Genomic DNA, 72089 nt, shown 5'->3' on the forward strand with positions numbered 1-72089 from the left:
ATGGTCAGAACCGTACACGTTGGCCATGGACTGAGCCTTATTCTTGGAAATTCTTGTGTCAAACCTTATTGAATCAACTTTGGAGCATTGAAACACATCATCCATCATTTTTATTGCATTGGTCTCATTCAGTATCGTATTAAGGATGGAGATTAAAACTAAGATCATATGCTAGACTTATTGATGCATTTTACTTGCATTTTAACATGAGTTCGTATGAATTATACTAAGTGTAGTGTCATTCATATTCTAGGATCGGGGGACGAGTCTCCACCTTAAGGTTGAGAAGGAGGCTTTTCGCTTTTGTCTTTTGGATCTCTAAGGTGAATGTGCTATTTTATTGAAGTGGCTAGCTAAAAATAAACTTATACTTTTTCTGCAAATGTTGGGAATTTTTGACGGTTGTGGATATGGATCAAGTTGCTTGAAACATGATTTTATTTCAAGAGCATGCCATAGCTGTATTGTTGGTTGGAATTGTTTTCTTCTTGATGTACACAAGAAGGGTATAAATTGTCTGTTTGCTGTACACAAACAGGGTATAAATCGAAGTACCCTGTTCACAGGGTCATAGTACCGTCATAACTCCCGGTTGCGAGGGAAGCAACCCTTTGGCTTCTTGAAATATTGTTGCTTACTTAACGGTTTGTGAAAAACAGTATGTTTCTTGCTAAATATGATTAGAAGCATTACTCAATCCATGTTTGCTCGTGTAAACTGTTTTATACTTTCCGCTTGAATGAAGTAGTAACACTCACAATCCTTTCAGGTAACTGAAGTAGAGTTTTGGTCCACTACTACTCTGACAGGCTGTAGGAGTCGGGATGCGGGTCGACTTGGTGTCCTTTTAGCATAGTACATTTTGTGATATCAATTTTTGGAGAGTTATCATATCATATGTGGATGCAACTTATCTTGTATAATACTCTTTGCAAATTTTATTTTGGAAGCCAAATGTGAGACCCAACCTTTATAATAATAAAAAATAAAACATTAAAAAGAGTTCTTTTCTTTTCTTTTATTTGTGTGTGGATTTATAAGTGATTTTCTAAAACTATAGGGATGTAGTTGTAAAAAATTAAAATGTGTTTGCTGGTGTGCACGTGTATGACAAAGTAGATGCTAGTGTGCATGTGGATTGGTATTACTAAGAGAACAAAAAAAAAAAAAAAAGAACAAACGGAAGAGGAAAAAAAGAAACGTTCAAGAGGAAAAAAAAAGCCACAGGAGAGAGGGAACGGGGAAGAGTGGATTAGCGTTAACGGTAGTTCTAATTTCTAAAGGTAACTATTAGCTTCTTTTGCATATTGACCAGTTAACATATCTTGATATTGAATTGAGTTATTTTGGGATTTTGAGAATCAATTGGATTCTAGGTACCCCTAACTAGGGCTATTCTTTGTTTCTTTCCTCTGCTGGAATTGATAGTTGTGATTGCAAGTATTCTTAGTCTCTTTTTTAATTGATTATGGAAGATTTGATTTTGGGGTTAGAAAGGATGAATTTTGATTAAATTGGTTAATGAGGGGAATTAAGGAAAAAAGAAAGAAAGAAACGAATTGGGGGAGTAATGTTGTTGCCGTTGTTTGTTATTGCTGCTAATGGATGTCAATGGCTACTTTGGCAAAATTATCCTATGTGAAAGGGGTATTAACTTATTATGCACATAATTTGTTAACATCTCTAATGGGGTCTAGTAAAGCAAGTGACTTTTACTTATATTTTTGGATGTGTCAAACTTGATCTTGGGGTTAGTTTGAACTGATTTGTTTTGTTGCAAGAAGCTGGTTGTTTTTGCTGAAGATAAGCTTTTGTAATTGCTGAAAAAGCTTTATGATTGCTGTAAAAGAATGTTGGAAACAAATTGCATCTTAATTTGTCAAGACTTGTTCTAGGAACTGGAAATCAATCGTGTGCTTAAATGCTGAAAATAACCTCCAGTAGCTAAATGAATGTTAAGTGTCGAACTTTATTGTAATTCGCTAGGATGCGAGCCGAAACGCTATAAATAATTTGTGCGATGCCGAAACTGGGTTTGGAAACAACTTGGAATAGTAGCTCCTCCATGGCTGTCAAATAGATATTTTATTTTATCATGTGTGGTCGAGTTTATGGAAGGATGTTACACACTAATTGCTATTTGTCTAATCGGGTAACTTTTTATTATGAAAATGACACTCTCTTATGTGGTTTGATGTGCTGAATTTTATTACGTGGTTAGTCTAAAAGGAATTTGATGCTAGAGTAATGGTTGCAATCCTTTCAATTTATGGGTATCTCTGTAATCGTACTCACATGTATGGATTTATGTGTTACACGGTAGGTTCGGAAGCGGCGACGAGCACCGTGACTCCACGTAGGGAGTGAACTCGTGTTGGTACCTTTTTGGCTGGGCCTCGAGGTGGGTGTTCTTATTTTTAATAGCGAAAGATGAGACACTGTGTAGAGTTATTTTTCGTATTGAAATGGTTAACTTTTGGCTTGAGCTTCTAAGCAAGAATATGATCGTAGCCTTAGTGGCGTTATAATATGGCGTTAGTGGCGTTATTGATTATTGCCTTAGTGGCGTGGATAAATATTGCCTTAGTGGCGTGACGACTCTTGCCTTAGTGGCATAAAGAGTGTTGCCTTAGTGGCGTAAATATGGAAATTGCCTTAGTGGCGTTATGAGTATTACGTAATGGAATGTTATTGTGGGGCTGAATATTCTTGTTTTAAATTGTTTGATAGCACTTGTCTTTATTGCTTCTCTTATTATGGACAAGTACATTCACTGAGCAAGTTGATAGCTCACACCCCCACAGTGTTTCTTTTCAGGTGTGTGATGCCACGCGGGTTCGCTGCAGAGTCTAGACAGGAGTTGTGTATATAGTAGTCTAGCTTTTTGACACTTTTGATTATGTGCCTATTTTTGGAGCTTGTATATGTTGTAAATACATGTGGGCACGCCTTGTATGACAGTTATTTCCGTATATATGCAAGTTAAGTTTTTTTTTTTTATGAGTTGGACGCTTGGCTGGTGTTTTCATTTACTGTATGAACAGGGCCAAGGTGTGGGTCCATCCCATTTGAAAAATAATTTAGCGTGGTGTTTTCCGGGATGGGGTGTGACACCAGATGTAATCTATTTGGTCTACTTTGTCTTGCGTTTATGGAATGAATCTTATTAAGGTTGTTGCTTAGGTTTCTTTAAGACAGTTTATGCTAATCATCCAAGAGCGGGTCGTTACAGTGGTGATGGAAGTGGTGGTTGAGTGGTGGTGGTGAAGGTGGTGGCGTGGTGGTAATGGAGTGGTGGTAGAAGTGGAGGTTGTGGCAGCATGGTGGCGGTGGTGGTGGTAGAAGCGGTGGAGGTAAAAATAAAAAGTCAATAGATACAACAAAAATGAATAGATACACCAGTTAACGCCGGTCAACACTAGTCAACGGTCAAAATTAAAAAAATTAAAGAATCAACAGATACACAAAAAATGAACAGATACGCCGGTCAACGCCTGGCAACTTCCGAGGGAATATTTTTGAGAGACCGAGTGCCAATTGTCCTGGAGACTATAAGGGAAAAAGTAGATGGACTAATTGTGGCATAAACACCTAGACTATGTCCTCCTACTCAATTTACCCAACATAATACTCCATTCAACATTGATTTGTATGTAACAGTAACGGACTCTAGGAAATTTTATTAATGACCAACATTAAACGATTGATTCAAAAATCTTTTCAAAATAGCAATAAAATTTGAAGGCCAGAAGAACAGTCAGTTTGCAAATCTGGATTAATCCTGAATCATATAGCAGAGTCGAGCCTGATTAGGTCTGTTTAGGCTAATAATTCGGGAGGATTATATTTTTTTGTCTTTATTGAAAAAAAATCGCGGTTATTCGTTTTGTGTCAATTTTAGTGGATTATTGGTTTGTAGTGGATTATTGGTTGTCTCGACAACAAGAATCGAAAAAGTTAGAATTATGTTCAATACTAATTAGGATAAAGACAAAAATACTTTAAAAATCGGTATGTTTTGGATTATATTTGTCTTTATACGAAAAGGTTTTAGTCTTGAACAAATTTTTTACTTTTTAGATTTCTTTCGTTGAGATGAACCAATAATCTACAAAACTTTGACACAAAATAGCAAACGCAAAAGTATTTTGAATAAAGACAAAAAAAAAATCATGAAGGATTATTTAGCCAAAATAGTGAATAAAGACAAAAAGTAAAAATTGTGAAGGATTATTTTGAATAAAGACAAAAAAAAATAATAATAATCGTTAAGGTGCATTTGGACTAAATTTTTAGAGTTTTTTTGTTAATAATTTGGAAAAGTTGGCTTCAAGTGAAAGACAAGGTGTTCAGACAAAGAATTGTAGTTCTCCATCAACGACTAACTCATTAATCAAGTGAAGAAAAGAAAAAAAAAAAAAAGTCGGAATCCATTCAATCTTCCTAGAGTGGGGAAGAACAAGATGAGGTGTGAGACTTCTGAGGGAAAAAAATTCAAATCCAAGCAAAAAGAAAAAAGGAATTCCGGTTGACTTCGGCATGATCATTTCCAATTAAAGTTTGGAGATTATAAGCAACAATTTCAAATGTGATAGTAAAAAAAATTCCAAATGTGAATGGCTTTGTCACATCAAAACCAGAGAACGATTATTGATTGAGACCATTTCTGATCAGCTAGATGTTAACCTGGCCCTAAATGATTGGATATTGATGAGTAGGATAGACCTGAGGAGTTCAGCACTACATGAACTACAAACCTGGCGAATATAGGCTAACCTCACCAGGAACCTTCTGGGAAACTACCTGGGACAGATCCAAGATTTACCAGCTCCATCCCCCAGACGAAGTTAGAAAGAGGTCCAAGGACCAGCTCTACGGCAGGAAGGATAATATTTATGATATTATCCACGGGATATACCCAATCCAATTCAAGGTGCAACACTAAGAGACGTAAGTCCTAAGGGATAAAGGAAAGATATCAACAAGATAGGCACAAAATGCCAATGATAAATACAATCCAAAATGGATAAGAATTCGATCTTAACACAGGATGAATGTAAAGTCCCAGCTAAGGCAGGACTCCACACTCCTCAATAAAAAGATCCTAAATCCCCGGAAAACAATCCCGCAAGGACTCAACGTCCTATCAAGATGCCTATAAATACAACGGTAGAACTCCAATAAAGGTACGGGCAACATATAACCTAGAATCTCAATTCTCCCACCATACAGCAAGTTCGTTACTAACTTAGGCATCGGAGTGTGGTTGGCACGCCACCACACCGGTGACTCGATGAATAGACCCGTATTTTAGGGCCGCATTTTTTTTAAGAAATATTAAAATTATCGAGTAATGGCGTAAATTGTGGAAATTCAAATAATGGCATGGCTATAAGATTAGGGGATCAACGTGACATAATTGCAAGTGCAGGGGTGAAAGTGTGATAAGTGTATATATATGTATATGGATGTACAGGGGAAAACCGCATTTTCCCTTTCACTTTTTTTTTCTTTCTTTCTCCCTATTCTCTCGGCTCACTCTCTCTCTTCTCTTATCGGTCCAAAAACTCCTTCTTCTCTTCTCTCTTCGATTTCATCTACCTAGGGTGAGATTCCGGACAAGGTCCAAGAATTAAAGTTACTGTGCGGAGCACGGGCTTTCCGAATATCCAAGAAAATTCGTGATCGGACCTCGTGGAGCTATAGTTGACTTAGTCAAAGGGTCAGGTTTTGCTCAAAACCCTTAAGGTAGGGAATTCTACCTCTATTTATATGTTATTTGAGTATTTCAATGCATTTCTCGAGCTTGTATTGGTTATTATTGAGATTGGATCGGAATTTGAATATCTTGTCAAAATCATCAGAAAAACTCTCTTCCTACCGATAGGACAAGTATGAAATTTTCCCTCAACCAGCTCAAACGTACAGCAGCAGCTCAAAAGCTTCTCAACGTATTAACTTGTACCGATAGGAATTCTTCGTCTACCAGTACCAGTAGGTCAAGCTAGTCAAGCTGCTCAACGTATTCAGTTCTACCGGTAGGACTCGTTCACCTACCAGTAGGTCAAGTTTTCGTTCAAATGTTGGCCGTCCTGTTTCCAGTTTCTACCGGTAGGAGCCTCGTTCACCTACCGGTAGGTCAAGTTTTCGTTCAAATGTTGGCCTTCCTGTTTCCAGTTTCTACCGGTAGGAGCTTTAACATACCGGTAGGTCAAGTTTTCGTTCAAATGTTGGCCTTCCTGTTTCCAGTTTCTACCGGTAGGTCAAGTTTTCGTTCAAATGTTGGTCGTCCTGTTTCCAGTTTCTACCGGTAGGAGCTTTAACCTACCGGTAGGTCAAGTTCTACCGGTAGGACTCGTTCACCTACCGGTAGGAGATTGAGCTGCTGCAGTATCTTTCAGCTGCTTTCCTATTTCTTCCAAATCACATTTTGAAACTTCTCATCGACTCCAATGGGTTTGGTTATGCATTATTTCTAGTGTTTTGAAGAGTGTTACTTATTTCACATTAGAGCAGTGTTCGATGGTAAAAAAATGAACTCGTTGTGTTAAGAAATAAGAAATGGGCGTTATTACACATTGAAATACCCAAACGATACACTTGAACATGTCTAGGGACCCGATGAGTAGTCTTGCAATCCGTTTTCTCTCGACTCGTAGGATTCTTTAGATTCCTTTAGTATATGCTTTACGGACTCCAAGTATAGAAACTAGAAGACCGAGCATCGCAGAGTCTAAACATGGGCTGATATGTGATATGTGAAGGTACGGGGGTGTACTTAGACGTACGGTGAGGACGTGTGGTGGATTGGTAGATTGTTTAGAATGTTTGAAGTGAAAATCGATGTTGTGAAACAACTGTTGAGATGATATAATAACTAGTGTCCTCACGAATCGTCAAGTCTTTCAATTCTTTTAGCACCCGTCCTATGAGATTCAAGTGTAGAGACTAATGAAAATGTATGAACTTGCACATTTGTGGAGCTATGCAAGGGTTGATTAAAGTTTTGTAGTACACTTGGCAGAGTGATGATGAAATTGATTATGAAACGATAACGATTATGAAAAATGTGAACGGTGACCCAAGTGGTCGTTATTGAGGGAAAAGACTCGGGGTGACCCTAGGCTCGAGGGAACTAGACCCGAGGTGACCCAACTGATTATTGCTATTGAGGGAAAAGACTCGGGGTGACCCTGTGCTCGAGGGAACTAGACCCGAGGTGACCCAACTGATTATTGCTATTGAGGGAATTGACTCGGGGTGACCCTACGCTCGAGGGAACTAGACCCGAGGTGACCCTAGTGACTATTGATGGAAATATCTGATTGGAAGGAAAGATTATGTAATGAAGGGATTTGATGATGACTGTAGACACGAGAAAGATTGTAATATTGTACGAAGAATAATAAAATGATTTAAATGGGTTGTAGACTAAGGTGGATGGACGTGGGTTCACTGATGTATCTAGTCCGATGAGTAAATGGTTAGTGACATTTATGTGGAGTTTAGGACCCTTAGACTATAGCTTGCAACTTGTTGGTAGTCACTCGTACTATGGGCATATCTGTCATTATTCACTCATTCATGGTGCATGATTCATCAAATTTACATATAGTTTGAGCATAGAATTCTCTACTGGGCATGTGTTTGCTCAACCTACCATTTCAGGTTCATTGTAGGTCATAGTCATGGAATGCTTGAAGTGCATGCTTGCGTTATCAAGTAAAGCTATTTTTTGGAGAGTACTTTATATTCCTTGTAAAACAAACCGCTTGTTATGAAACTCCTATTTCGAAAAGTTGTAATTGTAGGCCAGTTTGTGGATATTTGGAAACTATATTGTATTTTGGGGTTATGTACGTACGATTGTGAGGACTTTGTATATCAAATGGTATTGTTAATTTATGTTAAAAATTGAGAGTGTGACAACTTGGTATCAGAGCATAGGTCTAGAATACCTCGAGACCGTGGGGAGGCTTTTTAGTCTCATGGGTTCAAAGAATCAGTGCATTTTTTTTTTATAAAACCTCGCGTGTGCTTGCATGAATGAGTCAATATATTGATATGACATATGAGGTGAATGTTTGATATGTTTCTACTTGAATTATGTGGGGTGTGTGTTATGTTTTATGTACGTGGAGTAAATCCTGTGAGACATAAGTTGTGTTGAGTATGAGAATGAGGAGAATAACGTGTATGTTATAAGTCGAGTTAGAAAGTATTTTGAGGTGTTTAGAGATGAAATGACTTATTGAAGTAATATTTGTGATTGGTCATTGTAGTGATAGTTATGGAGGCAGTGACTGTGAGCATAGGTAGGGCAAGAAGAGCCCACATAGAAACTGTACGTAGCTAAGGTTGACTTAGGAAAATGAGGGTTATAGGTAGGGTGTCGGGATACAGTGCGTGTCTTCTGGACACCCAGGCGACTGCCGATGAGATCCAGTTGGAAGAGGCGCTTGATCACCGCCCCTTCTGGATGGAAGTCTCGAAAAGTCAATTGGACACTGGGGTTGTGTATAGGGGTTAAATTTCTAGGCTTGGGGTAGATGGCAGTGTATAGAAGTTTCATAGAAAAAGAGAGAAGTGTCATGGTTTTGTTGTCATTACTGAAGTAACGTTGCGGAGATGTCATTATGACAGGTTGGTGGAAATACTGACGGCGTTGCTTGGTGAGAGGGAAGACAAGACTTGAGGTGAACTACATCGATGTGACTTAGGTCGAGTGATTGGTGTGAGTTATTTGGTGAGGAACCAGTTTGAAGTATGTAAGGATTTACGAACGCATGAGAACTGTTGTAATTAATGATGAAGTGGGGTGTACTCAATGTCCTAAGTTGAAATGGTAGAAATTTTGAAGGCGATAGGTAAGTGGAGAAATAGTGCGTTGTGAGTTGAAAGATTTGAATGTAGGAATCGTGTATGATGTGTATTCAGAGATGTAGATTAGACTGGTAACAGTAGAAGGGGTATATTGAGGTATGCCATTGAGGTGACGGGTTTGACTAAGGTATGATAGTAATAGTGATAGTGATAGTGATAACAGTGGTGGTGATGGGAATGATGGTTGTTCTCGAGGTTGAGTTTAAAAAGAAAAAAATGGTGAATGTCTTTGAGGAATATTGATGTCTTTATGATTACATAGCTGAGAGAAAGAAATTGGTGAGCCGTGAAACTTGTGGTGAGCGGAGCTGTTGGGAGTTATTGGTGCAAGTGAACTGATTCTTAAGTGATGAGGTGGTAGGAATCTTAGAATATATGGAGAAGTATGTTAATTGGATTGTATCGGTGACTAGATTTTAGCGTAGAGATATTTGAGAGTATTGGATGCTGGTTGGTGCGGCCATGGCACTTAGTATGTGTAGGTACTTAGGTAATGAAATCTCGTTAGGTTGTAATGCTGTCAAGTCATAGAGATGATTAAGCAGTAAGAATACGTATGTATGGTGTGTATATTATATTTACGGTAATGTTTAGAGTTGTGAGTCTGTGGAGTACCTAGCTTGACTAGAGTTACCGAATGAAAATATTCGAGATTGATGGGAGTACAGAAAACATGAGATGCATCGCGAGATTGAAATGAGATGAATGGGATTACCGTGGGGCTTGTTAGAGCCAAGAGTTATGATATACTCGATACCGAGCAAGTTTGTTAATACGTGGATGAATCCGATATTGTGTAAGTCATCAATTTGTATGGTTGGTTTGTGTGTGTGTGTGTGTGTGTGTGTGTATATATATATATATTTCATGCATGAAATTTATTGTTGTTTAGCGTTAACATACATGGTTGACTTGTTATGTAATCTCGATGCGTAATTTACTCTTAGTATATGGTGCAGTGTTGACACTAATGAGTACGTGGGTATTTGCTACGAGGAACTAATTTTTAGTTGTAATATGGCGCATGTCTTTTCTTTTGCTAGCATCAGTGATATAAAATGAATTGGATGTAAGAAGAATAGTGGATTTGTGGGTTTATATAAATAGTTTCAAGATTGTGTTTTATGGAGTTAAGTAGAAATGACATGCTGCGATAAAAGTGGGTGTGGTTCTCTAGAACAGGAGTTGGTGGTGACACAGAGTAGGACGAGAAATGTAGGATGGTGTTGGAACCTTGACTGTGTTTGAATGTTAGTTGAACGAAAGAGCGTTAGAGGTTTGTACAAAGTTGATAAAAGAGTTATGTAAGTAAATAGGGATGTGAGTTGGGGATCGTGAATAGCGGTTTGTCTTATGAGTGTTTGGTGTCGCTGACTATCCTTAGTATTATCAACAGAGTTAGATCCGTTGTGAGACGAGTTACTCTTACAGTTGAAAGGGATGTCAATAGCTTTGAAATGTGAGGAGTCTACCTATGATGGATTGGTGTTATAACTAAGTAAAGAGTGATAAGCATTATGTAGTCCAATCATTAGATTGTGAGGTTTCATGGTTTCTTTACAGTAGAGATTACTTGGGGTTTTCTGGATTGAAAAAAAAAAAAGATTGGTCTATTAGTTGACATTGGTTGGGAAAAAAATTAGAATCGAAGTTTTAGAAGTGAAGTTTTGTAAGCAGTACAATGCGTCCTTCTAAGGAGTTCAAAAGATACTTAGCCGAATGAGTTGCAAAGAATAAGAATGTGGAATTTGGAGTTTAGAGAACGTCGAGGTACCACTTGTCAGATATCAGTGTGATTGTCTTGCGATATATAAAAATTAGGATTCTTGTATTGATGTTAGGACTTGAGAGTCTATTAAGGATAAAATTTGATAAAGACGATGGAGGCTTGTGACCAAATGTTGAGTGGTAGAACCATACTGTTAGTGAGGGTTTTTGTGGAGCGAACAACATGAGGAAATATCTACGTAGAAAAGGAAGGATGACGTTTGGGTTGTGAAATTATGATATGATGTTGGGTATAGTAATTGGTGGCTCGGTTGGAATCAATTTAGCAAATTTCGGGGACGAAATTTTTTTTAAGGAGGGTAGGGTGTAGAAACCCGTATTTTAGGGCCGCATTTTTTTTTAAGAAATATTAAAATTATTAAGTAATGGCGTAAATTGTGGAAATTCGAATAATGGCATGGTTATAAGATTAGGGGATCAACGTGACATAATTGCAAGTGCAGGGGTGAAAGTGTGATAAGTGTATATATATGTATATGGATGTACAGGGGAAAACCGCATTTTCCCTTTCACTTTTTTCTTTCTTTCTTTCTCCCTATTCTCTCGGCTCACTCTCTCTCTTCTCTTCTCGGTCCAAAAACTCCCTCCTCTCTTCTCTCTTCGATTTCATCTACCTAGGGTGAGATTCCAGACAAGGTCCAAGAATTAAAGTTACTATGCGGAGCACGGGCTTTCTGAATATCCAAGAAAATTCGTGATCGGACCTCGTGGAGCTATGGTTGACTTAGTCAAAGGGTCGGGTTTTGCTCAAAACCCTTGAGGTAGGGAATTCTACCTCTCTTTATATGTTATTTGAGTGTTTCAATGCATTTCTCGAGCTTGTATTGGTTATTATTGAGATTGGATCGGAATTTGAATATCCTATCAAAATCGTCAGAAAAACTCTCTCCCTACCGGTAGGAGCTTCTTACCTACCAGTTACCTACTGGTAGGACAAGTATGAAATTTTTTCTCAACCAGCTCAAACATACAGCAGCAGCTCAAAAGCTGCTCAACGTATTAACTTCTACCGGTAGGTGAAGAATCTACCGGTAGGAATTCTTCACTTACCGGTACCGGTAGGTGAAGCTGGTCAAGCTGCTCAACGTATTCAGTTCTACCGGTAGGACTCGTTCACCTACCGGTAGGTCAAGTTTTCATTCAAATGTTGGCCTTCCAGTTTCTAGTTTCTACCGGTAGGAGCTTTAACCTACCGATGGGTCAGGTAGGACTCGTTCACCTGTAGGTCAAGTTTTCATTCAAATGTTGGCCTTCCTGTTTCCAGTTTCCAGTTTCTACAGGTAGGAGCTTTAACCTACCGGTGGGTCAAGTTCTACCGGTAGGACTCGTTCACCTACCGGTAGGAGATTGAGCTGCTGCAGTATCTTTCAGCTGCTTTCCTATTTCTTCCAAATAACATTTTGAAACTTCTCGTCGACTCCAATGGGTTTGGTTATGCATTTTTTCTAGTGTTTTGAAGAGTGTTACTTGTTTCATACTAGAGCGGTGCCTGATAGTCATAAATGAACTCGTTGTGTTAAGAAATAAGAAATGGGCGTTATTACACATTGAAATACCCGAACGATACACTTGAACATGTCTAGGGACCCGATGAGTAGTCTTGCAATCCTTTTTCTCTCGACTCGTAGGATTCTATAGATTCCTTTAGTATATGCTTTACGGACTCCAAGTATAGAAACTAGAAGACCGAGCATCGCAGAGTCTAGACATGGGCTGATATGTGGTATGTGAAGGTACGGGGGTGTACTTAGACGTACGGTGAGGACGTGTGGTGGATTGGTAGATTGTTTAGAATGCTTGAAGTGAAAATCGATGTTGTGAAACAATTGTTGAGATGATATAATAACTGGTGTCCTCACGAATCAAGTCTTTCAATTCTTTTGGCACCCGTCCTATGAGGTTCAAGTGTAGAAACTAATAAAAATGTATGAACCTGCACATTTGTGGAGCTATGCAAGGGTTGATTAAAGTTTTGTGGTACACTTGGCAGAGTGATGATGAAATTGATTAGGAAACGATGACGATTATGAAAAATGTGAACGGTGACCCAAGTGGTCGTTATTGAGGGAAAAGACTCGGGGTGACCCTACGCTCGAGGGAACTAGACTCGAGGTGACCCAACTGATTATTGCTATTGAGGGAAAAGACTCGGGGTGACCCTGCGCTCGAGGGAACTAGACTCGAGGTGACCCAACTGATTATTGCTATTGAGGGAAAAGACTCGGGGTGACCCTGCGCTCGAGGGAACTAGACCCGAGGTAACGCAACTGATTATTGCTATTGAGGGAATAGACTCGGGGTGACCCTGCGCTCAAGGGAACTAGACCCGAGGTGACCCTAGTGACAATTGATGGAAATATCTGATTGAAAGGAAAGATTATGTAATAAAGGGATTTTGAAGATGACTGTAGACACGAGAAAGATTGTAATATCGTACTAAGAATAATAAAATGATTTAAATGGGTTATAGACTAAGGTGGATGGACGTGGGTTCACTGATGTATCTAGTCCGATGAGTAAACGGTTAGTGACAATTATGTGGAGTTTAGGACCCTTAGACTATAGCTTGCAGCTTGTTGGTAGTCACTCGTACTATGGGCATATCTGTCATTATTCACTCATTCATAGTGCATGATTCATCAAATATATATATAGTTTGAGCATAGAATTCTCTACTGGGCACGTGTTTGCTCAACCTACCATTTCAGGTTCATTGCAGGTCATGGTCATGGAATGCTTGAAGTGCATGCTGGCGTTATCAAGTAAAGCTATTTTTTTGGAGAGTACTTTATATTCCTTGTAAAACAAACCGCTTGTTATGAAATTCCTATTTCGAAAAGTTGTAATTGTAGGCCAGTTTGTGGATATTTGGAAACTGTATTGTATTTTGGGGTTATTTACGTACGATTGTGAGGACTTTGTATTTCAAACGATATTGTTAATTTATGTTAAAAATCGAGAGCGTGACACTCGAGCTCTTGCTTCGTTTTGCAGGATCAGGTCGGAGCTAGAGGTAAAACTGATTCATCAGATATATATGGAACCAACTACCAATATTTAAGCACGCTTAAGGGCAGAATGGGTAAAGAAAGAAAGATAAAGTAGCTATATATACAAAAACTATTAAAAACAAACTGTCAGGATCGATAACCCACGACCTAGCTAGCTAGCTTCGATCTATTTGCATAAACATGAAATGAAACAATTAATCTCACCCGATCTCATAATATAAGCAAAGCAGCAATATTTGAACTACAAGCTAGCTAGTATGCAATCAGTTTTAAGTTAATTACTTTGTAACCAATTTTTTTGAAGCGCGCACCGATTGAGGATTTAGCAAGATATAAATGTACGTACGTTTATTCTGAAAAGAGCAGTACTGACCCTAACCATTTCCAAGAAAAACACATCCACTCCCAAGTGATCAGTACCTCAAATAATCCTTGGATTTTGCAGCCTTTTGCATGCATTCAAATTTAAACAACACACACTTTTGTTTTCCTCCCAATCAATTCCGCTAGCTTTACGTATTCAATCATTTTGATCCCGAATTTATACCTAAGGTGGGATCGAGCTAGGTTTATACCTCCTTTATACCTGACCTGATTAATGTATTCCTCCCACCTCAGGTATAAAGCAGCTTTGTCCTGAAATCTCTCACTTTTCCTTCTGGGAAAGACTACAATACACACCCCTTATTTGGGTGTGTATCATATGCACCTTCCAAAATGTTATGAATTGTAGAGAAAATGTTACGAATCGTATTGCTAAAAAGTTACAAATCGTATAAAGGTTACGAGATATACCAAAATGTTATGCATCATAATGAAAATGTTATGAATCGTATTGCTAAAAGGTTATGAATTCTAGAATAAAAGTTACAAAGCACATTAAAATGCTATGAATGAACCATAAAATAGGTGCATATGGTACACCCTTTTAAGGAGTGTGTATTGTAGACTTTTCCTAGTCATTGGCCTTCACTCTGCCACTTTTGATAAAATTCTGCTATTTCTCTGAATTTGATAGATCCAAATGAATTCTCTAAATCCAAAGATCCTTCCAGCCGTGGGTACATACATATATATACGGTATATATACCAATACTCATATGGATTATTAAACTTTAACAAGTCCTTCACAATCCAACCCCTTTCCCATGCGATCATGATCTTCATTCAGCGTATATAGGCAGTGAATAACTGAATTTAACCCTCTTTTTCTTGTCATCGTCACTCCACGACCTGTGAATCGCTGATTTTCTCTTCTCTTTGAAGGACCCATCCTCATCATTGCCACTGGCAATCTCGATCTTATTCTTTCTTCATCTTCTCTAAATCTTTGGGATTATATTCTTCCCGATCTTACTTGAAAATAAGAGAAAATGACTCAACTTGAATTTTGCAGTTGTAAACTTAGTTTGCATGTAAAAGGAAAAGTTTATGTCTTCCAAGCAGATTGTCTATATGGTGTTAATGAGTTGTTCACTATGACCATAGATTTGAAGCGATGTTTTGGTGTTCCTCCATCTATGAAAAAAAATCATCAATTTTAATAAAAGGTTGCTTTGCTGACCATTGATTCTCCATAATTAAACAAGGGATCATTAAATTCAGATTTGGTATGTTGCTGATTTCTCTCTCATTCGTTCACGCTGTGCTAGAAAATTTGAAACTCTATGTATATGGTAGAGAGTGTTTCCTAAATGTTACTACTATTTCATACCAAACCAATAAAGTTTCTTCCTTGTTTCTTTTCACTTCCTCAATATTATTTTGATTTATGAGGTGGAGCAAACATGCTTACAAAATTAAATAGTAGAACAATTATGACTAATTGAAAACCCAAAACCATATATAGGAGAGCACTTTCACCTTCATTTTCAATTTTTATTAATGTACATGAATGAAAAACCAGCTTGCACATACATTTTGGGTTTTGGTTTTGGCCTTTCTATCTATTTTTTTGAAAGGCGAAAAAGAATTCCATTTTATTAACCTTTGAAATTGTTACAAAGATTAACTAGAGCAAGGAGAGAACAACATAGTGTTCAATCCGAGACCCAAACTCTATATTGGCAAGTTGCCAACCACGCAAACACCAAAGTGGGACAAGCCCAAAGTAAGGGTCATCATCGAGCCGGGCCAGCCCGCCAAGTCACTACCCAAGCCCGCCCACAGGCCGGGCCGATTGGGCTTTTTCTTTTTTGTGGGCCGGGCTACCTACCATAAATTGAAGCCTAAGCCCAACCCAATTGACAGGTTGGTGGGCCAAAAGCCGAGCGGGCTTAAATTTCCTTGGGCATAAACTAAACCAAAGGAAAAAAGAATGGGTTTTGTGGGATTTCGGGCTAATGGGCAGGTACCACGGGCGGGCTCACGAGCCGGGCTGAGTAAAAATTCATAGGCCCAAGCTTGCCCATTACAAATTACGGGCTGGGCTAGCCCGCCCATTTCACGGGCTCGGGCCGGGTAAAAGCCTGATGGGCCAGGCGGGCTTCGGGCGGGTCGCGGGCCTCCGGGCTAAATGATGACCCTTAGCCCAAACACTTGAAAGGCCTAAGGCCCAGATACATGAGACAAGCCCAACAATTAAACTAGATGGGACGCAGCCCAAACCCCTAAAGGGCCTAAAAGCCCAGAATACAAGGGATTAGCCTAAATAATTAAGCCCAAACAAATCCTACCACACAGCACACTACCAACGCCGCCAAACTTCACCGCCCACCACCACATAAGTAGACCATCGCCCAAAAAGAAGACAGACCGATGCCGCCGCCCCACGGAGCCGTTAGGCCAAGGAAGTGAGTGCACTTAAAAACCTTCCAACCATCCTCCATAAGGTCAATTCTTGCAGTTGCACTCTGAGTAGCTATTCTTGAGCTCTCCAACAATGATGGTGAAATCGTCAAGATGCAGATCTAATGGTAATACTACGGTGTGGCGATCCTCCAATCACATCTACGAGCGGAGTATTGGGTTCGACATCAGAGTTGAGAGGTTTTTCCTTTTCCTTTTGCTTTTTTGTTGTTTGTTCTTGTTGTTTTAGTGTATTTTGTTGTACTTGTTCTTGTTTTGATATACTATACATACCATATGGGGGTGATCTTGTTCATCAAAAGATTTAAAAAAAAACACTTGCACCAGCAGCCAATTGAATGACAAACAGAAGAAATGACACGAACTTCCTGTCATGGATAGAAGGAGCTTGACAACATTAGGGCTCCATTTAGTTGGACATAAAATGTTTTCGTTTGGACAAATTTGGAAGATCTTACTATTCGTAGATGGAAAGCAGTAGATGAAAGTGTGAAGGCACTTATGCTTCAACACATTAAGGTAATTACAATATTTGCTTATTTACTTAAATCACAATTCATATTAATCAATACCTTTGCTATTGGCTTTGGCAGGATCGATTTAACTTGGAGGGAGATCCCATAGTTGTTGATAAGGCAATGGCAAGACAATTTGGGCGTAGACTGAGTGATTATAGTCGTACGCTTTACATAAAGTACATCTAGAGTCAGTCACGAGCAGTGGATTGGTCTAATTAATAAAAATGGAGTGATACCAAATTTCTGGTAACCTCGTTAACCAAGGAAATATCCATGTCCTATTCAAGCATCCTAACAAAAAAATCATAAACCTCTAGTCTTTCTTTTTTAGGAAGTTTAATTCATATAGAACCAAACAAGTTAAAGAGAAGCTCTATATTGGTTGTTCTGCATTTGTGATGTCTATTTTCTGTTTCTGTTTCTGCATCAATTTGGAAGAAACCTGTTTTCGTTTTCTATATCTTCATCAGTTTTAATTTAGACTACATTTTTAGTTTTAGGTCAGTGAAGTGCACATGTTAGTGATTCATGATATTGCTTTTGACCTCATTTTATTTTGGTTTCATTTTGTATAGGACTCGGGAAAAAATTGTTTCAACAGGTTTAATTGGGTTGGTTAATGGTACTTTTCTTTTCAGCTTGTAATGCTATGGGCAATTAATCAATTGCAGTTCTTGTTCCTCCGTTTTCTTGTGTGCTATTTTTTAGAACAAATCAACTAAAAACATAAAAAACCGGAGTGAAATGAAGTCCAAACATATATAGATGTGGTTCGAAGTCCATCCTAGTGAGGGTAGATGCAATGGTGAGTTTTTTTAAATTGTAGTTGTTAGAATACAAATATGCTTAATCTACTTATTGGTTCAAAAACTAAACGATCAGATGCAAACCAATGGAAATCGTGTGCCGAAATTGAAAGACATTTACAAATCCACCCACTTCAATAACGATACACAATAGTGGATCTCTGAAGAATCCAAGAAAAACTATGTACGTATATTTGGTTATTTGCTTTAGTTTCTAAAATATCTAAAGCTTAAATCTTATTACTCTATGTTGTTTTACATTTTAGAAGGACAAGATCTTAGAGGTAGAGACTGAACATTGTACTGAGGCTGGTGTGACGCCAATGAGGAGCTTTCAATCAAGTCGCTCAAGGCAAAATCAGGATATGTTAAAGGACTGGGTATGAGGCCTTCCTCATCTCTTAAGACCATTGTTGTATCTACAACCAACAATCTTTATGTATCTCATCTCGAGTCATAGGTACAAGAATATCAAAAGGAATTGCAAGCACAACAACAAAAGATAGATGTGCTTTTAGAGTCAAACAAGCAGATGGAGTTGACGACCGCTACGATCATGGAGTATCTGAAACACCAAGGGAATGGATTGAGCGAATATATTGAGAGTTCAAGAAGCACATGAACAACATGCTGGATGGTTAGTAATTTACCCTGTAATTTTGTTTTTCATTATTGATAGGATCGAACTCCACATTCCTCCTCATTACTGAATCGACAAGTATCCTTAACTCCCCTCCCTCTCTGTATTAGTACTTTGTGAGTACACATGGATTTCGGATATGCAATTAAACTGTCGGCTGCTAAAGTTGGATGTGGCAGTTTGGTGGTAAATGCCACATATCTAGAGTCCACATCACGCACTAGAATATGATTGGAAATCTTTTTGCATCTTATAATTTAGGACTTTCATGTTGGGTGCTCTCACAAATGAGAAAGTCTATCTAATGGTAACGTAGGTTTTTTTTCTTGGGTGTTAACTTGTATGTGCACCTTATGTTTTGGATATGATGAAATTATTTTTGACTAGTATAATGTTAGAGCGGCTTCTGGTTGAATCATTAATGAGAATGCATTGAATCTACTATGTATTAGGTTTTGCTCGTAAGTTTCATTTTTAATTGGCTTTAGGCTCAAGTTATATGCACACTGGCTAGTTGATATCCAAACATGGTAATGATTTTCTTTTGTTTTGCGTTTGCAGATTGGATATGCACAAGGTTGGTGGTCTATATGAGAATGCCAAGATCTTTTTGTGACCATAGTTCTTTTTGTTATGATGCGCCGTCCAACAACTTTCCTTTTGTTTCGTGTCTTCAATATTTAGTTAACTCGGTTATTTTTGGATAGTGAATGGACACCTTGAAACCTTTGTTAAGTTGTTAGTGGTAATATGAAGGTTATTAGTTTGATGTCTAAAGGATGCATTCTTATGTTGAGCCGTTATTTTTTTTCATTTGTGTAAAATTTTGTTGATCGAATTTGGGAGTGCTTTAAAATGAACAAGACGGTAATATTTTTTCAACATATTAGTCTAAAGTCCAAATAAAATAATCCCATAGGAGCTTTACTCCAATCTAAGTTTCTGTGATATGTAGAATCTATTAATAAAAATATTCCAGAGTCTAGAATCCGTGAAAAGACAAAATTGCCTTTAATGAGATAAGGGCTTTGTTTGGCTAACACAAAAAATATCTTTTTTCATTTAAATTGTCTTAAATGAGACAAGCGCCTTGTTTGGCTAATACAAAATATGTCTTTTTTCGTGTTTTTCGATCTTGTTGCACTTTCATAGGGTACCCTAGGGTTTTAGGCACTTTTATAGGGTTTTAGGGTGCACTTTCCTATTATAGGATTTTAGCGGTTTAAGCACTTTCATGAGGTACTCTAGGGTTTTAGATACTTTCATATATAGGGTACCATAAGGTTTTAAGCACTTTTATAGCGTACCCTAGGGTTTTAGGCACTTTTAAAGCTGGTAAAAAACCTTGGTCAACACCGGTCAACCTTGGTCAATGCTGGTCAACCTTGGTCAATACCGGTCAACCTTGGTCAACGACGGTCAACTTTGGGAGGGATTTTTTGTAAATATTAGACAGAATGTTCTTTAGACTTTACAGAAAAATATTTATGTCCTTATTATAGTAAAAACCCTTATAACATGTCCTCCTACTCAATTTGCATTTTGCGAAGAATTAATTCGTTGGTAAGAGAATTGATGGCGAGGAATTAATTTGTCGCAATGGAAATAAAATAACGAGGAAGTAATTTGTCCGCCATGGGAATCCATTGGCGAGGAATTAATTCGTCAGCCTTGGGGAGCCATTGACGAGGAAAAACTCTTTGTCGTCGTGACGAGCCTTCTGCGTAAAACATAGATCGAGGAACGGGGCGAGAATTTTTTTTCGGCAATCACTTTGGCGACGAAAAGCATGTAATTGCCGACGAATTTTTTTTCGTCTGTCTTAGACCTTTTTTGTTGTAGTGAATTCCATGTAAAACAGTTTACATGTAAAAGAAAAATTTTCTAATTGTTTTTCGGTGTTTGATTGGAGTCCAATTTTATTTTCACAACTCAATAACTCATCTGCTTGGCCTACTGTAGCAATGGGTATTTCGAGAATGTTTAGGAGACAAATGTTTTCACTTGGCCACACGAGAGTAAATAGAATTTTCAAGCAACCAGTCCAACAAAGACGAACTTGTAAAATAACTTGCGGGGTTTACGGTGGTAAGTCATTTTAAGATGAAAGTGGTAAAGATTTTTCCATAAAATTCATTTTTCGGATTTTTCAACAACCAAACATCGGAAACCATGTAAAATGTTTTTCGCAAAAATATTTTACATCCAATTAAACGGAGTCTAGATTAGACTAGAATGTGCCCTTTCGAACCACTTAATAATTACTCCTATAAACTTGCCTATGAGGCCATGACAGAGTAGCCACATCCCGAAGCTAGAAACTGAGTCGCCATTAGACTCTCATGAATTAAGGGCTGAACTTTTCAGAAGTCTCCGGTGCAACCTTGCTAACATGGCTTGATTAAACGATTTATTATCTCTAAATTCACATGGTTGTGTTTCGGGAATTCGTGATACAATTCGACAGTTAAGCCCTTTGGAGGATGAAGGAGTACTTCGGCGTTAAATCTTTTGGTGGTAGCACCTAGAGATACTTTTTGTGTGTGTGTTAATATTGTATACATTAGTGGAAGTGTTAGAGTTAGCATAGAGGAGGTCAAAGGCTATCCATAGCTCTGGCCTCCAAATCCCCGTCCCTCGTGGGACTCGAACCTTGTTCATGACTAAGGAGAGGGAGATGAGTTACCAACTTCACTAGAAGTGGTTCTCGGACCTAGAGATACTTGATAGAGTCAATAGTAAGCAAGAACAAACTAAACTTGCTGTTATGTTGTGGATTCTCACAGTATTTTTAGTCTTTTTCGGGCTAACAAAAGAAAGTATGACTCGAAAAAAACCGGGCACTATACCTGATAAACATGGTTCAGAATGCACTCCTTTAACTGGAATTGCGAATATACAATAAAAAAACCTTTACACAAGTGTGAGCAAACGAGCAATTCACATTTTGGATCGCAATCAGAACGGTGACCTCACCGTCCAAAACAGCTGCAAAACTTGCCCATATGTAGGGAGGGCAACAAAATAAATCTAAACAGGGTGGAATTTTGGCAGAGCTTCTTGTAAAAGATTAACAAAAGGCCCCTGATGAAAATCATGTTTTTACATGATTATTCTCAAGAACAATTTCATCATGTTTTTACATGATTATTCTCAAGACCAATTAGCTGTAGGTATCGAAAGTCTAATCATCAAAGAGAAAATTGCTCGCTTTTAGAGATTCATGGTACTCCATCCGTTCACTTTTAAGTGTTCTGCTTTGTAATTTCAACTTATTAAAAAGACATCATCATTACATCTTTCACATCAACTTTTACCTCCACTCTCTCCTTTCCCTCTATGAAAACATAATCATTACATATTTATTCACTAACTTTTCAAAATGGAATCTACTTTTAGGGACAAAATAGAAAATTCACCAATTTTTACCCACTAACTTTACAAAATTGACACTTATTAAGGGACAGCCCAAAATGAAATACTGGACTCTAAAAAAGGGACGGATGAAGTATATTTTATTCTAATAGCTTCTTCTACAGGTATACACCATTCCCAATCATGCTACATACATGTTCCCCATCCATTCCGACACCCATCTCCACCATAAGATGTGAATAACCAGGGTCATCAAAAACCTACTGCTAATTCTGAGAAGAATCTAGTAAAACTTACGTAATTACCCAAACACTTAGTTGAATGAGAAGCACCACCGTTTCAAAATGCATGTTGATGTAAATTACCAGTGACTCTTGAGAGAACTTATTTTTAATGGTAGGTTTCAAAGTTGGCTCCATGCTTTGAACAATAGGCAGGATTCTATACACTACTAGAAAGATGGCAAGTAGTCATTCCTCAACTGCGAAACAACATTTCGAAATTTAAAGTTAATAAGCTACAGGTATTGAACATTGTTTACAATTTACCAGCATGGAGATCTATGCTTTGTTCGCCGGTAAGACACTTCTGAGCCTCTTCTTGAAGACAAAATGTAGAGCGGCTCCTACCAATGGCCAAGTTGATACAATGGCAATGTAACCAAGAAGCCACATCGAAATTCTGTTTTGCTGGAAAAGTTGATTCAAGCATCTTCTTATCGAGTTAGTTGATTCAACAGAGTTTCTCCCTTTGGCTCCTTCAGGTTGTTTAGAGGTCCCGGGTACAGTGTTTCTGAAATTAGGGTTTGCTCTGATTGGGACCTCACCTTCTTTGGAATCTAAAACGATTTCCTCAGTTACTATATCATGACTCTTTTGCACTTTGGTTAGGTGTTCTATTTCTACCACATCATTTGTAACTAGCTCATTGCCCATTGCAGCCACCATTCCACCTGTAAGATTAATATACGGGCCCTGATCAATTGATGATTCCAATGAAGAATGTGGAGCGGTACTCTGTGTCTGCAAAATAAGCAGAAAAATAAATAAACATGCAGAAACAATCAATGAATTGCATGCAACAAAAACCCAATTGTAATTTGTACTGATCATTGATGCCGGAAAAATGATTGGCAATGAAAGGAATGCACGGAAATTTCCTTGCATGCCATAACATTTTAGGGTTATTTGCATAACCAGAATAAAATGTTACAATTACCTGCCCCTAACAACTAACGACAATTGCAGATAAAAAAAAGAACTACTAATGACAAGTGTTTTCAAATTGGGATACGTATCGTGTATCATTTTTTCAATTGTATAGATCGTATCGGGATAAGATACATTTGTTAAATAAGTAGAGTTTCTATTGTTTAGTTGACAAGATTTGTAGAAGAGGGAGAATACTAAAGACAAGAGTGAGTATTTGCATTACATTTGAACTCTAACTTTTTTTTGGCTTGGTACAAAATGGCTAGAACTCATCCCTATTTATATCTACAAGTACACATGACTAATTCTTCAAAAAAAAAAAAAAAAAAAACTCTATATATTTCACAACGATATTCTAAAAAAATGCGGACACAGACACGGCAAGGGACATGCCACGTGTATATTATTTATTTATTTATATTTGTTTTTCAATTTTTTCCCAAGTTTAAATGGCAACATGTGGACAAAACAAAAAATTCATAGTTCCAATACCATTCAAACAAAACAAGACATCTATAAGTTCAATACAACCCAATTGAAAAATTACAATTTGACCCCTAAAATTTTAAAAAATTACAGTTTGACCCCCAATTTTTTACTTTGACCCCTGCCGTGTCCCCATAGGTGTCCCTCCGTGTCCCCATGTAAGAACCCGATTTTATTATTCTTTATTTTACTTGATTGTAGGTTGCTGTGTGGGCATGTTATCTGAGTGACGTGGGACCCATGTGCGTATCCCGAGACTTTTAATATGATTAGATATACATTCGATGCAAAATTTGAGTTTTGGTGGTTGAACTAGAAATTCTCGAACCTTGGGGAGTTGATTAGTGTTACCATAGAGCTAGAGGGACCTATGGTGTAATTTTTTCCCAAAAATCATATTTTTATTTCCAAGGGAAGATCGGCTCCTCCATTTTCCATTTCCAAGGGTTCTTTTTTTTACTTCGTCTTCATCTCAACTCCCCATTCTCTCTCACTATACACACAGTCAACCTCTCAAATCTTCTAAATTTTGGAGAATCTAAGGAAAGGAAAGCTTAATTTCATACATAGAACTCAAAGATTTTGGAGCTAGAAGTGGGTTTGGAGAGGATTCAAAGCTAGGGCTTGGTATTTGCATCTTTGAGGTAGGATACACGACTAATCCTCTTGATATGTTTATTTTTAGTGTAAATATTGTGGATTTGTTTGTAGAGCATGAGTATTTTTTTTAGATTATGTGAAAATTTGTCAGGGTTTTAAGATCTCACATGGAAAACATGGGTTTTTGTTGATACTTGTTAAATTCTTGCGATTTATGTGTTATTGAGATGTAAAGATGCTACATATTTAAAAGTTACATGTGTTAGTGAAATAGTTTATGCGTATTTGAAGTTTAGTGAATACTTGGAGCTTGGATACTTGATGGGAATTATGCAAATGATATTTGGGAATGAATTATCCCGTTCGGTGAGATAGGTTGAGATGATTGTGCTCGGATTATGTTGGTCTAGATTTAAGTGGTGCACCTAGGAAAAATAAGCTGGGCTTGGTGAGCTCCTCGGTGAAAGACCGGAAATTGTTGGGGTGGTACATCGTACCCGATTCCCCCGGTGCAAGGTGGTGCTTGTACCCAGTTACTCCAATTCATGGGGTGGTACTTGTACCCGACTACCCTTGGTTTGTGAGGGTAGTGCTTGTACCTGATTACCCCGGTTCATGGGGTGGTACTTGTACCCGGTTACCCTCGGTTAGATATTAGAGTTGGCGTATGGTTTATGACTTTGGGTTAAATCTAGGAATGTTGGGCAATGGTGATTAGGCGGAGAACCGTATGAGGTTATTATTAAGGGATACTTATCAACACTTGATAATTATGTGTGGACTTTCAACTTGTGCGTGTTTCACGATATTTATGTTAAACTTGAACATATTATTTGGTTTAGTCTTGTTTCCTAGGGGCTCCGGCTCATGTTGTTTAAAACATTTCAGGTGGCAATGAAGCGCCGTGAACTTAGTAAAGTTGTGGACACATGGAGTTCCTTTATGTGATATCATCTTGTTTAGCTTATGTCTTGAATCATATAAGGCCATAAGGCCGTCTCGGGTTCGATGTCTTTTGTAGCATGATCATTGAACTGAAAAATTGTGTTATTATTTTGGAACTGTAAAACTAGGAGTTGTGTAATTATCTTTTGGGTATTTCGTCTTATGTCTTGCAGAACTTATGTTAGCACTAAAGATTATGTACTAAAAATGTTTTTTTGAGACTTATGGAAACGTAGCTATCTAGTTTGACTGTATGGAGTTATAATTGGTGAAATCTATTTCAGGCATAGGAACTTGTTAGCTATTGTGAAAAATATCTTTGTCATGTTAATTTTTAATTTTTTGATAAGTTGTATCATGGTTTAAAAAGAAAGGAAAGTTTTTTTTTTTGGTCAATGCGCTCAATGTTTGACGAGGACTTGACTTTTCAACGCGATATTTATGCCTCTATGACACGTGTTAAGGTTGAATTTTTGGGGCATTACACCCTAACCCTATCCCTTTCAAAAATTTAAATAAAATTATGGGACACGCCACGTGTCCCCATGTCCAATACTGCAATACGTCGACCTCTAGAGGTGTCGGTGCTTTATAGCTTGTGCCAAAATACTAAATTTAGTTTATGCTGCAACAACGTTAATCAAAATTAATATACAATTAAAAAGTAGATATACCTAATAACACCAACAAACTATGCTTACATCTATTTTTATTTTATTTTTTAAGATGCAAGATTTTAAGTCTTTTAACTGGGGCCTATTACATTAATGCTTTCTGTTTGTTAGGGAAAGAAAAGTCAGACAACACACAATCGAAGTATGGTTCTTTCTTCTATACAAGCCCTACCTTGAGGTTGAATTCCTATCAAATGGTTTGAAAGATGCCATAATTAGATCAAATGGCTCAGATTAATGCATTTGGGGTTCCGCTTCTTGAAATAAGGTCCAACTTTTTTCCAATAAGTAATCATACGATACGTACCGAATTAGGATACACATACAAATCGTAGGATACGCAATCGTATCATAGGATTTCTATACAAAAAGGATACAGGGTGGGATACGTATCGTCTCCGAAGGAGACGATACAAATTGTAGGATACGTATCATGTATAGTAGGTTTTTAACTATGCGGACGACAATCTGGGCAAGAGCGAAGAGAATTGCCAAAATTGTCGTATGTGAAAATCGATAACCAATTGCCTAGTACACCAAGGATAATGAACAAGTTCCGAACCTTCTTTTGTATATGCAGAAATGGACTGCAATGAAGAATGCTAAGGAATTCATAAGCTGCCCTTACCCACCTGCATGGGAAATAACAAGTCAAAGCACGCACACAATAACCTACCTATATGCAAGTATATATACATGCATGCGAGGTCCAATTTGTTAAAGGCTTCAAGGGATGTGTAAGTTATTTACCTTAGCTCAAATAGGAAATGTAATTTCTGGCATAATTTTTGGAAGCATCATAGTTTATACGTGGCTCTATGTCCATGAATCTATGAACTTTTGCTTGTCTAATATTGAGAAATATATAAAGCTTGAAATGCAATAGTTACAAGCTTGTTAAGTAAACATGCAAAATCAACATCCATTAAAGAATCGAACTGTAACATACCAGAGACCAGATCCTTTAATTCCTTCGAAAAATGCCAGATGTCCCCCATGCTTTGTTGTTGCCAAGACAATATTTTTGTTTGCTCTATGACGGAGAAAATATCAGCTCAAGTGAATTGTTGCCAGGGAAAGATGCCAATTATGAAAAGGGAGAGTATATTAGAGGAGCATCACCACCTGCACTCATCCCATGGAATGGCCTCTGCAGTGCAGAGTGGGTCGTCCAAAGCACTGACACAGAGTAGTGGGACAGAAACATTTCCCACATAACTAGAACTGCTACATCGTCTGTAGTATGTATCCACGGTCTTGACAAGGTACGATGTAATTGTTAACTTACGAGAGAGAGAGAGAGAGAGAGAGAGAGAGAGAGAGAGAGAGAGAGAGAGAGAGAGAGAGAGAGAGAGAGCTACCTCAAATTTCCCAACAAGGCAGGTGGCATAGTTGTCAAAATCTCTAATAGAACGGGACTTTAAAGCACAAGAATACAAAAAACAAAAACATCAGTCGGAACAAAGCATGAAGAAATTAAGTAAACCACTTGCCAAACAGGAAAAAAGAAAAGCACCATCAGATGTAAAATTATAAAAGAAAAATGTAAGTATGCATCATATATAACCTAAACATAGAAGAATCTCAAGACCTAATGACTTGCTGCTTAAGACAGTTAGAGGAAGGTGAAGATTTGTGGGCTATGTACTGTTTGTAAAATGTACCGTATGTATATGAAGATTGTACCTTTTTTGAACTGCTATGAAGGTTGTACCCACACATTCTCTTTTGTATAACGTAATGGGGTGTGCAAAAGGAGAAAATAATGGCATTTGTTACTTTTGCAAAACTTGAACAATAAATGCATATCAAACAGGTTCTGTTACAGAAATTTGAAGCACGGGCTTCAAAACAGGTTCTATTTTCAAGGGAAGACATCCAATATCGTTTTACCACTGATAGAGTAAACTGTTAAGCACGGGCTTCAAAACAGGTTCTATTTTCAAGTGAAGACATCCAATATTGTTTGACCACTGTATGAGAAGATCGTTTTTTTTTTTTTTTTTGCCCGGCAAGTACGAGTAGATTGTTAAGCTATAACATTGCTGTCAATAAAGAATTAAGGTAATGCCCCAATGTTCTGTTGTCTAGAAGTAGAAATATTTAGTCAATTTTGAAGGAAACCAGATCATATTTTATGTCCTGAACAACCTATGATAATATGAGCTTCTAGATCATTTGAAGCTGAATGGCGCAAAACTACGAGCTATTTTAGTCTACAAATAAAGATATGCTCATGACTTGAAATGTTTACCCCTACATCGCTGAAATCCTACATGGTAGCAGGACAATTCATTTCCTGAGAGGAAACCGTACCTTTCTAATGCCTTCCCAATCGGCAAGGCGTGAATAATGAGGTTGATGCCTGAAACAAACATTTAGATCCTGTTACACAATGCCAAGCAACAGGATATGCCCAGAACTCAGTTACTCATTTACAAGGTTTCTTTACGAAAGTGGAAACTTGGTTAGTTGAAGATTCATTGATTTGGGAGTGCTTATTTAAATTGGTATTACATTTGCATGTTGAACGAATCAACTATGAAGATGGAAAATGTCTTACAATTGTGCATAACCTTGAAGGCCAATGCAAAGAGCTCTGTCATATAACTTCTGTACAAGCCTCCGCGAGATGAACCTGTCACCAATCTGGGAGGAAGACAAAAGAGAATTCATGTTACGTTAACAAAACATGTAATAACAACTAATTCAAACTGTATGGTTATTGTTCCTTCTAAAGTCCTTGGGGACAAAAATAAGAATAAGCTTCCAACAAACATTTAGGCCAGCAGGCAAGATGCTCTCACTTGGATATTTTGGAGATTTCGATGATACTAGAGTAGTCTGGAAATCTCACAGAAGTAAGATATTCATCGGATACAACAAAGGATGTCAGATCTGTACCAAATAGATCTAGTGCTGGAACCATACATGTTACTCATGTCTATTTGAAGAAGGTAACTACTATTCAGATGTAATTAGAGAATCAAGGATTACAGCAAATATGTATATTTGTTGGTCTAACTACCTAAATGGTCCTTACAAAATACAAGTTGTGTCAATTTCGTCCCTGCAAAATTTTTTGTTTCAATTTCATCCTTACGTTTTTAGAATCAATTCAATGTTGTCCTTGCCGTCAAATCCCTAACGGCAGAACCCCCTCCATCCACCCCTACCTGGCCTACACAGTTTTCCCCCCAAAACCCACCCACTTCCCCATCGGTTTCCCCTTAAAATGAAGGATTAGGGCTTCCCCCAGGTCGTCTTCCCCATTTCAATCCGTAAATGCGATCCCCATAAACCATAATCGAACTTACCAAAAACCCTCTCCATCACAAGCGCATCATCGACTCAGTAATGGCTACTTCTTCATCAAACAGCACTGTAAGCAGTCGAAGGAAAAAGGTTTGCAAGTGTGGCGAGACAGCAGTGCTGTCGACTTCATGGACGGACGATAACCCGTCTAGGAGGTTCGTTGGCTGCCGCAACTATTACGTAAGCAATGGTTTTGAGAGAAAATAACAGTATTTATTTTATACATTATTATCCGTAATCATTCATTTGTTACTGTAGGATGGTCAACCATGTAACTATTTTCGATGGCTTGATGATGAGATATGTGATCGTGGTAAGATTGTTATTCCCCAATTGAGGAACGAGAATTTGAAGATGAAGGAAGACTTGTTGGGGATGAAGGAGGAACTGTTGAAGATGAAGGAGGAACTGTTGAATTTGGGAGAGCAGAATATGAGTTTGGTGGTTGAGAATAGGAAGTTGGCAGATGATGAGTTAGAGCTGAAAGTCCAACAGGTGGAGATGAATAACGATTACCTAAAGTTAATGGATGAGAAGTAGAAGCTACATTCAAACTTGAAAATGATGGCTGGAAGGGAAAAATTGTTGTATGTGACATTGGTATGGGCTTTTGTGGCTACTGCCATTGCTGTGTATTTGTATGTTACTAGGGGATATGGTAATGTATGTCAAGTTGGATTAAGGGGATTACCTAAATAGGGGAAGGTGGGTGTAATGAAGGCAGCGCAGTTGTTGGATGTTGTAGGTGGATGTTAAAATAGCTTAAGTTGTAGGCCTGTTTATGTATGGTTGTGGAAGCTTTTGTAATGGGAGTTGGTCCCTTATTTTGTAATGGAATCCCCTATTTTGCAATGTGATGGGAAGCGTATAAGAAATTGAAAACGGAGCAGCGCAAGGACAATTACAAAAACGATAGTTTAGAGAAACTCTCTCTAGACTTTTTTCAATAATCAATAATCAACAATCAACTGCCCCAACCAAAAGGCAAACAATCCGAATATATAGGCCGCAACCCTAACCCTAGAAAGCATAAAGAAACCCTACCGAAGTTATTACAGACCCATAAAAGAGAGGAAAAAATAAGAGTTTTGAAAAAAGAACGGGCTGAAACTAACTTTCCTGTGAAAAGTTATAAACGAAACAAAAATAGGCCAAAAACGGTTCGAAAGCCTGCTTGGAGGCCTAACCGGCCTTAGAAGGCTAAAAAACACACAGCACATGGCCGAAGGCCATGTGTCCTGACCGTTGGGCCGTTTCGGATTGAACCCAAGTGGGCCCAAAGCCAAATTCCTCGGTCAGTTATTTACAAAAATACCTATTAGTAGGAATCCAATTTGCAAGAATACAATTACCACTAATGACAAACCAATTGAGCCAAAGCATGCCACTGTCCTTCCATTAAAAACTAACATCCAAAAAGATTTCAGTCATACCTTACAAAAAAAGAACCAGTCCAGCATGTCTTAGAAAAACAACAATTCAAGCATGGCTTACAAAAACAACCAGTCATGCCACTATAATTACAGGTTGCCTATAGCTGGCCCATAAACAGTGGTTTGTTACAAAAAAAGCCATGTCTTACAACATCCAATAGAAACCATGTCATTCCATTCATTTGCCTATAGCTGGCCCATGCACTGATTCTTGACTAGGGATGTTAAAGTTTGAGTAGTCCCACATTTGTAAGAGTGGCCTGTTACTGACCATTGCCTTTACTTGGCCTCTTCCTTTGCCTCCTGCTCTATCTCCATCTCTGTCTTCAGCTCTTCCTCCACCTCTTCCTCTAGCTCTTCCTCCACCTCTGCCTCCATCTCTTACTCCAGCTCTGCCACTAGATCCACCACTTGATTCAGCTGTCACTGCAGTTGCTCTACCACTTAGTCCTCTGCCTCTTCCCCCACCTCTTACTACAGCAATCTTCTCTTTGCCCTTGCCTGTTATTGGAATGCTACTAGCTGTCACTACACTTAGTCCAGTACTTGGTTCATTAATGGTGATGCCTCCATAACTAAGTATTGGTTGTTCATAGCTAGGGGTTGGTGCCTACAACATTGAATGCATAAATCAAGTGAAATTCTTATTAAATGTATAAATAGTAAATGGGTCAAGGTATATGCTTTTACCTTCCTTTTGTTGACCCTAGATAGACCTGCAGTTGCATTATTTTTGTCCAACTCTTTGTTTCCACCAACCAATCCCTTGCAAGTCCTCCTGTTGTGTCCAGTCCTGCCACACCTTTTGCAGGCCACAGTTGTGCCTCTCCTTACAAGTTTTGTTCCCTTTTTTGGCTCATCTGCCTCCCTTCTTCTTTGTTTTTTTGTTCTTCCAGTGGGCCTCCTACGTGGTGGAGGCTGTATTGGTGGGAGGCCAGTTTTAGCCCACATGTTTGGCCCATTAACAAGGTATATCAATGGTGCATAGCATCTCTTGTAGGTGGATACTCTAAAATAATCACTTACATACTTTGTGACATCCTCCTTATTGAAAGTGATGCATGAGATAGCATGGGAACAAGGTATCCCAGTGAGTGTCCACTTCCTACAAGTACACTCCTTTGTTGATAAGTCAACAGAAAATGATTCATTTGATATTATACTTTTCACTTCATATTTTAACTCGCCAGACCATTTAGGTATCCAATTAGCACTATATCTTTGCTCCCTAGTCAATCTTTTCTTAATGACAGGGCATAAGTCCCCTTCAACCTTTTCTATATTCTCCCTATTCTTTCTAAACCTGTTCATAAGATACAACCTTATTTCCTCCATCATACTCACAATTGGCTTCTCTCTAGCCTCCAATATGGTACTATTGAAACCTTCACATAGGTTGTTTAGTAGTGTGTCTGTCTTGGCATGGCCACTGAAGGCATGTCTGCACCACTTGTGCCTTGGTACCTCATCAACCCATTTAAAGGCTTCAACATCACAACTCTTGAGTTCATCCATAACTCTTTCATGTGCATGAAGGTATGTTGCTGCTGCTGCCTTCCAAAACAGTTCATGTATAAGGGCCCCAAGATGCTTCTTCCTCAAATTGTTATACAGGTGTCTACAACAAAATCTATGTTCGGCACCTGGTTGAAGCTCTTGGATAATTTCACCCAAACCCTACAATATTGAAGTGAATATAGTAAATGACAATGTGATTGAATAGGGAGTAAATGAAAATGTGGTACAATACAATCATCTAAAATGTAACCTAACCTTTTGCTGATCAGAAGTGAAAGTGAGGTGTCTTTGTGTGCCCAAATCCGACAACAACAATCTCAAAAACCATTCCCATGCATCCTTGTTTTCAGCCTCTACAACAGCCACTGCAATTGGAAAATATTCTTCATTTGGATCCCTTCCCACAGCTGCAAGCAAAATACCACCATATGGCCCCTTCAAGTGACATCCATCTATACCTATGACTAGCCTACAAGCTTCCACAAACCCCTTCTTGCATGCTTCAAAACAAATGTACAGCCTCTTGAAGATTGTCTTTATTGAATGCCCTGCAATCTCTGCCGATGCATCACCGTCATTGTAGCCATTCACACTCATTTTGATAGTGCTCCCTATGTTTGATCTCCTCAGTTCATGACAATAATCCCAGAGTGATGCATATTGCTCTGCATGTGAACCCTCAACCTTGTCCAGAGCTCTCCTTTTTGCCCTATATGCCTTGCTCCTCGAAATGTGAACCACATATTTCTTTTGTACCCGCTCTTGAATTCTACTGAGCTTAATGTTTGGTTGGTCTTTCACTTTGTTAATCAACTTGTTAGATAAGAATTTGGAATTCAATCTCACATTCTTGTATGACCTTGTACAGTTATGCTCCATGACACATGTCTTCATCTGAAAAGTTATTTGCCTTGGTACCTTTGACACTAATAAAGTAAAAGGGCATTCTGTCTCCTTGTCACATACAGCTCTAACTCTCTCCTTGTCATTTTTGGTAAACTTAATCCCATAACCCCCTGCAACAGCATATTCTGTAACTGCCTCTTTAAATTGTGTAAGGGAAGTGAAGACCATACCTTCCTCAAATTTAATGTTCTCTGCCCTTTTAACAGGCCTATACATTGTGTGTGGAGGCACTCTCTCACCCTCATTCTCTTCCTCTGACTCAGATGATCGAACCCCACTCAGTAGTTCTTCACTTTCATAGTCACATTTAATACCCTTTTCATCAGGTACTTGAGTATTTTCCTGCTCTTCGTCACTACCCCACAAGTAATCTGAATTATCAGAATCATCTCCATCCACTCCAAAGTCTGTGTATCTATCAAACAAGTCATCATCCTCTTCTATAGGGACATCTACATCAACAACACTATCATCACTATCACTAATACTGTAACAAACCCCATCACCATTGTCATTTTGGCACTCGTCCAGTACAAATACCTCATGTATGTCCAAACCATCTCCAGAAAGTAGTGGCAATACTTCATCTTGCAATACAAATGGTTCTTCTACAGTATGTTCAACATACACCTCTATATTACCAGTGTTCTTAGCATATGAGGCCATATCCATTGCATCACTATCTCTAAACATCACCCTTAGTCCTCCACCACCCATCTCCATCCCAGGAACCCTATACCAAATGTTTTTCCATTGGGAATACCCAAGATTCACAGCAATCTCTTCCATTTCCAGCTTGGACCACTTATCTGAGTCAAGGTCATTAACGTGGTTAACTACCCCCACGCACATACCTAGTTGGATTTTCAACAAACAGGCCCCCATGGTGTATTTCAGCTGTAAAAAAATGCCCCATCTGGCAGAACATGCAACAATAATGGCAAAAGTTATGTTATGTAATTTATAGACCTAATTTATAAACAAGCAGGGGACCGCATCACTGGTAATGGGGCCTCTGTGTCCCCAAGGCATAAAAAAGAGATTCTTTAACCCCCACTACAGAATATGTGCAATATATATATACACACACACACACACACACACACACACACCCACCCACATGCACACATTCACACGCACCTGCTAATGTGCGTGATGAAGAGAAAGGAACAACACGCACCTGTTTGTTGTCAAGGCTTCACGACAAATTGACTTCCTCAATCAATAGATGGAGCCTTTGTTTCTCCAATATTTCTGCAGATTTTTTTGGTACAAGACTTCATGACAAAGCCCTAGCCCTAGTCATCCAATTTGGAGGGAAACTGATGGGGAAGTGGGTGGGTTTTAGGGGGAAAACTGTGTGGGCCAGGTAGGGGTGGATGGAGGGGGTTTTGCCGTTAGGGATTTGACGGCAAGGACAACATTGAATTGATTCTAAAAACGCAAGGATGAAATTGAAACAAAACATTTTGCAGGGACGAAATTGACACAACTTGTATTTTGTAAGGACCATTTAGGTAGTTAGACCATATTTGTTTCATCAAATACATTGCCTATGTAGGCTATATAACATTGCTGTATCAAGGAATGGGCCGACAACATTTACCAAGCTCTCAGACACTAAATAAAAAATGACACCATCAGCACATGGATAGACGAACAAGTGAATGATAAGCTTGAAGGAGAAAATGCACAAAATAAACAAAACCCAGACAGACGACCAGAAGGACTGCACGAAAACCACACAGGGAGTCTTGAACTACCTGTTAGTACCTAGACATTTAGGCCTTATTCCAATCTTTTAACTCTTTGAACCCCAGACATCCCTACTCTTTAGTGGTGCAAATAAAGCTGCAACTCACCTTCGCAACTTCTTTAACTTGATCCAAGACCAAAAGAAAAATCTCACACAATTTCCACTTTACCACTTTCTGAATAGAAACAGAGCTCAAGATCTCTCCTAACCCAAATACTGAAAGATTTTGGTCTTAAACTCAACGTTTACACCATTTCCTAGCAACTCAAGCTTATGGAACAATTGGTGATGTGATATGGTATCACAACCATGTTCGAAGAAGTTTCCAGGCGCAACTCAAGCTTATGGAACAATTGGTGATGTAATATGGTATCACAACCAAGTTCGAAGAAGTTTCGGGTTCAAGCCTCTCCATCTGCCTTTGGTCCCTGATTGTATTATGTTTTTTTATGTGAAGGCAGTAAGGGTGTCAAACAGCTCAATATGAAATTTTTAGTCTCGGTATAAGCAGGCTGAAGAGAGCTCTACCAAGCCTTGGCGGACCGAACCCATGTCAATCACAATTATAAGAAGTGGAACCCCAGGTTGCCTTCGGGCGAGAAAGAAGAAAAAGGCTTTTCACACGGACGCGGGTTCGAACTTGGGATTCACTTCTGTCACCAAAAGCTTCGATCTTTCCTCCTTCAACTCGGCTTCCTAGTTGCCTATCTGTAAGCACCTTGATCGTCAAGGCTTGCTAAGCTTGGCTAGTGGTGGCACCTTGCACCCTAGCTAACCGGTGGAATCAAAGGCATGAGGCAGGCATGTCTTTACAAGGTAACCCGATGGTGTCGGTTGGTGTCGGCATTGGTCCCTTAGGCAAGTGGCAGCTGTGATGCACGTGAAGGCCCGATGATAGCGAGGCATGGATGCTAAACGAGAAGCAGGCTTGTGGGACAAGGCAATCAAGAAAACGGCTAAGTATTGGGAGCTGGGGTTGGATCACGAAGCTGGCTTGGCAGCCTTGAGTTGGCTCAGGCAAAACAGAGGCAGACTTGAGTTGGCTCACGCAAAACCGTTATTGACAGTTAACAACATTCTGCACATGTTGCTGGGAGCATTGTCCAACGCAGAAACAGGCAGTTATCAGCAGTTTCGGCCTGGCAGTTTCAGTTTTCTGTGTGCTGGCATATTCTGGGCAAGCTAGCACAGCCCTAGAGCAGTTGGGGGTGTCAACTGCAACATCATGGGTTTGCCCCATGATCTCATGCACTTAGTGGCCATGTTTTTTAATGTATAGCCTATTTAGGCAAGGCATTTTCGTAGCCTAAGACAGAGGGATGTTCTGTCTAGACTCTTGAGTGTTTCCTTTGTAAGTTGGTGCTTAATAAAGGTTGGGACGGTTCCCGTAATTCTTGTGTGTGTTCTATACGTTCAAACATATCGGGTGTGTGAGTAAACACTAGTTGGCTGAGACCAAGTTGCTGGCAAACTTGGTGCCATCACGGGCAAAATTTCTAGGCGAAAAACAGCCCCGTGACACTATGTAACATGGACTCTTTTAATTGTAGTATACCCGTGTCAAACACAAAGCAATCGGGTAAGAGTACGGGATCCAAATCCGAAATGTTTTGTTGGACATTCACCAAGCAAGCATACTACTAAATTGAATTTTATAATGATCAATGCAAAGAACTCCTATATGATGTATGAAATGTCCTAAGGCGCCTTGTAATACAACTTATCCTAGCAAATAAAAGTAATATAATGATGAATATAAACACTATGGCGTGTCTCTAGGTCCTTGGCATTCAAAATTAGATGAATCCAATAGACATTTAATCACACTCAACCCCATACACGCATCTACATAACATAGAGAGTTGAAGTACCCAAAGTTGGGTAGTGTGCGTGCCCCCGGTCCGTGTGCGACACGTGAAGCGAATACCCACATTGTCAAGGTCTGGAAGTGATATGCAGTACAAGTGTGGTAGTAATGTGGAGTACATAGCTACGTTTTTGGGTTGAGTTCCACCCAAATTATGTAACACATTATAGGACTGTGGATTGGGGGTTGTCCTGGTTTCAAGCATCTCCATTTCTTACCAGTCTAGGTTCTCTCTCTGTTTGGAGAAATTTTTAGGTGCAGATAGGGTAAGTCCTACATGGTACCCATAAACCAATGATGGCGTGACAACACTTCTCCAAGTCAGCTTGAGTCAGTATTCGAACACGTCAACCGTTAGCCCTTCAAAACTAACAATGTGAAACTAACGGCCGTTAGGCTTCTGTCAATTGTTCCTTACCAAGAACCAACTCTCTCTCCCCCACATTGAGGGGAGGGGACGAGAACTTCAGGCCTCCCACATTGAGGGGAGATAATACAGTCTTTTCCCTCTACATCCCGTTTAATTCCAAATACACTGCAGAATGATACCACCTCACGTCAGACTGTAACACAAAGTATGATCACCAGTACAGTACAACCGCGAGCCATTCCCAAAGTAGAAGTCCAAGTATTGGGTATTTTATGCAAAGACACTAACCAGTAGGTCCCATGGAGAGCAGATGGCAACAGCCCCAGCAACAGGAACATTCTCCCCATGCTCCCCGAGGTACTTTACCTGAAAGAAATAATTTAAACATAGTATATATCAACATGCTGACATGTTACATTTTTATGCCAGTAAATGTGATAGCAAATCGCTCTGCAATATAAAGAATGACAATAATGGATAGAAACATCTATGGTGATATGCTGCTGAAAAATATGTAATAAAAGCATCACAAACAACTATAATCAAGTACCAAAGCAGCAAAACAACTGTTACTTGAAAAATGTACGAAAAATGTTACAAGAAATACTACATGCAAGAGCAACAGAGAAAGATGGTATACGTGGCTTGGCCACGATGGCCTATATTGACAGGGAAAGTCAATAGTACTATTATCTTACTCACTCCTCAAAAACAACATGCAATCACAATCATAGAACTGTGAAGATCAAAGTTAAGACCGTTAAATAACACTCATCTCTTCAAGAACATCATGACTTCTATTCTTTAAGGATAACACCGAACTTTGAACAATTATAGCCAGTATAATTAACAAAATCAAGGAGGGTTATTAAAACTCATTAATTGCTTCAGACCATCAGTATGAACTTTGTCTTTTCATATTAAAACACGCAATTCTAATGCTATTTGGAGGCAGATTCCATAGATTATGTGTTCTTCAACTGCAAGTTGTCTTACATAGTTTGCAATGGCTCGTTCAAAGGCAACTAAACATTTACAGCAAATTCTGCCCATCTGACACATCCTTATAAAACCTAAAATAAGGTTGGTTGGAGAGTCAAACAATACAGAACCTTATATCCTCCTAATCGATAATGTCATGAATCATGATTAACTGCTGACGTGTGAGAGAAGAAGCTAGCCAAGTCCATGGGAGGTGGAGGGACCGTGAGAGAGAAAGAGTGGATAAAGGAAGAAAGAAGGCATTGGTTTCTGTTATGAAAATATGGTAATTATTCAGGGTGTTTAAGTCATGCAAAAATGGCTCACTCCATATAGGAGAGTGAGGTGAATTGGTCATTAGTCTGGATAAACAATAAATTGGAAAAACAAGATGGTGCACTTCAGTCCACCAACCCACATGGAATTATGTGGTGGTAAATAAAAATCAGAGGGGGTAATCCACAGATGGCCTATGCCACGGGGGGGCCAAGTGAAGTTTGCCCTTTATTGTTGCAAGTATGATGATCAGCGTTTATTGCCACATTTCTTTGCCTTGATCTTGTCTGAGATCACAAACACAGATTTAAGAGAGGAGTAAACAAAAATCCTCTCAATCTCTATGATGGAGATGGTTAAGTTAGCGGACTGTTTGTGTGTTGCATTCTCTATGATGCAGAGCTGTTGCAGACAAAGTATCCTAAAATTACACTAGAGGTTCTATTTTCAGTATATACACACAGACACACATGCGCGCGCACACACCTTTTTTTTTTTTTTGAACAGCGAGTTTTTTTTTTATTAATCTTCGAAGATGATACAAAGATTAACAGGAGCAAGGAGAAGGCAATCCCTAGATTGGCAAGATGCCAGCCTAGGAGACACCCTAGGGGACAAGCTCAACACCTAAAAGGCCTAAAAGCCCAGATAAATCAATTAACTCAAATGGGACGCAGCCCAAAACCCCTAATAGGCCTGAAAGCCCAAATGGAAACAAATGAAGCCCAAAGAAAACACACTAACCCTAACAGCTACACAGCCGCCGATCACCACCCGCAGCTGCAGCCTCCACGCCCCACAACCTTCACAGCGGACAGCCAACCAACACCACAAAGCGGACAGCCAAGATGATCCTCCGCCACCACCAGAAAAACCCACAGCACAAGAGGACCACCAGACTCCCGTCGCCACCTCGCAAGCCGTTAGGCCAAGGACCGATCAAAACCCAGGAGAAAAGACCGGTGGAGATGTGCAAGCCTCACCCCCGAAAGCAGCAGAGAACGACCTAGCCGTTAGGCGCACAAACTGGAGACCCCAACAGAAAATCCGGCGATTGATCACCACAACGGAGAACCAGGCCCAGTAGCGGAAGAGGCAGCAAATGAAGACGCAAGGAGAGAGGCCGAGGAAGAGAGCGACGAGCAGCAACTGGAGAAAAGGGTTAGGGAGCCGATGTAAAACATGGAGAAGTCTGCCGTCGAAAACACTCCACCGTGAAGCATCCGACACGCAACTTTTCCCCCCTCATAAATAAGCACATTTTATTAGTAAAAGGCAACAAAAGGAACACATCTATAAACGGAAAGGATCACCATAACAAAAAGACCTTAAAAGCTTGTTCATCCATATTGGAAAGCTCTACAAGGTAAGAATTGGACGGTTGGACCACACATCCTCAACTCCCAGCAATACGAAAGGCTGACCAAAGAACTCTTCTTAACACATCAACAAGCCCATGGTTCCTCTACCATGAAATGCACCATATCAAGCAAAAAGAAATCATTGTGACAAATTTCTTTTGTACTTTCCCACCATAGACCATCGTCAACAGAGAAGTAACTCCATCCCACTCCAAGAAACACCTAAGCCATACCAAACCAAAATGTTGTATCCTAATGTTTTCTACATTGCTTTGGCAACAGTATGTATCCCTATAGGTTAGCAGAACAGGAAAACTACTCAAACTTAATTAGAATCAAACTAATTATTCAAAATGTGAAAAATAACGTTCATACATGCAAGTATTGAAAGAATGGAGTCCACGTACCAGGATGTTGGCACCAATGCTGGTCCCAACGGCATACAGTGTAGCATTGGCATATTCGCGATGAAGATAATCAATAACGTCCCTTGTATCCTCAGTCCATCCAGCATTGTAAAAGCAATCAGACTGCATAGATTGTAAGAGAGGCCACAAGATAATTTTAAGCAAAAACCAACAACAGCTTTCTCAGCATACCTTGCTGGTAGATAAATTTACAACAAGTCTGAAACATGAAAAGAAGTAACCACGTAAATGGAGACTACAGTAAATGTATCCTAGATATTACCAACTCCATGAGACTTATTTATATCTAAACCCAAGTATTTTTCTTTTGTTTTTGTTTGGTATAAACTGTTTTGGGAAGAATCGATAGAGGCAGTATAATTTATAAATCATATGAAAATAAAATCAGTTAACAAATAAAGAAGAGAAAACTTCAGCACGTAGATACAATCCAAAATTCCTGTCCTATATTCAACTGCGTTTCGACTGAAGTTTAGCCATATCCGTACAGCACATAGTATTTGAACTCATAACCTAGACTCAAGGAACAAAATGGAGAAGAAGTATTACTTAGCAGACACACAAGCAGGAGAGAGAGATAGAGAGAGAGGTACACGGGCTTATCCTTTTCAGATCAAGTAACATTAGGTTCTCATAGAAGAATAATGCCAAAAACTTAACTCTGGACATTGTCCAAGATGAAAAGTTCCCTTCACATTAACCCAATAGGTACTGCACAAACAGGAGATTCTAAGTTACCATACTATTCATTGCATGTGAGCATGTACGCGCACATGCACACACATACATACAGAGATAAGACGGGTAGCACAGGAAGATTTTATGAATTTTCACAGCATTCGAAGTTGGAACATTAAGAGGCCTACACTTCCTTGATCTGTCCATTTCCATGTGGTTTCATGGCTTTTCTGTAGCATCCGCTCTTAGAGAGGAAGCTTCCCAAAGCGATATAGTCAATTGATTGCACACGTGAGTATGGATTGCTCTCTTTTCAACAGAGGCCATCCATATTCCCTGACTTCTTTACACTATCTTCAGCCCAAGCCCTATCCCAACCCCTTTCTTAAACAAAGTTGTCAAAGTATCATGATAACAGTGCTTTTTATTTGTTTTAGTTGTGGCATGCTTTGTACTTGGAACCTGTCTCCTTTTGATAACGTCCGGGCCCAAGCCTACGAGTTTCTCCCAGAAAAGGCAAAGAAAGATGAGATAGAGCGGAACTGATAAATAGTTCAGGTTGAATGTCCCCCCATAATGGTAAGAGAGTGGGAAGGAAATGAGGTCAGAGTTCCCATTTCCCAATGCTAGCAATGAGTATGACTATGATGTTCTTCTCAATCAAATTGTCAGAATCTTACAAACAACACATTGTGAAAATCATTACTTCACCAAATCATTTGAAGATAACAGAAATCATTCTAACACTGTACATTTTGGTAGCATGCCCAGTGGCGGTGGACTTCAATCTCAATATTACTCAATATATTGCCACCATGGATACAATAGCGCTACTTGTAGAGCCTGATAGATGCTATTTCACTAAGGTTGCTTTTGGTATTTCCAGACTTGTCACCCTAGCAATAAATATCGTAAGGGCAACTCTAATGTACCAATTCATATTATTCTTCATAGTGAAACAGCAGCATTGGTCGTGGATGTAGTCCAACAACCCTAATTGTGTGAATCACGTAAATTTTGTGTTTCTTGTGCCCCAAACATGAGGCTTGCAGAACTTTATTTACTCTGGAAATTGACGAAGAATAAATGGAATGCATACTCTCACAACATATTCGCTCAAACTCTTAAAGCATGAAAATCTCAACTACAACACCACTTACAGTTACAGAAACGCCACCCAATCCTCTGTGGTTGCTAACAACAACATTCCATCCTTGCTTTGCCGTATTGAAAGCGAGATGTTTTAGATACTGCATCATATCAAAAAGAAATAAAATAACATCATATTCTTTTGATTAGTAGCAATCTCAACATGATAAAAGCTCAATAAAGGCAGGTTCTAACTCGCTATCATTAACCGGAGCAATTTAACCGTTCTACCTTATAATCATTAAGGGAGGAATTTACATTTTATTCCTCTTTATTCGTTTTATTGAGCCCTGAATCTCTCCCGAGCTAGTAATTCGAATACAGAGTCTAAACTATCCTGTGTACAAAGAAAAGGTTTGGAAACCAGGCCAAAATTGGAGTCATCATTGATACCCATACAGCTCACACCACTATGGACAGTAGGGAAGGAAAGTCACAGACTCACAATAAACCAAAAAGTGCAGCCACCTTCAATTACTCAATTTCCCTACAGCTGACATCGCAATTAAAAAAAAGGGAAGTTACAATGTAAGAAGACTCTCAGTTTTAATGGTCCTCGAACAGTCTTGAAGTCATTACCTACTTCTTAGACAAATCATACTCTAAAACATCACCACTGACTATAGTACACTGAACATCCACAAGCCAAAAAGTAGCTTGCCATTGTCCCAAACTGAGATAGTTGGACATGATTAGTGGATTCACATTTCAAGAAGCCATAAGTACTTCAAATTTCAAGTTGAGAGCAAATGCACAGAGGAATGATGACACTGCAATGGAGAATACGCAACACTATGAAAACATTAGAAAAGTAAAACAAGAGTTATTTGTTAATGTAACAATCAGAAAGGACAAGTCGATCATCAACTGTTAAAAATAATAAATTGAGATTCTAAGAATTTACTAGTTGAGCTTTCAAAAACCGGGAGAAAGTTTTGATGTTCCAAATCTACTTTCTTAGTAACCAAGTGAAACAACTTACCTACATATAAGAGTGCTAGTTGGGAGGAGCCCATGGTATTTAGAGTATAACGTTAAGTCTAGTTCGAGATCATCAAATGGGCATTTGCTTCTTTCTCCAAGTACTTCTTTTAAAAGATAGCTTTGATTTAAACCCTCTTTTTCTTTTCCTGTCTTCCTTAATCAAATACAGTAAAAAAAAAAAAAAAAAAGAACTAGCCCCTCAACATAGTATTTTCTAACAGGGCGGTTCTAGGGACACCTAAAAAAGCATCTAAAAAACACTCCATAGTTGCCGATCAAATTTTGATGATCCGAGGTGTTCAATGTGTTTTAAACGTGTTTTTAAGGGTACTTAAGAGAAATCAGCTCAAAAAAATATCGAGAAGGGCTTGATCCGTGCAGTTTTTCATAAAACAGTTTCTGTCAGCATTCATGAAAAACTGCTCAAATCAAACTCTTCCTGGTCATTTTTTTTGCCGATTTCTCGCTGGTACTGTTAAAATCACATTTCAAACACATTGAACGGTTCAGATCATCAAAATTTGATCGGGAATTGTGAGATTGAGATTTGGGTTGTTTTTTTTAAATGTATTTTCAGGTGTCCCTAGAACCGCCCTAATTTTCTAATTTACTTAGCTACTGTATTTTTAGTTGTAAGAGATGATTTTATAACTTCATTTTTTATAACAAGAGAATTCATGAACAACTTCTTCTTTTGTTTTCCTTTTCAAGTATTGGTAATTTGATGAAGTTAAAAAAACTTGAATTTTGTTCAAATTTGAGTTGTTTGTCTCTCTTATCTCTACCCCCATCTTCACCCCGTTCCACCCGATAACCTCCTTATCTTCTTCTGAGTTTTGCCCATCATGACCGCCCAATGGATGTGCCATCCCTGCAGCAGCAACTTCAAAATTCCTACACCAACCCCCAAAATATTATCTTGCCGCACAATCAAAACCCCTACTATATGTAATCCAAACTCATCCACAAGTAACAAGTGGTGCTTGCATGGTAGATTCCATCTACAAACTCGGAAGTAACCAATTCGAGAAAATTAGGAAAGTTAAGAACTTAGGAGGCGAAGTTGATTTATTCAAAACTCAAAAAAATTTGTACTCCTTCCTTCCCTTAATAAATGTCCATGTACCTATTCTGGACATTTTAAAAAATCATTTATATCTTCTAAAGTATATCCTTTTTTTTATATACAATATGGATCTTGTTTGATAGATCTCAATTAGTTCTATTAGACAAAGTTTTGAAAATTATAAAAAAAGGTATAAATTGAAAGATATAATTAATTTAAAAATAACATGAAAAAGTGCATTTGGACACTTATTTAGGGATGGAGGGAGCATTAAGTTGAAGAAAAATGCTTCCAAGAGCCGAAGTACAAAAGAAGCAAACTTAAAGGGCAAGGTGAGACAGAATAACTTTAAAGGTACAAGTGAAATAATAGTAAAACTTAAAGGGGTAGAGTGCTATTTTTAAGCAACACCACATATCCAAAGCACCAGAAAACATAAGGAAGCACTTGAAGACATTAATAGAAAGAGGTATGACATAAATAAAACATACAGCAGAAGCAGAATCACTTGTTAGTCCGGGTATGACTACCATAATAGGAGTTGTGTCATCTTTAGCAATTGAGCTATTCCGGTATACGCCCTCTCCTGAAACTGTAAGATAAATGGACCCATAAATGCATGGAACATTGGCAGTTAACCATGTGACGTAGGTAAACTATTAATCATGCATCACCCTAATTACATGCGCATCAAAACTGTGTAATATTGGAGTATTCATCAAAATGTTCGTGGGCCCAGTCGAATTGCAATATAAGCTTCTAACACGACAATTATGTTTACAACATCTAGTATACTCTATTCAATGATATTATAAGCAAATTATTTTGGGAAACCATAATATATATAAACCTCAAATCAGGGACCATGAGTGAATAGCACAGCCGCCACCGCATAGAAACAGCACAATCAAGGAGAGAACAAATTCTGATCGCATTACACAGACAGACAGACAAAGATAGACTCTTTAACTTTTTTTAACCTTAGGGGCTTCTAGTGAATGTAGAGATGTATATGTTGAACTTCTATGCATGTATGACGGAATGAAACAGAGAGGCGAAGAGTTGATCAATAAATCGATTCAACGTGACAGAAAATGGAAAAAAAACTGGAAGAACTGAAGGATATCACTTGGACATAGATTAAGACCAGATATAATTCGAAATTAGATAATGTGGTTTCCTTCTTTGCCAACCAGTGTGCTACAGGCATAAATCCCTGGGTAGTTACCGAAAAAAGAACATTAGCTTCCTGCTCTTTCAGTGTGCTGCAGGCGTAAACCCATGGGTAATTACCACAGAGTCCAAGATAAGTACTACCCAAACTCCATACAGAATTGGGGCAAACATGTTTAATGATGGATAAGTATACCAATTCGTGATGGATAAGATTAAGAAACTACAGCATGACAATCATAAAATGCAACATCTTCGCATGGAAATGACATCCTATGTCCAAGGATATGGAATAGTAACCAACAAACCATTGAAGTTCATCCTTCCCAGGTAAAAATCTAAAAAAGTCACCAAATCACGCAGAAAAAAGCCAGAACCAAGTAGTTTCTATTGAAAGGGTGCCATTATCTACATTGGAGACAACAACAGGCCTAGTCTACAATGTCTGATGTGAATGTATTTGGCATGTGTCGTCAGCTGCAGAGTCATTTAAGAAGTGTTGTTAGATATTACCGTCGGTATTCAACAGCCAATCCAAAGCAATTGTACCACCATCAGATGCATGAAATAAATGTCTGAGATAACACGTTAAAATAGTTGTTAGAGGGAGACACTGGATTACCTTCAAAGACTAAAGCTGGCAAACACATAAACTTTTCCAAGAGATTTGAAAACCAACACAAAAAATAAATTAATTAATAAAACAAAAACAATAAGGAAAATCAAACATATTGATTTAGGATGATCATTTTGATGCCAAAACTAGTGTTCTCTTAGAAGTACACAAGAATATCATTGTTTCGAAACTAAAAATGAGACACTGATGTTTGAAGTAAAGCTGAAAAAGTTATTACATGAAGAGCAATTACGAAATACGAAGTGCTTTGGCACATCAGAGAATGGTCTGGCAACCCTGCCCACAGTAACGGCCACAGAGGCTCCTTACTACTGACAAGTAGGGAGTACAGCAAGATCGAGGTAGAGTTCATCCTAAAATTTAACAAATCTTTGGGCAAAGCAGCATATAAGGAAAAGTATAAGAGAAAATGTCAAAGCTGTATAATCTACCCTCCATATTAGATAAACAGAGGCATTGTTTGATCGATATTGTTTTCCGAAAATATTCAGACGCATTGTGAGTTCTTGATCCAACACTACACTGCAAAAGAACTACATATTCCATCTATGCCTCATACTGTTGCACATGTTAGTCCTACAACAATTCAGATTTACAAAGTTTTGCTTCCCAGATTAATCTGAAAAAACACTCATGACCGCATTGGAGCATTACCTACCACAATTTCCTTGGTGGACGTTATTTTTGTTTCCTTCTCCTTTCTCCTTTTTTTAGAATAACCTGGCCTGACATGAATTCCTTCCATAACGTTTTCATTCTGGGCAGAACTATTTTAAAGAATGATTCATCCATGTTTTTAAAAGAAAGTGTACTTAAAGTATCATCCAGTTGAACAAGAGGATATAAATCTCACATTCCAGACCATAAAAGGCAAGCCTCACCGTCTGTAGCTAAAAGCAGGAGGCCTCCCAAAGAAATTCAAGAAAGTAGTCTGAATATGAGGACTCGCGAGCCAAGGTGTTGCTAAATACCTACACATATCAAGTACCAATAAATCAACCAAACAAAATCACCAAAAAGTTGACGTATACTCATGTACATAGAGCCAAATATCTATTCGAACGTAATAAGCCAATATTGGGAAATAGTAGAGAAACATGAAAGTTTAAATATTAGGGGTGAAATAAAAACCGACGGACCAAAAAAACCAACTGATCGGTTCGTTTTTTGGTCGGGGTAAGGGCAGAATTTTTCCGGACCGATTCATTTTCAGTTTGGTCTAGGTTTCCTGGAAATTTCGACTGACCGAACCGAACCGAACTGAAAATGGACCGAACCAACTATATAATTTATATATTTTTATATATTTCACATTATTACATTAATCTCGACCGTTCATCTATTTTCTGTTTAATCTCGATCATCCATTACAAACCCTAACTCTCCTCTCACACATTTCATCTCTATCTCTCATCTCAGTGACATTTCAAAATTCTGATCACATCTCAGTGACAAATAGGTTGGAGAAAGGAAATTTTTACAAAGTTATCATGGCAATCAAGCAAGTTTTAATAAGGGCCTGCTTATATCAAAATGCTATAGGGTGGAATAGAGGGATTTCATTGAGTCCTAAGGTTATTATTATTTTTTGGTAATTAAGTCCTAAGATGTTACAGCTGCGTGTGTAGTTTCTGTATTTGCAACCTTAGTACCCAAATGGAACTCCTTCAATTTTGAAATGTAATTAAAAAACAGGTGGAATGTGATTGAAAAAATGGTTGAAAAAATTAGTGAAAACTGGTAAAAAAAAATGGTGAAAACAGGTGGAAAAACAGGTTCACAACTTCACCTTATGGGTTTGGGCCATTTGGCCAACTGTCAAATGGCCCATTTGCCATTTGGCCCATTTCGGGCGGGCCAAAATCCCCGACCCCACTCGAACCAAACCGAAATAATCCGGCCAGGATCAATCTTGGAAATAATTACCCCAAACCGAATCGGTCCTTGAAAATTTCACTCCGAACTGACCGAACCCGAACCAAAATCACACCTAGTAAATATCCAAATCAAGCACCAACAATAAATAAACTCAAACACACCAACAAGAAGCCGATGAAAACCCGACCTATTAGAAGCCCATGCACCGCTTGAGCGAATTGAAAAACCCCATCCAAATAGGGGTTCCGGCATTGCTTCACCTTCGAACGCACACAATATTACTCTATAACCGTTTCCTAGTGTGAGAACAATCCTTCTTTAAATAAACCAAATATTTGAGCAACTTGGGTGGACCAAAAAATGACCCTCTCCACCCAGGTAGGGACGTGGGGTGGTTCACAACTTCACATCCATATCCCCTAACCTGTATATCTGCACTCCTTGAGTAATTTAACCTTTCGTGACCTGCACCTTCACCTAGGTGCTTGCACTGCTTGATTTGAGTGCCCACAAATTTCACCTCATGGTGCCCGCACCCACACACTAAGTGTCTACCACGGCTCCATCTCTCCTGATGATGCTCGAGCCCATCTTGCAATATGTCCACCTTCTCCTAATAAGTGTGACCACTGCCACACATTAAACCTACGTAGAAAGATACCCGCCTCCTTGGTACACCTCTTCTGTCTCAATTTATATTTAAAGAGTTTCTTTGGTAAACATACCGGAACCTCTGGCCAGTATCCGCATTTATTGGTTCCCCTGCTCACCCATTACTTTCACTACTCGTTTGAGAATAGCTCCACTTGCAACAACATACTCCATGAGTTAGTACAAATTGCCAACCATTTGCATCTTCCCCATTGAATGAACTAGATTTCGCCAAAACACGTTTGATCATCCTTGATAAAACTCAAATATCATTGACCATTCCCACTTATGTCAAATGACTAAAATCTACAGACTAGAAGTTTACAACTTTGACCCATACAGTAACCTTGGGAACATGCCTACTTAGAATTTCATCTGTCACACGCATGCTGTCCTAATAGAATTTCACCTTTCCCCCACGTATATGCTTCCTTAACCAATCCAATTATGATTCCACCAACAAAGGGAGGCCTTCTCTGATGTTGAAAGGGAACCTCCCATGCTATGCATTTAAGCCCAAACTAATGAAATCTTACACAAGGGAATGCATCACACAGTGGTTTTGACATTACCAGTTCCTTCCTCCAACCTGCTTTTCACTGTTACAATTTTCTCTTTTGTTGTGCGAAATCTTTAAGTTGCTGACACCACCTCTACCAACCGCGCACCCAGAATTAACAACTTTGAGCTCTGATCCAACTTGCTGCGATTTTTACACCATCCCATCTATGTTGCAAAGCTTGGCCCAAATTGCCAACATCCTAGAGACAGATAAATTAACTAAGTCCAAGAGCTGGGTCCAACCATGCGTATCAAACTATCTAACACCCTCTCTCACATGTTACCCCGTCTTACACGTGAAGATGCAAACCTCTAGACATGGAATAAAATAGAATGCAAATAGTGGACAAATGCAAAAGGAGATACTAGAACTCAAGACATCTCTCAACGTGAGCTATGATACCATGTTAAGTTACAAATTGTCCCAAAAGTTTAAACTGTTACACCATGGGCCTAATAATGTATGTCAAGCGATCTAATGAAAATTCTTGTGGAACCTACAGAATACGTGTGAGATGGAAAAATACTTGAAGCACACCCCCTTCCTCAAGGGTAAGTAAGTTGTGGCTCACCCCAATATCCTTAAGACCAACATGCCTTGGGCTATTTATAAGCCATATGCCTCCTCAAGTGCAAATGCTGTTCTGCCACTACCTTTCCTTGGTCCCCATGCAATAGGACGATAGCCATGTACCTATTGGGAAAACAATATTTCAATGAGAACACAATCTTGCTCCCCAACACCAACTAATTGAAGATTTTCCCAACCCAATTAGTGATTTAATTCTCCTTTGCCAAGCCCAAATATTTGACCAACATGGGTGGTGTCGGGAGCGATCTGACTTCCCTTCGGAGTCTCTGATTTGGATCGTACTTAATTGGACCTTCCTCTCTTAGACCAACCTAGCCTGCAAGATCAACCACCACCACCACCAGTGCCTAACCAACCGTACGCAGCCAGAAGGCACAGTCAATCTCAACTCAAGAGATGGAAAGTGTTACCTCCAAAGCGTAACGTGCACGGACAGGGGATCGTGTAGTACGTGTTTTGGACCTCTATTGAGACGAATGCAGCACAACCCTTTTTGAAGGGCCGCAGAAGTTGGTTCGATATTGCCTTGCTCGTGAAGGACTAAACAATTTAGTGAATAACAATAATGAAACAAGAAACAACTAAAGCTACTTGTGTTGTCGTGAATAAAGTGCATGACAAAAGGAAAGAAAAAGGACAAGGACTTGCTAATAGTCTTTCGTGAAAAGGAAATGAACGAAGTTTGCAAGAAGTGGACAGCCTTCACGCGGCCGAGCTGATTTCCATGCGGATCCTTCGTCTTTAATAGACGGCCTTCACGAGACCAAGTGCCATGTGGACGGCCCGAGCCGGACGTAATTCAACCCAGTCCGACTCGGGCCTAGCTCCGCAATACCACTGACTTGGGCCGCACGCCCATTCCAGCGTGCCGGCCCGGCCCGAACACTTTGTGCTTTGGGCTGCCCGCATGCTAGGCCCAACAGGTGCTTCGGTTTGGCCCACTACAGGTGGACCCAACACCCAGCAGAAATTCGCAACTCTCCTAATTAAGAAAATAATCGGTTTGCATCTACCAACGGGACTAAGCCATTCTACTAATAGACCCAATCCTCCCCTCATCAACTTCTCTTCCTTTTCAAATTCCACACGAACCTATCACTACCAAAATCAATTAACAACCCTACGAATTGAGAAAAATTCAAACTGCGCACCAACCCATTACTCTAAAAATCAGAAAACACCAAAAGAAATCAAAATTAGAAAAAAATATTGGACAATTACATACATACCTTCCATGAAGAATTTTACACTTGGAGGCCACACCTTCGTAGATCTCAGAGCACGAATTGTACGTCAGTGACACGGGACTTCCACGGAATCCCGTGAGAAGATCTTCAAGCAAATGGAATTCCAAGAAGTTGTACAGAACAACAATCAGAATACACAAAAGACCCAATGCGTAGTGCGAAATGGGTATCATCGAGATCGCCTCGAAGAGAAGTCCGTAAGGGTTATCAGAGCAATCCATGATCGGAAGGGAGAGAAAAATGAAATCCCACAAAATGCAAGTAGTTTTTGATGGTTGGATTTGGTGAGCAAATTCAGGAAAAAATGAGGGATATCTAAGTGTTGGGTAGAGGTGGTTGAGGAGAGAGAGTGAGAGGTAGGAAGGAGATGAAGCTATTAATGGCAGAGAGGGAAGAGACGTCTGGAGTATGTCACCATTCCACGTCAACCCCCAATTCAATTCGCGTACAAAAGCTAGCTCTAGCTCGCGCTCGCTAGCTAAGGTACGTCCGTGAGGAAGGGATCTCGCACGAACGCATATGTGGCTGTCCAAACCGAAATAATGGGCCCAATAAACCCAGCTTTTCCCTCTCTCGCTAAATTGAGCGGGGGATTAATTCAAAACATTCCGGTCAAACAAATCAAACCCACCACCTTAAAGGCTTAAATTGAAAACCAGGAAATCTCTCTCTCTCTCTCTCTCTCTCTCTCTCTCTCTCTCTCCTAAAACAACTGACCGTGATCACTGATCAGGTTTTAGAGCAACTCTTGTTATCTCGGTTGTGATATCTCCCGGTAATCTCCGCCAATTGATTCAAGAGCCCCCATTTGATTACCACCAAGAGGCATAGTCGGAGACAAGGTAGCCTTCTCTGTTTCATTTCAGAGTTTCTTTTCCTTTTTGTATCAAAATATTCTTACGAAGCAGTCATTGGTTAGAGATCGGGCTTACAATGCACTACAAGTGTTCGTAGATTTGCCCGAATGAATATAAGTATTTTGTTTGGTGGTTCAACAACTTTATTTGTCATAATTTGTGATTATTTTATCATTTTGAGAAATCCCAAACACACCTCTTCCAACTATTTTCGTTCTCCTTTGTGATAGACGGCTAAGATCAATTTTATATATGAATCTAACGGTCAGGAAGATTTGGGGGAATTGATGCCCAAAGCCATGCATAGCCTAATCTTCGAACATAACGAAGTTGGAGAAGAGACGAAACTCCTCAGTAGGCCAAATCGAGGGGGTGTTTGGGAGCCATTATAATTATCCATTTTCCAGGTTTTTTTCGTTTGGCAGCTCAATTTTGATGATGCATTGTCCCACAATGCATTTTGAAAAATATCCTTTAGAGAGACAATTTGAGAATTATGAGCTTTTTCATTCTCTTTTTGGATTATCTTTCCAAATTCATAATCTATTTTTTAATGTTATGCTCAAAATACCCATTCATAATTTATTTTGAGTATTATCCTCATATATCCCCAATGATTAGGAATTAGATGGGTTCTATTATATTGTTGTTGTTGTTGTTGTTGTTGTTGTTGTATTATCCTCCCAAGCACTACTCTATTACAAAATCCATTCTGAATATATCTCCAAAATACTATACTAGATTCATAATCTATTATTGCCACAATTCAAAATCAATAACTCACGGTTCAAAATACATTAATTAGGCTCCCAAATGGGTGTTAGACACCCACAATAGCAGCCAACCTAGGCCTATATAATTGCTTTTTCTCAAGTCGTGTTTTTCGGTGGAAGATAGAGATTCCTCCTTTCATTTTCCATAAAAAATTGTCGAGCCTAATCTTCCATTGTCCAAGTATAAGAATAATAGCTTTATTATGCTCATATATACCTAACTTGAAGAGAATAACTGTGGGCACAGTACATGTGACCGGTTTTTGTCATTCTCTCTTGATAATCCCAAGTTCCCAACCTCCATAATCTTTATTTGTTCTCTTAGGTACAAATAGTAGTTAAAAAAACAGGGAAGAGTAACATATCTTATAATCGTCGATCACTCCTTGGGCCTAGTCTCACTGTTCATTTGCGGAGCCAATTAAAACTTGGATCCTATATAAATTGGCCCCATAGTTAAACACCTAAGAGATTTTGACCTAAAGCCTAACAGAGAAGAAACTCATAAATCCCAAATCTTGATAGGACAATGCTGCCAAATGGGTGTAGAACGGCTGATCCGACTATTCATCTCGGCGACTATTCATATCGGCAAAGACGGCTTGACTCGGATCGAATCTGAGCGCATACAAATTTAAACCATTCATTGCTCAGCTAAAATCCGAATCGTTGATTGCCGAGATAAGCGGTCGAAGCGATTGGATCAAACGGCTTGGTGCCAAGCATCTCCCATTCCGTGCTTGAGTAATACGATCCTCCATTTGGAGACCAATTATTAAGGACATGCTCCTATATTTTTCTTTAATTTGTCATTTGACTTTCAACAGAAACCAACTCTTAACAATTTCGGGATGTCAAAGCTAAGCTCTGTATTCTCAAGCAAATTTTGAGGCCAGAAATTCACATTTAACCACTTGGAAGTACCTTCTTTCATTGATATTAAAACACAAGATCACACACAAAGCTCTATGATTACACCATGAAACTGTACCACGCTTTTAGCGAATGGGCACAGTCCGTGACGCAATGACGCTATTAGACCCAGAAATGGTCATTGTTACAAGCCCCAAATTACAGAAAACCAAAAAAACAAGGGGAAATAAATAAAAGTTAGACTCAATGAAATGCACCAGCCGGAATCTTCAACGATGGCGCATCGGGTGGTGGTGATGGGAGCATGGTAAATGCAAACACCGCGCTCGCTGCAGCTGCGATGGCTCCTACAACAAATGCCGGCAAGTTGCCGCCACCAAAGAGAGCATCCCACGGTCCACTGAGTACAGACACCACCATCTGTTTCAGAGTTGGAAGTACCCAAATTAGCTGAGTATTCATGTGGCGCAAATATAAAAGGAAAAAAAAAATGTTTAACAAATACTCACTTTTTTACTATGCACAAACTTAGAGATAAGATGATAATTAAAATTTCAATGAGTATCTACATAATAAGGGAGAACGGTTTTTGAATTTTATCTCTATAAATTCTAACCATTGATTTGCTTCATAAATCCTACGGCTCTCCCTCTCTCTCTCTCAAACAATATTAATTGCACAATTGCCACTAATTAAATCTTACGTTGCACCATGCCTGAACCCTAGTAATTAAAAATTGTGCGGCCCTTTCTTACCTTACATAAACTATGTTACTCTTTATGAATGTGAACATAATCAACTCGTATCATTCAACACTAATCCACATTGGGATAATCAATCATGTACACAAAAAAGAACGAAAAAGAACGAAAATTGTTTGACTTAGTTCAATTGTTGACTATGACCCTTTATTCCATGTGATCCGCACCACATTCTTACCTACCATAAACTTGATACTCTTTCAATATGATTGTATTCATAATCAACTGGTTTCATTCAAAATTAGTCCAAATTGGGATCACCATAAGCCAAAAAAAAAAGAAAATGAAGAAAATTGTTTGCTTTTTATTAAATATATGACCCTTTATACCATGGAGACAAAATTCTTTCCACCTCAACCATGGGGTTTCCATCATGCATTGTGGGCCCGGCCCGCCGTGTATTTTTTTCAGTATAATCTGAACCGTTCATCTTGGAGGACCCGCATAGTAGTACATTCACACAAAAAATCATATTTATCGGATATCGCTAGATATATTAAAAATTAAATCTTAGTTTATAAAATAGACTGCTAGGGATAGTTTAACGCTACATACACTACACCAAACTATTACATCATCCACTACATTTTTAGTGGAGCCCACTCAGGATTTCACAAAAATACAAAAAGATATCCAAAAATTTTAAAATAATGTTTTGTGAGGCCCTGTAAAAAATCAACTCTAACGGATATTGGTAAATATTATTTTTGAGTTCGTATGTCCGAAATTGCGCAGTTGAGCATTTTTGCTCCTACAAATCTAGAAATAATACTTACCGATACCCGTTAGAGCTGATTTTTTATAGGGCCCCCTAAAATATTATTTTAAAATTTATGGTTATTTTTTTGTATTTTTTGTGGGACCCGAAATGAGCCTCATAAAAAATATAGTAGATGGTGTAGTGGTTTAGTGTAGTGTACCTAAACTTATTGTTACTATAATATACGCACCGTAAGGCCCACAATTGATGGTGGAATTTACTCTCTTACACCATGTGACATGCTGGTTATGTGTTCTGATAGCTCTCTGGGATATTACTTGAATTGGACCTCAATCACGAAGCTATAGAATAGTTTGAGTGATCGTTTTCACTTTATTTGGTTTTATTTTATTTTATTTTTCTATTGATAGTTTGGAAAGAAGAATTCTAAAAAATGATGAAAACAAAGTTGGGTTTCGTAGAATTAAGTAATTAATTACTGGTTTGTGGAGGAATAGAATAAAGGGGAGATCGAAGAGCAAAGATGAGACATGCATGTCAACGCAGTTTATGATAATAGTATATGAGTAATTAACTCGATCATATTAATTTCAACCATGCCTATGTGAGTATGTAGAGATGCAAATATGGTGTAGTAGTAGTAGCTAGGATCGAAGCAACCCAAGTTTATATACGTAGTTATCTTGGAGGATGGGTTCAAACCGTTTCTGGTTCCATATATTCCTAGCTAGCTAGCTAGCTAGCTAGATAAGTACTACTAGCTACTAGTAGTTATGAAATACTACTCCTGTACTATTTTATTTTATTATATACTACTAATAAAAACAATCATAGAGTCATGAAATATTATACCTGAGGTACAACAATTGCAAGATTCAGAACTCCAAGTGAGAGACCTATCAAATTCATACATCACACACACGGAAAAGAAAAGAGATGGTTACTGAAATTGTTAAAAAAATATATACCAAAGTAAAAACTGAGATATAGTACGTAGTATATAACTTGAAATTTGTTTGTTTGACCGAATTAATTATATGAGCTTCGGATTCAACAATTAACTCAAGAAAATCAGATATCCGGTACGTGCTTAGTTGTAATTTCTACACTTGCATAACTTAATTATAAGATTCTACTAGTAAAATTTATCATTATTACGCTCGCGCGTCAAATAAATGGGCCCTTCATCTGTGTATACGTACGTACCTTGTCCTGCGCCAGCAGTGCTAGAGAAAATGGATGCCATAGCGAAGGGAATGCTGTACGTTATCTGCCAAAAGAACACCAACAACCATTAGTTCTCCATCACAATCCCACATTTCTATGCCCAAAATTTTCAATTATTAGAGTCTATGGGCCCGTTTGGAAGCGGAATAAGGATTTGGGGTATTAGTTATAAAGGGGGATAAGATAATATGAGGTATTATGTAAAAAGAGTGAACCCATATTGATGTGATGGGGGGATTAAATTGTATTTGGTTTGGATGAATGATAAAATATGAAGATAAGATTGTTTTGTAGTTGAAATGGATGAGGGATGGATATTATTTGGGAGTATTATGTAATAACACTCCAAAATCTCCCCATAAATAATCACCCTCCGGGAGTATTAGGGAATACAATATAATCTGAAACTTAGCTAATACCCCTCCATTTTACTTTCCAAACGAGATCATAAGACTAAGCCCAGAAACTAAAAAGTGATATCACAATCCTCCATCACAATACCCTATCCAAACGGGCCCATATATATTTTCCAAGTCCTGAGTAAAGAATCTACAATGTCTCCTTGTGCTTTGGCTTCAAGTGTTATTCCTATCCCATGACCTACGGAGTATGTCTTTACACACAACTGCCCCCCTCTCAAAGTCAAATGACTGTTTACTTTCACTGCATGGGCTCCACATAATAGCCACCCCCAAATTACCCTTTACACGTGTGAATAAAAACCCAGACTCTGTACTCCCATCCATTACCACGTGCCTACATTCAGCAAAATAAACAGGAGTAATTAAATGTGGTACTTTTAATTTTACAAGAAATACTTCTTACCCAATTTTAAAACACATCTTCGGATATCCAAATTGTGTAAGGGAGCAATTGGATGCACTCGAATTCGTATATATCAAACATTTTTAAATACAATTGTATCCGTAGTTTTGTTTTAAAATTATGCTCTTAGACTTCTTTTTTACTCCTATTTTGCATCTATCCACTTTTAGATAAAAAGAGATTATAAAATTCAGGGAAAACGTAACTACTGTGTCAGAATAAAGATATGGTGCGTTGAAAGAAGCGTAAAAATGCCAAAAAAAACATGTACACATGTCCACCACGCACCATGCTTTATAATTATTCCCCATGCATTATCTGAAGACTAAAAATTACTGTGTGTAATTCACTCACCGCCAGAGGGATTCCGAGCACGGCGAACAGCGTCAGCGCGCCGATCTTCACCCCTGCATCCGGCTGCGACGGCACGATGCCGCCGTTACGTGCCATGGCCGCGTGCCGGGTCGACTGGGCCTGCTTCGTGATCACCACCGTCATGGCCAGACAGACCGCCAGCAGGATATTCACCACCCCCCACAGGCGCTTCACCCCGCCGAGCCCGCGCGACAGGTGCTCCACCCCGAGCGACACCACCCCCAGCACCACCGAGTTCAGCATCAGACCGAGCGCGCCGGCCCGCACGCCGTGCCCGTACGCCGTCCCTTCCCCTACCTTACCACCGTACACCTCCCTCCCCATCCAATCCGTGTCGAACAGCAGGAACGGGAACCACGCAATCCAGTTGAGACACGTCACCAGGAGCAACATCCACATGGGCCTAGGCAAGTCCTTGAGCGCACCGAATATTTCCCCGAAGAACGGGACCGGCTTAGCCCGTTCGCCTTCCTTGTCGATCCCGTTTAGCCCACCGGTCATCTCCGGTTCCGGTGAGGAAATCACGGTTTCGCTCACAGTAATCAGAGTGATGGTGGTTAGAGTGAGTAACAGAAAAATGGAGATGAAAAAACAGCTCTTCAGATTCGCGCAGTAGATGTCACACGCTTTTGTGGCGGTGAAAGGGAAGATTTTGTAGAGGTGGGTGTAGCTGCCGGCGGCGTAACCGAGGACGTTGCCGACAGCCATGAAGAAGGAGTAGAACGCGTTTGCTGTACGCGTCTTCTGGTTGTTGTCGCCGGAGAGATCTGCAAGAAAGGCGCGGCACGGGCCCTGGAGATTCAAAAATTTGTATTAGGTAAACTAAGGCCTGTTTGGAAGTTAGAGAAAAGAAATGAAATGAAATGAAAGAAAAGAAAAGAAAAGAAAAGTGGGGAGAAAAGTAAGGAGAAAAATTCTTCCTTGTTTTGTTATTTTTCTTTTTTTTCCTCCCAAACCAAATAAGAAAAAATTATTTTTCCTTTTTTTCTTTTGTTATCCATAGGTCCAAACAAAGCCTAAAGTAAACTCGTGCATTAATAATTTCTTAATTAATAAAATAATATATTGCTGACTACAGTATATACGTAACTTTGTCTTACAATTAAGAGAAATGGTTGTGTTTGCAAAATAAAATGATATAAAAGATTTAGTACTCTAAGAAATAGATCAAACAAGTATTTTTGGAAAAAATTCTATCACAATTATATTAGTAGAACACTATCACTAATATAGTGGGTATAATTAAAATATTTACGAATATTAATGTAATTTTACAAAATCAAGTGCATCCCTAGCTACCTGGAGCATGTTGTTCGCGACGTCGAGGATCCAGAAGCCGACGACGAAGACGGCGATGGCCCGGGGCTTGGGGGTCTTGTCCGGGTGGTCGCCGGAGGCCACGCCGATGTCGGCAGCGAAGCCAATGAGGAAGACGGCGGCGGCGACGAGGGTAGTGCCGGCGGCGATGAAGGGGCGGCGGCGGCCGAAGCGGGAGGTGCAGCGGTCGGAGTAGTAGCCGACGAGGGGCTGGACGATCATGCCGGAGATGGGCCCGCAGAGCCAGATGAAGGCGGCCCACGTGTGCGGGATGCCGAGGAGCTGGACGTACGGCGTCAGGAGGGACAGCTGTAGGGCCCACCCGAACTGCACACCCGCCGCTATCGACGCCACCATTATTATCTTCCGTAGCGGCGACTGCGACGGTGGTGGCGGGGTCTGCTGCACTTCCAACCCCGTTTGCTGCTTATTAGTATTGTTTTTCATAACCTCCATTCTCTCTCTCTCTCTCTCTCTCTCTCTCTCTCTCTCTCTCTCTCTCTCTAGCTATTTGTGTGTATATATCATGTATATTGTGAGTGGGATTGAGAGAGGAGAATTGAAGTAGCTTGGGTGAGGAGAGGGGGGGATTTTATAAGGGTTTTGGCGGCATAGCTTAGCTTTTTAGGGGGTGGGGGTGGGGGTGGGGGTGACTGGGAACTGGGAAGACTTATCCACTCCTACTCGAAATCTGTACACATGACCGCCACGTAAAGAAATGCCATAAATTCTCACTGTTGAGCTTTCTGGGCAAGTAAATGTAAATGCAATTGGTTAAAAGTTAAAAATCCCCGCTTGTGGGGGTCAAAACTACCTATATCCAAATTGGATCGATGTATTTTATCCAGAGATTGTACTACTATAAAGTCTGGATAACGTGTGAGAAAGTAAAATTTACCTCGCGGATAATAAAAATTTTAGGAAAAAACCTCAAAATGGTCCTTATAGTTTAGTGTTTGTATTAATTTGGTCCCTGCAGTTTGAATTGGCTCGATTTACATTCTGTAGTTTTCGTTTTGTTCCAACTTGGTCCAATTACTAACTGTCGTTAGACTCCGTTAACCTCATACAAGAATGGCCCCTTTTCTGGGGTTAAAATCATAATCTGTCATTCTTCTCTTACCTTAATATACCTCTGAACCATTCACTATTTTTTTCACGGCTTCCATTCTCCATTTGTAGCACCCGGGATTTTACCTTCGATTGAAACGTGTCTCGTTCGCCTTCGGGGGAAGGAGCGAGAGGGATTAAGGCCTGGATAAGTAATCCGATTCCTATGGATTGCGACGTGGTTCTTGAAAAGAAAAAAAAATGAGGAGTTTTGTGTTTTATAAAAGGGGTTCGGATATTTTTGAAAAACGTTTGAATTTTAGAAAATGAAGTGGGTTTCATTTTAAAAAGAGACCGAGATTTCATCAAGCTGCCTACATATCTCCGGGTAAAGGAGAATCGGGTCCGGTGGTGGTTTGGGCTACAAAAGGGGGTTTAGAAAAAAACTTAGAGTCTCCACCGAGTATAGAGTTTAAGTGTGTCTGATCACATCTTGAATATCGGAAGAATAATTTGTATTTTAGAAAAAAGAACACGGGCCAGAGAACCCGGTTTTTAGAAAAGATTGATTTTGTTTTGCTTTTTAGGAAAAGACTTTAAGTCTGCGAGGTTAGAGAAGAAAAAGTTTGGTAACTCACTAGAAAAAGGGACCTATTTGTGTCTGGGGTTAACGGAGGCTAACGACAGTTAGTAATTGGACCAAGTTGGAACAAAACGAAAACTGCAGATTGTAAATCGAGCCAATTCAAACTGCAGGGACCAAGTTGACACAAATACTAAACTAGAGAGACCATTTCAATTTTTTCCCCAAAATTTTATCCAGATATTAATGATTTTTACTTCCACGAACAGAGTAAATTTACATAGATTGGCCTGATACAGTGTAAGAGACTGGATTCAGGAAACTGAAACCGTTATGTTTTCTTCTTGGATAGTTTTTTGATCCTATTATTTTGGATTTACATAATCCATTATGGATTAAAAAAAATCATGAAGACGTTAGTTAATGTTGAAAAAGTGTACCGACATTTATGATAAATAGATGGCTTATTTGTACGAATGGTCCTCAAAGTATTATCGAAATGTCAATTTGGTTCCCAATATATATACAAATCGCGTCAATTGCATCCCCAATGTTTATAATGCAAGTTTAAATGGTCCCCGGCACTAACTCCGTCCAAATTAACTTTTAAATGTAGGGGTATTTTTGTAACTTAGCTACAATTATCCCTTCTTCAACCTCAAACCCTAACTTTCTAAAAAAAAAAAACCCCCAAACCTTCCACCTTGACCCTACCAAACACCTAGCCATGAAAACCCCCAAATCGCCCACTTTCCACTTCCTAGAAAAAGAAATACAGAAAGAGATGTCAACCCAAAAAAAAATATAGATCAACAAGCCTCCTAAACCACCTCCGTCGTCATCATGTTCAACCCACAAAAACTCTTCAATCGCAATACCTTGAACCGGCTTTGCTGTCGTTGCCCTGTTCAGTCCAAAAACACTCCATCGCGGCTCCCAAATGCGGCACCGCACCCCTGAAATACTATAGCAACCTCAATCGCAACCCCTCACCAAACTAACACCAAAATCGCAATGCCAAAACCCAAAAACATCAATGTGCCATCGCTGCCTTTGTACATCGGTACTCGCACATTAGTTTGCTAGACAGAAAAAAAAAACGCATCACACATTAGTTAAACCAACACCACCACCACTACTAATACATGTTACTGCAATAAAAATTAACCAATAAATTGGAAGTTGTAGCACTTCCAAACCACCAGTGCCGGTGGGTGTCCGACACCAATAAAACGGAAAGGCAGTCAGCGGCAGGTCTTCACCCGCGACGACCATCGGTTCTGAATGGGCTTCTAATGCAGATCAGGAGTTTTGCCAAAGTCACACTGGATCTTCAATACGATAACACCGTTGTCCTTCGAAGCTTTGAGGCAACCATGTTTGTCAACATCTAGGGTCGAGATCGCGATGCCGCTGTAGACACCCCAATTTGGGCCTCCAAATAATTTTTAAGTTCCCCGATGATGAAATAAGAAAAAATATACCTTCAAGGCTTGGATTGTTGATCCTTTGTCCCTCCTTCTCTAAATCTCAAGAAAACCCCTTCCCAAACATGTAGGGTGGCCCACAGTTCAATTGCAAAGAGAAAAACGCGTTTGCTTGGTCAAAAACAACTTTTTTCATGACACACTGATGGTAACATGAGCACACATTTCAATGTGCAAAACGTCTTTGATTGAAACCAATTGGGTTAGAAAGAGGACTCGATAAGCTTTCCAACGCTTCGAACCAACCCACATCCGAGTTTGAGAGTGTCCGGGGCGCCCCCGCGAAGTTCAATGCACTGAGCTGTCTCGAAATACAGCGCAACGTTTCAAAAGCGTTGCGCGGTATTTCAGAAACGCCACGCGGCATTTCAGAAAATTCCAAAAAAATCACTCCATCGCACTAGACTTCAATATACAGCATGTCATTTCTCTTTATGTCGCGCAGCGTTTCGGGGAAAAATTTTGACAGTTGCAGAAAGTTGTCGGGCATGCTTGCAGATGCAACAATTGAAAAATGGCTTGGCCAGAGCACGTTTTTCACATTTTTTTTCTTTTGAGTGCACTCCAAGCATATTTCTGCCTATAAATACACCCCTCCCTAGTTGAGAAGGACACCCCTTAAACTCAAAATAAGGTTACTCTGTCATTTTCGAGACTTTCACTCTCTCTTTAAAAATACCATCATTCTTCTTCTCCTATTAAGTCCAGTAAACTATTAACTTAGGAGACCTCCACCTCAAAGCATCCAAACAACCTCACATCATTCAATCCCCATTCAAGAATTTCAAGTCCAAATCAACTTTCATTCCTCCATCTTCAAGCACATTCAAGCTTCAATCAAAAGGTATAAACAAATTTCTTGGGTTAAACCACGTTTAGCTTTGAGGGGGAGCCGATCGGGGCCCTCCTCGGTCTTTCTATAGCGAGTTTGGGTCTCAAACGAGCTTTATATTCAAAAAACACAAAAAAATAGTTTATGTACTGGATACACTACACCGTGAGGCATTTTTCAACTCCGCACGGCGTAGTGTGTTACACCGTGCAGTATTTTATTTCTTGTACATATTCTTTCTTATGTTATTCTGTTTAGTCTGTTTACTGCTTTTCTGTGCGGGTACATTCCAGAATCAAGTTTCATGTTAAAAGTCATCTTTTTGACGTTATTAAATCTTTCAACATTTCAAAAAGTTTTTAACATTATTTTACATGATAAGATGAACAAAATGGTCTCATAAATCATTTTTCAGAGATACGAAAAATATAACAAACTATTTTGCGGACCTATGGTTTGTTTTGTCATGTAAAAGCAAACTGATTCTAGAATGCGTAGATAGGTGAACCGCACGGTGTTTTAGTTACACTGTGCGATGTATCCGGACCGTCGTGCGGTGTTTCGCATAATATTGGCAGACTGTTGTAATGTTATTACTTTATTTTCTGTACATTGCTCAATCATTTCATACTGTATAGTTTGCACCACAAGCACATCAATGTGTTATATTAAACCCCATGTCCCTTTTCCCGTACGTGTTTTAATCAAAGTTAAGTTTTTCAAACGATATTAAATCTGCCATTAAAAATGTTTAGTAGAGACCGGTCTTTACCGGGCGAGCGGGGTGCTTTTCAACAAAACCTTCTCAATTCGTAACGTGGCTCCCGAACCAAAAGTCTCAACGTTTTTGCTAGATCAAAAGCCTTTTTCTCTCAAACAAACTCTCGATTTCTCGGATCATCCATCTCAAAAATTTGGATGGCGACTCTCCGAGCGGGCGCCGGGCGGGGAGCCCACAGCTGCCGTCTCTGTTGCCGGCAAAATTGACACTCCGGCGAGCGGATCAAGCAAGCTCCTGCACTTCTCGCAAGAGTTGAAAGTGGAGGCGATGGCATTTTAAGGGAATTTTGTAGGGTTTGAAATGTATTGGTGAAATGTAGAATTTTAAGAGCATGAAACGGTGGTCGTGGTGGAGGACCTTTGACGTGTACAGAAGGGTTTGGGTTGAATTGGGAATCGATTTGGTTAGGGTAGAGGGTGGGTTTGTGGTTGAAGACAGGATAATTGTAGCTTAGTTACAAAAATTGAAGTTGTGTATGCTACTGATCATAATAGTTTAGGTTATGAAATGAAGTACTCTACTACATTCCTTCTTTAATCTTTGTAAAATTGAAGTTGTGTATGCTACTGATCATAATAGTTTTTTTTTTAATTATTTTTTTAAGATTTTATTGGTGGCCACTACGATTTATGTTTATCACAAAGAAAATAGTCCACACCTTCAAATGATTACGTACCCATTTCCAACAGTATGCCCATTATATCTACACTCATGATTTTCTATGACACAAAAAGCGCGGAATGCAGTCAAAGAAGGCTCAAGTGAGAAGCCCAATTCAAACGTGTTTTATAGCATTCTTGTCGGCCTCAGTTGATTTTGGACAAAATTAATCTTCAAAATTCATAACTTATCACTTTTTCACAATTACACGAAATCAACAAGCTCTTTACTCTCTTTTTCTACTTAATTAAATATTCATATTTTTGTACGAATGAACAGTAAAAAATCACTTTTAAAAAAAGTGCCTTTATATTTTGTACCGAGTGAACATTAAATATTCATACTTTTTTCAAGAAACTATTAAAAAACTCTCAAACGAGTGAATAGTCATCTTCAAAAAAGACAAGGTACTATAGCAAATTTTACAATTTTGCAAAGTAAAGAGAAGAGAACCGAGTTTGATGTGAGGTTGTTTTCTTTATTTTGCTCTTTATTTTAACATAGACGGGTGTTTGAAAAGCTACATAAAGATGCTCAGGGCTTGCCCATCCTTGTGTGGAATCAAGATGGCTCAACATGTCATCTTTTATATATATAGATGTTCGAATTAGTTTACGCATCATCCACTTGCAGGATCCTCGTCTAAAATTAGAACAAAACTCTGTACGTACTGGCTCAAAAGAAATTGATAACATATGAGAGAATTCGAACCTAATTAGACTTTGAGAAAGAGCAATCTTAAAGTCTATATATGTCTTTATCACCGGACCAACTCTTTGGGTTCCGTACGTGTCATTATTCAACCGAAAGGGACCCAAATCCTCCCACCTGGTTCAATTCTTTAAACAAAACCAATTATCCAAAATCACAACTCAAAAGAAAGAACCCAAAAGCAGAAAGCCGGTGGCTAATTTACAGAATCTCCTTATAAATTAACGAATTCAATTGGAAGTCCAAAACGGCAGAACGGAGAGATGGGGGGGTGGGGGATAAAATTTGATCATTTTTAGTCAACTGGGTTTATCTATAAAATGATCAGAAAGTCTACACACAGCAGATTTGTGCACATATTGTGAATAGATTTCGTTGAGAAATCTACCACGGGTCTCACACAAATCATCTGAGCCATTCATTAAATGTAAAACATTTTTTCAAGGGTCTTAGTAAAAAATAAGCTCAATCCGATACCTATAGGTACTCGATCCAACTATATAACTTTTCATTATCCGAAAATCTGAATGAAAAGTTAGATAATTGGATGAAGCACCTATAGGTATTGGATTGTGCTTATTTTTTACGGGGACCTTTGAAAAAATATTTTACATTTAATGAACGGTTCGAATGATTTGTGTGGGACTCGTGGTGGACCTCATAATAAAATCTGTGCATAATCTATGCACAAATCTGCTGTGTGCAGCAGGACTCATGAAATGATAAAAGGAGTAATTATTACGATATCGAAAGACTTCTGTTCTTAAATTCTCACGTTTCTTGTTTGGCCTTCTTCACCTGTCTTTGAGTAAAGTGAGCTAAGTACTAAAGTAGGTCAGTGTCGGATTTTTGCCTTAAAAAGTTTTGTCCAAATTCACTGGTTTCACACTTATCGTTCGTGGTCCCCAATCAAAAGAAATCGAGACACTACATGAAAATGTCCGGAAAGTGTAATGGACGATTCGAATTCGATTTTCACCTGCATGCTATCAATTCCGGTCAACAAATTTTATTTTCGTCGTTGACCGGGAATTTTATTTTTGTCGCCGATAGGAACAATTAGCAACAAACTCAATAATTTTGTATACTTCGATCTTCACACCAGGTTTTTGTAGGATTGCTCGCCGGCCGGTTTGGTTCGGATTTTTAGAAATTCAAGGACCGAACCGCTAGTCACGGTTTTTACAAAATGAAATTCGTATCCGGACCAAAAGTCCTACGGTCCGGTTCTAATCCGATCCGTGACTTACGGATCAGTTACGGTTTTATCCACGGATTTTAGCAAAAATAAAGCTCAAGCATATATCCCACAATAAAAGGGAAGAAGGTTACATTCAGAATTGTAACGCCCTGATTTTAGGGAATAAAATCGAAGGCATAAAATATTAATTTTTGAAGATTATTTAAATTAAATTCAAAATCCAAAACGGATAATTCATCCTAAAGATTTATCTATTACAAACCATTGTAGAAATACTGAAATTAGTCTTTGTAGTAATAAACTAAACAAAATAATCAAGCCGTCTTCTAGGTTTGATACGGATTTCAAGCATATTCTGGCTTGACTCTCACCTCTGGATTCTCCTCTGCATAAAACTGCTCACCTTCGGGATTCTGAGTCTTTTCCTGATTTTCTGCAAAATCTGGCATGAAAGCCAGGCAATCCGTACCTGAGTGATAGAGTTCACCCCGTAGTACAATCCAACCCAACTACCCCCTTACTTTAAAGATAGCAAGTAACATGATAATAATAATGCGAAAAGCAGAATAAGGATTTACAAATACCAATTTATTACTATCCATTATTCTAATGTGAAATCTAAGATCTTTTCGCGAGATCTTTCCTCCCCCAACCGCTAGCCATGCTCGGTCCCATGAGGTCACTTTCCTTTGCTATCGCGGGTACACCTAAGTTATATACCGAGTGTACACCCCAATAACTACAACAATGGAAAATCTTATCATGCTTGAATCACCACTAGGGTTCGCCTATCTTATATACCACTTCACAAATTACTTCACAATCATCATTGGACTCCCGCCAGTCTATCAATTCATCACTGGACTCCCACCAGTTTCAATCACATCACAAATCTCATCACATCTCAAAATCGCGCCTGCAGGCAGTCTAAAAACAAAACTTTTTATTTCATCCATTACCTAGCATCGACTAGATGAATTCTATTCGCATACCACCCCATATCTCTAGGGTCCAATCTAGCATTCAAATCAAATAATAGTGCAATATACAATTAAAACGAATAATAATTAAAATAAACTACAAGCAAAATAATCACACAGCCTTTTATGAATGGGCTGTTGCCCTTAATCTCATATGACCAAGAGCATAATAAGTAAGAGCTTTTTTTAAAAAAATATTTTTCTAGACTCTCATTAATTATTTCTAAGTAATTAGATTAATTAAAAATTAATTAAATGCGTTAATTGGGTAAAAATATTAAAATAATTAACATGAATGGAATAAGAGTCATAGAGGTTCTATGCAACTAGTTGAGTGTCAAAAGTTGAGTTCGGAGAGTCGCGAAATTAATTTAAATAAAGATGTTAAATGAAGTGGCCGAAAGTGAAGTAAATAGATAATAAATAATTTACTAATTAAAATATGTTGAGGTTAACAAAATTTCATCTTCGGAATGTAGGGAGTTTAAATAAAATTACTCGGGCATTAATAATAAGGTTTATAAGGTCGTAAATAATTTTTTGATTGGAAACGCTATAGAAATAACAATAAATGGTAAATTAAATAAAAAAATATTAATTTAACAAGATATCATCTTTGAGGTGCAAGGAATCTAGGAAAAATTAGTTTGGGCGTTAAAAACGTTATTTTAAAGGTCGCAAAGATTTTTCGTTGGTAAACTTTGATAGATAACTAATAAATAATTTAATAATAGATAATTAAAAAAAATGATCTTAACAAGTTATGATCTTTGAGATGTGAAAAGTCTAGAAAAAATAGTCCGGGTGTCAAAAACGATATTCGGGATGTCGAAAAGTCATTTTGAACCAAAACAATTGCTGCCGCAATGTTGGACCGGTCAACCTTGCGGTTAGACCTTCTGCCACAAGGTTGGACCTGGTTCTTGCGGCCGCAAGGTTGAAGGCAGAAAACGTTTTTTTTTTGTTTTGGCTCGGTTTTCGATGCATGGGACCATAAGGGCTATTGGGTTATGCACAAAAACACTTAATATACTTAGAGGAGTGGTTGGAAGGGATTATAATACCTTGAATCGGATCGAATTGATTTAAAATCGAAACTTGAATTTTGGGAAGATGACTTCGGTTTCTTTGATCAGGGAACCTTGGGACTGAATTGGACGACGTTTGGTGATGCTAGGAGTTGTGGGAGGAGTTTGGAACGGTTAATTTGGGTTTCGGTCGGGTCTTGGTACAAAACCCACTTTTCTCTCTCTTTCTTTTTCTCTCTAAAACTCCATGGATTGGAGTTCGATTTTCTCCGATTTTTCTTTCTCTTCTGGACTGGTGGGGCGTGGGGAATATTGTAGTATGCCCTAGGGTCGGAGTAATGGGGTATTTATGGACGAATTTTGAAGAGGGTGATGAAATTGAATTTAATAAAAACTCCTATCTCTTGGACTTTGAGTAGGAACGAGATAGGGACGAATTCAGGTCAGGGAGGGAGTAGTGACTGAGTAGGAGAGGGAGAGATGGGAGGAATTGTATTTATGCATGCATGCAATTTGTAAAGAAGAAATAAAATAAAAATAAAAATAAGGTAATTAGGATAAAATAATTATAATTGTGTATATCCATTAAGGAAAGAATTTTATTATTAAGAATAACGTTTTTAAAAAAAATATTATTATCGTTAAAAATTACGGGTTGTTACAAGAATTAAGTTTATTACCACCAGAAAGTACTTGTTACATAAACTACCAAAGGCTTATTTCAAAAATCAAATTCAAAAGAATTTAAAACTCTAGTAGAATTGTATCATTATAGTACATTACATAACATAAAAGAACCGAAAAAGAAACGAACTACTGAAATTCAACTACAGTTACCTGTAATTTATACGAAAAAATTACGATTTACTCCCTATATTTTATGTACATCTTCAGTATACCATTATTAAGATAAAATACTAAAATTGGTGGAAAAAAGTGTTAACATTACTAACAATTTATTATATAAATACACACACACACACATATATATTATTTATATAAAATAAATATCTCACAGTCCGGTTCGATTAATCCACGGTTTCGTAATGAAAATCCGTGGACCGAACCGCGAGTCACGGTTTTCTAATTTTTCAATCCGTGTCAGAACCATTAATCTACGGACAAAATTCAAAAGGTACGGATCGGTTCGGTCCAAACCGGTTTCACAGTTCACCGAATTTTTTGAGCAGCCCTAGGTTTTTGGCTTTACACCCTCTGTAAGCAATATACTCCTGTTTTGTTACCTTGGATATAGACCTTAAGGGTTGTTCATACTAATGAATAAGTTGTGAACAACTTTTTGATTTTATCTTTATGTCAAACTTTTATGTAATATTGGTTCGTCTAGACGAGAGAAATCAAAAAGTAAAAAATTATAACTTTTACACGAGTATTTTGAGAAATATCTAAAGAAAAACTAAAAAAGTTGGTTGTTGGACTTTTTCTTGGATATTTCTAAAAATATGTGTAAAAGTCATAATTTTTTACTTTTGCAATTTCTCTCATCAAGGCGAACCAATCGCATAAAAGTTTGGCGTGAAAATAACAAACGCAAATTTTTTTTGAATAAAGACAAACTTTTCTCTACTTTTCTTGTCTCTCCCCCTTCGTTCTACTTTTCTCTCTCTCTTTGCTTTCACAACTAGGGGTCTCCTGCTTGAGGAGAGGCGCATCCTCCTCCCCCAGACATCTCCTACTTTCATAACTAGGGTTCCCTGGCTTGGGGGAGGTGCCTCCTCCTCCCCTCTGACATCTCCTTCTCTTCTCCCCCCCAATCTTTTCTCTTCTGCAGCCTACTCCTTTCCCCTTCCCTCTCTTTTCTTGGTTCCTCTAGTCTTTCTCCGGCAAAATCCTACCGGCTCCATTGCTGAGTGGATCTAGGTTTACCTAACTGTAACGACCCGAATTTTTACGTCAAATTTTTTTAAAATTAAATATTTTATTATAATTCTTTTACTAAAAATTATTGTATCATTTATTAAAGTGATTATATTATTATAATTTAACTCTAGGAGCTAGCCATTAAAAAATCTTTTGATATCATAGGATTTTTTTTTCAAATCTTGACCCATGATATCCTTGTACCCAACTATTATAGAACCATAGCTCTACTTCATAGTCCTAAAAATCTATGATAAGATTACATTGAATTTTATTAGATATGATTAGGATAAGATATAATTAAGATAAGATATGATTGGATATCCTAAGATATACTTAGATACATTAAGATTTGTTTGGATTTTACTAGATATTATAAGATTTTGTTTAGATATAGTTAGATTATGATCTAGATTTGATTGGATTTTCTAGATATGCTCTAGATTCTTCTTCCATGAGCATAAATAGGCTCCATCCCTCCACTCTCCTCCACACACCATACCTCACTTCTCTTCACTTCTCATTCCAATTGTTAGCTTAGAGAGAGAGAGAGAGATAAGAGAAAAAAAAGAAAAGCATGAGAGTTTATTTTATATATAGCAAGTGATGTTTTGGATTGGTAGGCTAGTGATGTATTTAGTCAGAATGTGGAAAAATGTTTAAGGTGTTGATTCATACACAAAACGGCCTGGCATATTTGAGGTAATCCGGAAAATATGCGATATGCTTTCCACTTCCGGAATACTTTCTTTACTTTCATCTTTGTACTCATTTTGATTATTTCGTGATATTTGTTCAATCTTGTGGATATCATTGGAAAGTGGAATAATTGGTATTAGGGCTATTACGAACCCGACCGGATCGAAAAAGATCGAAAAAACCGACCGATCGGTTCGGTCTTCGGTCGGTCCAGGGGCATTTTTTGTCGGTTCGGGGTGGGCCGAACCGAACCTAGGTCGGTTCGGTCTCGGTTTTCCGGAAATCTATACGGATTGAACCGAACCGAACCGAATGCGGACCGAACCGATGTAGGACCGAACCGACCGAACCATATCTAACCTGTTAATAAAAGAACGTTAAAAGGGTTGGGAAATTTGGTCCGATTTTTCCAATTAAGTCCCTGGATTGGAGGGGCTGCAGTTTTGTGTTCAGGGGTGTTTATGTCAAATGGCACGGATGAAAGCTGTTTGGATCTGAGCCGTATATTTTTTCCTCTAGGCCAGATGGGGCCACGTGCCTTGCATCTTTAAGATCGGAAGGATCTAGGTCTTGCCATATTTCTTCTACCGTTTTCGTCTCTATTCATCTGGGTCTCAACCAACGCAAACCTCTCTCTAACAATCGCCAGATCGATCGGTGCACGGCAAGCCCGTTTCAGCGCAGTCCAAATCTCCGGCCACAATCACAGCCATCATCATGCCTGTATGTAACTCGTACTCTCTGTTCTACAGGTTCTCTCACTCTTTCTCGTCGTCTTCCTCCTGCCGTTTTCTCTCTCATCAGCATTGTCCCCCTCTCTGTCTTTGTTTGGCAATTTTTTGGCAGATATGGAGCATAGAATTGATGTCGTTTGAGATCTGCACCTTTTGGTCTACGATTTCGGGTGAGTTTTCTTTATTTATTTCGGTTGTATAATTTAAGTTACAGCTCCTATCCCTTATTTGGAGTATTCGAGGGGTCGTCTTTTTTTCAGTCATCTGTCCCTTATATACTCAGACATGAAGGATATATGTATACGTACATGCAATATCCAGTATATAATATAATAGTATTATTGACTATTTTGCAGACGGAGAGAAGTAGATGGGAGTTATAGACGGTTTAATTCAGCGCAGAAAACTGCTAAGACAGATGATTCTGTATGCTTATGTGTGTTATTTTAACAATTGCATTGCTATGGCTAAAGATATCTGGATGGATACAGATTAAAAAATAAATGTGTTTGGATTCTAAGACGGGTGATTCTGTATGCTTATGTGTGTTTTTTAAACAATTGCATTGATATGGCCACAGATATCCGGATGGATGCAGATTAAAAAATAAATGTGTTTGGATTCTGGAATTGTTAGACTCACTTGAGCAATCACACGAAACACATGAAACTCACACGCGTCAAGCACATCGAAAAGTTTTGAACACGTGTCTGGCCATGTGCACTTAAAACCATTGGCTTAGGGAGAGGTTTTTGTTAGTTTAACAAAGAAATTATCTACCTCCCAAATTCTGCCTACAATATCTTCCATTCTGCATTTTTTTCCACCATCATATATGGTAAATAAAGAAAAATGGATCAGGGGAAAACCTAAAATCCAGCTGCCATGTTAAATATAAACAGGAAGTAGATAATGAAAACTATAGAGTTACTCCAACAAGCTGGAAGGTCAAATTGGAAACTAGAAGCTAAGAAGCAAGAGGTAGAATTTGATGAGTTCTCTCTGCTTGTATGCATTGGCAACCATGTACCGCGGGAGAATTCCTCCTTGGTTAATGCATTCATCTACTCAATTCAACATTACAGCCATAAGATCATAGACTTGATTCATAACTATTTATGCCTTAAAAATTGTGGTTGGAGTTTGACTATAAGTGTGGAA

General features: G+C 38.8%; 4 protein-coding genes across 15 annotated transcripts in view; 2 read left to right on the forward strand and 2 right to left on the reverse strand.

The window, feature by feature from the left end:
- The first annotated feature begins 16347 nt into the window (after positions 1-16347).
- LOC131329354 (uncharacterized) lies at positions 16348-19231 on the forward strand. 3 transcript variants are annotated; one of them, XR_009200733.1, is made up of 5 exons: positions 16348-16662; positions 17717-17998; positions 18081-18194; positions 18275-18451; positions 19016-19231. XR_009200733.1 is itself a non-coding variant. In XM_058362451.1 (4 exons), exons 1-3 carry the CDS (start codon positions 16564-16566, stop codon positions 18434-18436), a joined length of 375 nt encoding a protein of 124 aa, XP_058218434.1. In that variant the 5' UTR covers positions 16350-16563; the 3' UTR covers positions 18437-18451; positions 19016-19231. The 3 variants fall into 3 exon arrangements, 1 of the variants encoding a protein (XP_058218434.1); XM_058362451.1 differs by lacking the exon at positions 17717-17998 and having other exon boundaries at positions 16350-16662; XR_009200732.1 differs by lacking the exon at positions 16348-16662 and having other exon boundaries at positions 16670-17998.
- A 2935-nt stretch (positions 19232-22166) lies between these two features.
- LOC131329041 (embryogenesis-associated protein EMB8) lies at positions 22167-52034 on the reverse strand. Of its 6 annotated transcripts, none has more exons than XM_058362085.1 (14): positions 50555-52034; positions 46525-46614; positions 45520-45581; positions 44325-44425; positions 41795-41884; positions 39936-40058; positions 37199-37276; positions 28309-28394; positions 28062-28110; positions 27107-27163; positions 26871-27001; positions 26695-26778; positions 26308-26377; positions 22167-22781 (listed from the first exon to the last, which is right to left on the reverse strand). In XM_058362085.1, exons 1-14 carry the CDS (start codon positions 50791-50793, stop codon positions 22749-22751), a joined length of 1293 nt encoding a protein of 430 aa, XP_058218068.1. In that variant the 5' UTR covers positions 50794-52034; the 3' UTR covers positions 22167-22748. The 6 variants fall into 6 exon arrangements, with proteins under 6 accessions (XP_058218068.1, XP_058218063.1, XP_058218067.1 ...); XM_058362080.1 differs by having other exon boundaries at positions 22167-22851; XM_058362084.1 differs by lacking the exon at positions 50555-52034 and adding an exon at positions 49306-49636 and having other exon boundaries at positions 22167-22851.
- A 1067-nt stretch (positions 52035-53101) lies between these two features.
- LOC131329379 (sucrose transport protein-like) lies at positions 53102-58955 on the reverse strand. Its single transcript, XM_058362475.1, has 5 exons — positions 58284-58955; positions 56964-57776; positions 55764-55827; positions 55410-55453; positions 53102-53495 (listed from the first exon to the last, which is right to left on the reverse strand). The coding sequence occupies exons 1-5, from the start codon at positions 58755-58757 to the stop codon at positions 53319-53321; spliced, it is 1572 nt and encodes a 523-aa protein (XP_058218458.1). The 5' UTR covers positions 58758-58955; the 3' UTR covers positions 53102-53318.
- An 11606-nt stretch (positions 58956-70561) lies between these two features.
- The window catches only part of LOC131329309 (protein SEH1-like), a 4368-nt gene continuing 2840 nt past the window's right edge, over positions 70562-72089 (forward strand). For all 5 annotated transcript variants that reach the window (XR_009200717.1, XM_058362396.1, XM_058362393.1 and 2 more), the window contains exons 1-2: positions 70562-70917; positions 71041-71098. Coding sequence is in view for 4 of the 5 variants with exons in the window: in XM_058362396.1 (XP_058218379.1) it covers positions 70912-70917; positions 71041-71098 (64 nt within the window). In the remaining variant the exon portion in view is untranslated. The remainder of the gene's footprint in view (positions 70918-71040; positions 71099-72089) is intronic.

Source organism: Rhododendron vialii, chromosome 6a (assembly GCF_030253575.1).
Source record: "Rhododendron vialii isolate Sample 1 chromosome 6a, ASM3025357v1".
In the NCBI taxonomy this organism is placed as follows: domain Eukaryota; kingdom Viridiplantae; phylum Streptophyta; class Magnoliopsida; order Ericales; family Ericaceae; genus Rhododendron; species Rhododendron vialii.

Bases quoted from the DNA above. Each gene is read 5' to 3' on its own strand.
- LOC131329354 (XM_058362451.1), top strand. From the start codon at position 16,564: ATGATGGTGAAATCGTCAAGATGCAGATCTAATGGTAATACTACGGTG. The intron at 16,663-18,080 runs GTTGAGAGGTTT...TTTACATTTTAG, and splicing joins GTATTGGGTTCGACATCAGA to AAGGACAAGATCTTAGAGGT. The intron at 18,195-18,274 runs GTATGAGGCCTT...CTCGAGTCATAG, and splicing joins AGGATATGTTAAAGGACTGG to GTACAAGAATATCAAAAGGA.
- LOC131329041 (XM_058362080.1), bottom strand. From the start codon at position 50,793: ATGGATTGCTCTGATAACCCTTACGGACTTCTCTTCGAGGCGATCTCG. The intron at 27,002-27,106 runs GTAGCTCTCTCT...TACCTTGTCAAG, and splicing joins GCCTTGTTGGGAAATTTGAG to ACCGTGGATACATACTACAG. The intron at 22,852-26,307 runs GTTCGGAACTTG...CTTATTTTGCAG, and splicing joins TTCTGCATATACAAAAGAAG to ACACAGAGTACCGCTCCACA.
- LOC131329379 (XM_058362475.1), bottom strand. From the start codon at position 58,757: ATGGAGGTTATGAAAAACAATACTAATAAGCAGCAAACGGGGTTGGAA. The intron at 57,777-58,283 runs GTAGCTAGGGAT...TTGAATCTCCAG, and splicing joins TCGCGAACAACATGCTCCAG to GGCCCGTGCCGCGCCTTTCT. The intron at 53,496-55,409 runs GTATAATATTTC...ACTCTGAAACAG, and splicing joins TTGCAATTGTTGTACCTCAG to ATGGTGGTGTCTGTACTCAG.